Source organism: Leucopleurus acutus (assembly GCF_964270905.1).
Source record: "Leucopleurus acutus genome assembly, chromosome: 2".
NCBI classification, from domain to species: domain Eukaryota; kingdom Metazoa; phylum Chordata; class Mammalia; order Artiodactyla; family Delphinidae; genus Leucopleurus; species Leucopleurus acutus.
In genome coordinates, this window is record NC_139143.1 from 134,858,842 (window position 1) to 134,930,930 (window position 72,089).

A 72,089-nucleotide genomic window follows, 5' to 3' on the forward strand; every position below is an offset into this window, starting at 1 on the left:
CAATTGGCATTTTCAACATTTGATATGAAGTACTGTATGTATGCAGTTCAGGCTTCACTCCAACCCAAGGACTGCCCCTTAGCCCCTTAAATCAGGGGTTCAGGAGCCACTGGTGCCTGCAGGCTTCCTGTGAAGGTTCACCAGTGCACACCGCAATCCCTTGCACGGTGACTCAGGCAACAGTTTTATCAAATATTTTGCCATAGCAAAACAGGACTCCCCAGCCTGCCCGTCTCCAGTACCTGTTTCCTCACACAGTCAGTGTCACATGCTTTAGTCTTCTGTTATGGGAGCATGCACTTCAAAGTACCAACTTCTAATTTGGTTAGGGTAGTCTAAGCCATGCTGTGATTGCAGACAGGCCCAAGCATGTCATGGCTCAACAGGAAAGCAGTTTACTTCTCACTTGTCTCAAGGTCTAGCAGGTTGGATCATTCTTTTCAAAGCAGTGATTCAGGAAACACAGCTCCGTCTACCCGGTGGTTCTACCATCTACAATGCATGGCTCTCAGAGTTGGGAACTTGGGAGTTCACTCCATTCCAGTATGATGCGGAAGATAAAAGAGAAAGAGAGAGAGTGAGATGGGCCTGGAAGTGTCATCCCTGACTTTCATCCGTAACCTTTCTGTCCACCTGGAACTCAGTTGCATGCTGCCAGCTAATAGAATGGAGGCCGGGAATGGAGTCCAGCTGTGGGCCTAGGAAGAAGAGATGGCTTTGGTGAGCATCCTGCCAGTCTCTGCTACTGTTAACTACGGTATTGGTCCAAATCCTGTCTATTCTGCCTCCAAAAGTTTTCCATTTTTTTTTTTTAAATTTTCTCCTCCTATTCTTTTTTTTAACATCTTTATTGGAGTATAATTGCTTTACAATGGTGTGTTAGTTTTCTGCTATATAACCAAGTAAATCAGTTATATATATACATATGTCCTCATATCTCTTTCTTCTTACATCTCCCTCCCTCCCACAGTCCCTATCCCACCCCTCTAGGTGGTCACAAATCACCGAGCTGATCTCCCTGTGCTATGTGGCTGCTTCCCACTAGCTATCTACTTTATGTTTGGTAGTGTATATATGTCCATGCCACTCTCTCACTTTGTCCCAGCTTACCCTTCCCCCTCGCCGTGTCCTCAAGTCCATTCTCTAGTAGGTCTGTATCTTTATTCCCATCTTGCCCCTAGGTTCTTCATGACCTTTTTTTTTTTTTTAGATTCCATTTATATGTTTTAGCATACGGTATTTGTTTTTCTCTTTCTGACTTACTTCACTCTGTACGACAGCCTCTATGTCCATCTACCTCACTACAAATAACTCAATTTTATTTCTTTTTATGGCTGAGTAATATTCCACTGTATATATGTACGACATCTTCTTTATCCATTCATCTGCTGATGGGCACTTAGGTTGCTTCCATGTCCTGTCTATTGTAAATAGAGCTGCAATGAACATTTTGATACATGACACTTTTTGAATTATGGTTTTCTCGGGTATATGCCCAGTAGTGGGATTGGTGGGTCGTATGGTAATTCCTTTTTTAGATTTTTAAGGAACCTCCATACTGTTCTTCATGATGGCTGTATCAGTTTACATTCCACCAACAGCGCAAGAGGGTTCCCTTTTCTCCACACCCTCTCCAGCATTCATTGTTTGTAATTTTTTTTTTTTTTTTTGCGCGGGCCTCTCACCATCATGGCCTCTCCTGCTGCAGAGCACAGGCTCCAGACACGCAGGCTCAGCAGCCGTGGCCCATGGGCCCAGCCGCTCCGCGGCATGTGGAATCTTCCCAGACCGGGACACGAACCCGCGTCCCCTGCATTGGCAGGCGGATTCCCAACCACTGCACCACCAGGGAAGCCCTGTTTGTAAATTTTTTCTTGATGGCCATTCTGACCAGTGTGAGATGATATCTCATTGTAGTTTTGATTTGCATTTCTCTAACGATTAATGATGTTGAGCATTCTTTCATGTGTTTGTTGGCAATCTGTATATCTTCTTTTGGATAAATGACTATTTAGGTCTTCTGCCCATTTTTCGTTGGGTTGTTTGTTTGTTTGATATTGAGCTGCACGAGCTGCTTGTAAATTTTGGAGATTAATCCTTTGTCAGTTGCTTCATTTGCAAATATTTTCTCCCATTCTGAGGGTTGTCTTTTCATCTTGTTTATGGTTTCCTTTACTGTGCAAAAGCTTTTAAGTTTCATTAGGTCCCATTTGTTTATTTTTGTTTTTATTTCCATTTTTCTAGGAGGTGGGGCAAAAAGGATCTTGCTGTGATTTATGTCATAGAGTGTTCTGCCTGTGCTTTTCCTCTAAGAGTTTGATAGTTTCTGGCCTTACATTTAGGTCTTTAATCCATTTTGAGTTTATTTTTGTGTATGGTGTTAGGGAGTGTTCTAATTTCATTCTTTTACATGTAGCTGTCCAGTTTTCCCAGCACCACTTATTGAAGAGGCTGTCTTTTCTCCACTGTATATTCTTGCTTCCTTTATCAAAGAAAAGGTGACCATATGTGGGTGGGTTTACCTCTGGACTTTCTATCCTGTTCCATTGATCGATATTTCTGTTTTTGTGCCAGTACCATACTGTCTTGATTACTGTAGCTTTGTAGTATAGTCTGAAGTCAGGGAGCCTGATTCCTTCAGCTCTGTTTTTCTTTCTCAAGATTGCTTTGGCTATTTGGGGTCTTTTGTGTTTCCATACAAAATGTGAAATTTTTTGTTCTAGTTCTGTGAAAAATGCCAGTGATAGTTTGATAGGGATTGCATTAAATCTGTAGATTGCTTTGGGTAGTATAGTCATTTTCACAATGTTGATTCTTCCAATCCAAGAACATGGTATATCTCTCCATCTATTTGTATCATCTTTAATTTCTTTCAACAGTGTCTTATAATTTTCTGTATAATGGTCTTCTGTCTCCTTAAGTAGGTTTATTCCTAGATATTTTATTCTTTTTGTTGCAATGGTAAATGGGAGTGTTTCCTTAATTTAAGATTTTTCATCATTAGTGTATAGGAATGCAAGAGATTTCTGTGCATTAATTTTGTATCCTGCTACTTTACCAAATTCATTGATTAGCTCTAGTTGTTTTCTGGTAGCATCTTTAGGATCCTCTATGTACAGTATCATGTCATCTGCAAACAGTGACAGCTTTACTTCTTCTTTTCCGATTGGATTCCTTTTATTTCTTTTTCTTCTCTGATTGCTGTGGCTAAAACTTCCAAAACTATGTGGAATAATAGTGGTAAGAGTGGGCAACCTTGTCTTGTTCCTGATCTTAATGGAAGTGGTTTTATTTTTTCACCATTGAGGACGATGTTGGCTGTGAGTTTGTCATATACGGCCTTCATTATGTTGAGAAAAATTCCCTCTCTGCCTACTTTCTGAAGGGTTTTTATAATAAATGGGTGTTGAATTTTCTTGAAAGCTTTCTCTGCATCTATTGAGATGATCATATGGTTTTTCTCCTTCAATTTGTTAATATGGTGTATCACATGGATTCATTTGCTTATATTGAAGAATCCTTGCATTCCTGGAATAAACCCCAATTGATTATGGTGTATGATCCTTTTAATGTGCTGTTGGATTCTGTTTGCTAGTATTTTGTTGAGTATTTCTGCATCTATGCTCATCAGTGATATTGGCCTGTAGTTTTCTTTCTTTGTGATATCTTTTTCTGGTTTTGGTATCAGGGTGATGGTGGCCTCGTAGAATGAGTTTGGGAGTGTTCCTCCCTCTGCTATATTTTGGAAGAGTTTGAGAAGGATAGGTGTTAGCTCTTCTCTAAATGTTTGATAGAATTTGCCTGTGAAGCCATCTGGTCCTGGGCTTTTGTTTGTTGGAAGATTTTAAATCACAGTTTCAATTTCAGTGCTTGAGATTGGTCTGTTCATATTTTCTCTTTCTTCCTGATTCGGTCTTTGTAGGTTGTGCATTTCTAAGAATTTGTCCATTTCTTCCAGGTTGTCCATTTTATTGGCATAGAGTTGCTTGTAGAAATCTCTCATGATCTTTTTTATTTCTGCAGTGTCAGTTGTTAGTTCTCCTTTTTCATTTCTAATTCTGTTGATTTGAGTCTTCTCCCTTTTTTTCTTGTTGAGTCTGGCTAATGCTTTATCTATTTGTTTATCTTCTCAAAGAACAAGCTTTTAGTTTTATTGATCTTTGCCATCATTTCCTTCATTACTTTTTCATTTATTTCTGATCTGATCTTTATAATTTCTTTCCTTCTGCTAACTTTGAGGTTTTTTTGTTCTTTCTCTAATTGCTTTAGGTGCAAGGTTAGGTTGTTTATTCGAGATGTTTCCTGTTTCTTAAGGTAGGATTGTATTGCTATAAACTTCCCTCTTAGAACTGCTTTTGCTGCATCCCATAGGTTTTGGGTCATCGTGTCTCCATTGTCATTTGTTTCTAGGTATTTTTTGATTTCCTGTTTGATTTCTTCAGTGATCTCTTAGTTATTAAGTAGTGTATTGTGTAGCCTCCATGTGTTTCTATTTTTTACAGAATTTTTCCTGTAATTGATATCTAGTCTCATAGCAATGTGGTCAGAAAAGATACTTGATGTGATTTCAATTTTCTTAAATTTACCAAGGCTTGATTTGTGACCCAAGATATGATCATCCTGGAGAATGTTCCATGAGCACTTGAGAAAAATGTGTATTCTGTTGTTTGGATGGAATGTCCTATAAATATCAATTAAGTCCATCTTGTTTAATGTATCATTTAAAGCTTGTATTTGCTTATTTCTTTTCGTTGTGGATGATCTGTCCATTGGTGAAAGTGGGGTGTAAAAGTCCCCTACTACGATTGTGTTACTGTCAATTTCCCCTTTTATGGCTGTTATTATTTGCCTTATTTGTTGAGGTGCTCCTATGTTGCGTGCATAAATATTTACAATTGTTATAACTTCTTCTTGGATTGATCCCTTGGTAATTATATAGTGTCCTTCTTTGTCTCTTGTAATAGTCTTTATTTCACAGTCTTATTTTGTCTTATATGAGACTTGCCACTCCAGCTTTCTTTTGACTTCCATTTTCATGGAATATCTTTTTCCATCCCCTCACTTTCAGTCTGTATGTGTCCCTAGGTCTGAAGTGGGTCTCTTGTAGACAGCATATAGATGGGTCTTGTTTTTTTATCCATTCAGCCAGGCTGTGTCTTTTGGTGGGAGCATTTAATCCATTTACATTTAAGGTAATTATCAATATGTATGTTCCTATTCCCATTTTCTTAATTGTTTTGGGTTTGTTATTGTAGGTCTTTTCCTTCTCTTGTGCTTCCTGCCTAGAGAAGTTCCTTTAGCATTTGTTGTAAAGCTGCTTTGGTGGTGCTGAATTCTCTTAGCTTTTGCTTGTCTGTGAAGGTTTTAATTTCTCCATGAAATATGAATGAGATCCTTGCTGGGTAGAGTAATTTTGGTTGTAGGTTTTGCTCCTTTATTACTTTAAATATGTCCTGCCAGTCCCTTCTGGCTTTCAGAGTTTCTGCTGAAAGATCAGCTGTTAACCTGATGGGATTCCCTTGTGTGTTATTTGTTGTTTTTCCCTTGCTGCTTTTAATATTTTTTCTTTGTATTTAATTTTTGATAGTTTGATTAATGTGTGTCTTACCATGTTTCTCCTTGGACTTATCCTGTATGGGACTCTCTGTGCTTCCTGGACTTGATTAACTATTTCCTTTCCCATATTAGGGTAGTTTTCAACTATAATCTCTTCAAATATTTTCTCAGTCCCTTTCCTTTTCTCTTCTTCTTCTGGGACCCCTATAATTTGAATGTTGGTGTGTTCAATGTTGTCCCAGAAGTCTCTGAGACTGTCCTCAATTCTTTTCATTCTTTTTTCTGCTCTGCAGTAGTTATTTCCACTATTTTATCTTCCAGGTTACTTATCTATTCTTCTGCCTCAGTTATTCTGCTATTGATCCCTTGTAGAGAATTTTAAATTTCATTTATTGTGTTGTTCTTCACTGTTTGTTTGCTCTTTAGTTCTTCTAGGTACTTGTGAAACGTTTCTTGCATTTTGTCTATTCTGTTTCCAAGATTTTGGATCATCTTTACTATCATTCTGAATTCTTTTTCAGGTAGACTGCCTATTTCCTCTTCATTCTTTAGGTCTGGTGGGCTTTTGCCTTCCTCCTTCATCTGCTGTGTGTTTCTCTGTCTTCTCATTTTGCTTAACTTACTGTGTTTGGGGTCTCCTTTTCACAGCCTGCAGGTTCGTAGTTTCCTTTGTTTTTGGTGTCTGTCCCCAGAGGCTAAGGTTGGTTCAGTGAGTTGTGTAGGTTTCCTGGTGTAGGGGACTAGTGCCTGTGTTTTGGTGGATGAGGCTGGACCTTTTCTTTCGTGTGGGTAGGTCCATGTCTGGTGGTGTGTTTTGGGTTGTCTGTGGCCTTATGATTTTATGCAGCCTCTCTGCTAATGGATGGGGTTGTGTTCCTGTCTTACTAGTTGTTTGGCATAGGGTGTCCAGCACTGTAGTTTGCTGGTCATTGAGTGAAGCTGGGTGTTGGTGTTGAGATGGAGATCTCTGGGAGATTTTCGCCGTTTGATATTACGCGGAGCTGGGAGGTCTCCTGTGGACCACTGTCCTGAACTTGGCTTTCACACGTCAGAGGCATAGGCCTGACGCCTGGCTGGAGCACCAAGAGCCTTTCATCCACATGGCTTAGAATAAAAGGGAGAAAAAAAAGAAAGAAAGAAAGAAAGAAGAAGATAAAATAAAGTTATTAAAATAAAAAATAATTATTAAGAAAAACAATTTTTAAAGTAATACAAAAAACCCCCCAAAAAACAGACAGACAGAACCCTAGGACAAGTGATAAAAGAAAAGCTATACAGACAAAATCACACACAGAAGCATACACATACACACTCACAAAAAGAGGAAAAGGGAAAAATATATATATATCTTTGCCCCCAAAGTCCACCTCCTCAATTTGGTCATTTTGTATTCAGGTATTCCACAGATGCAGGGTACATCAAGTTGATTGTGGAGATTTAATCTGCTGCTCCCGAGGCTGCTGGGAGAAATTTCCCTTTCTCTTCTTTGTTAGCACAGCTCCTGGGATTCAGCTTTGGATTTGGCCCCACCTCTGTGTGTAAGTCGCCTGAGGGCGTCTGTTCTTCGCTCAGACAGGATGGGGTTAAAGGAGCCGCTGATTCGGGGGCTCTGGCTCACTCAGGCCGGGAGGAGGAACGGGTACGGATGCGATGTGAGCCTGCTGTGGCAGAGGCCGGCGGGACGTTGCACCAGCCTGAGGCGCGCCCTGCGTTCTCCCGGGGAAGTTGTCCCTGGATCACGGGACACTGGCAGTGGCGGGCTGCACAGGCTCCCCAGAAGAGGGGTATGGATAATGACCTGTGGTCGCACACAGACTTTTTGGTGGCGGCAGCAGCAGCCTTAGCGTCTCCTGCCCGTCTCTGGGGTCCGTGCTTTTAGTCTCTGGAGCTCCTTTAAGCAGCGCTCTTAATCCCTTCTCCTTGCACACCAGGAAACAAAGAGGGAAGAAAAAGTCTCTTGCTTCTTCGGCAGCTCCAGACTTTTCCCCCGACTCCCTCCCAGCTAGCCGTGGCGCACTAGCCCCCTTCAGGCTGTGTTCACCCAGCTGACCCCAGTCCTCTCCCTGTGCACCAACTGAAGCCCAAGCCTCAGCTCCCAGACCCCGCCTGCCCCGGCGGGTGAGCAGACAAGCCTCTCGGGCTGGTGAGTGCCGGTCGGCACTGATCCTCTGTGCAGGAATCTCTCCACTTTGCCCTCCGTACCCCTGTTGCTGCGCTCTCCTCTGTGGCTCCAAAGCTTCCCCCGTCTCCGCCTGCGAAGGAAGGGGCTTCCTTGTGTGTGGAAACCTTTCCTGCTTCACAGCTCCCTCCCACTGGTGCAGGTCCCGTCCCTATTCTTTTGTCTCTGTTTTTTCTTTTTTCTTTTGCCCTACCCAGGTACATGGGGAGTTTCTTGCCTTTTGGGAAGTCTGAGGTCTTCTGCCAGCATTCAGTAGGTGTTCTCTAGGAGTTGTTCCACATGTAGATGTATTTCTGATGTATTTGTGGGGAGGAAGGTGATCTCTGCTTCTTACTCTTCCGCCATCTTGAAGCTCCTCTCCTTTTTTTAAGAAAATTTAGTTAGTTCATTTATTTTTGTCTGCATTGGGTCTTTGTTGCAGTGCATGGGCTTTCTCTAATTGCAGCAAACGGGGGTTACTCTTCGTTGCAGTACGTGGGCTTCTCATTGCGGTGGCTTCTCTTGTGGAGCACGGGCTCTAGGCGCTCAGGCTTCAGTAGTTGTGACATGTGGGCTCAGTAGTTGTGGGTCACAGGCTTAGTTGCTCCATGGCATGTGGTACCTTCCCGGACCAGGGCTTGAACCTGTGTCCCCTGCATTGGCAGGCGGATTCTTAACCATTGCACCACCAGGGAAGCCCTTATAACTGCTGTTTTTCTCTAAGTTTTTATCCTTCCAGTTTCCTTTAAACAGTTGCCAGTTACTTTTCCAAAACTCAGACATGATCATATTACTCTCCTTACCCCAAAATCTCAATGTCCCCCACACCTATGCTCATAGAATAAGGTGCAAACTCTTTAGCCTAGTATAAAAGTTCTGCCCATCCTGTGTGCTCAGATATTAGCTCTCCATTTCCTATGTCTTGTCCTTTCCTTTTTCGTGTTAGTGCACGTGATGTTCCTTCAGCCGCCTCTATCTCTTAAAACCATACTCACATGTCCTACCCTTCATGAAACTGTCCTCAAGTTGCCTGGTTGAAATTGTTCTTTTTTCCAATATTCTCATAGTCCTTTGTTAATCTCTGCATTTGATTCCTACATTATTTCTATGATATGTTACAGTATTCTCACCTTATGTGGCCAAGGACAAATGTACATTAGCAAAGAGCAGAACCAATTGGAAAGTTACACATATTCACATCTCCATATTGTACAGGAAAACAAAAGTAACATTCTTGTGAGTCTTGTCAATTTAAAGCTTTATCAAATCAGATTCTTCATGCAATCTTCATGAGTCAGAAGGAAATAGCTCTCCCACAGTTGGTACAGGGGAAGGGAAACCTCTTCTTGCTCTTTTCTGAGAATCCTTTTGCTAATTGTAAAGACTTCATTTTTAAGACCAGCCTCTGGAATTTCATTAATTAGTCTTAACATTTAAAAGCAGGCTTATAAGTATAGGATGGAAAGGGAGAAAAAGAAGAATAACTTTACAGTGAATAAACCTGACAGTCACCACCTCAACCAGGTGATCAAGGATAACGTCAACAGTGATGAGTCATGTTGATGGTGTATCCCTTGATGTGGTATGATGGGAATGATACTGTACCTCTGTGGTCCTCCTCCCAAAACATTACCCCAGTCTAATTATGAGAAAAACATCAGACAAACCCCACTTGAGAGACTTCAAAATATCTGACCAATAATCCTCAAAACTATCAAGGTCATCAAAAACAGGGGAAGTCTGAGAAACTCACAACCAAGAGGAAACTAAGGAGATAACTAAATGTAATGTGGTAAACTGGCTGGGATCCTGAGACACAGAAAGGACATTAGGAAAGAAAATGAGGCTATCTTAATAAAAAATGAACTTGAGTTAATAATCATGTATCAATATCAGTTCATTTATTGTGACAAATGTACCATACAAATGTAAGATGTTTATAATAGGGGAGGGCTTCCCTGGTGGCACAGTGGTTGGGAGTCCGCCTGCCGATGTGGGGGACACAGGTTCGTGCCCCGGTCCAGGAGGATCCCACATGCCGTGGAGCGGCTGGGCCCGTGAGCCATGGCCGCTGAGCCTGCGCGTCTGGAGCCTGTGCTCTGCAACGGGAGAGGCCACAACAGTGAGAGGCCCGCGTACTGCAAAAAAAAAAATAATAAAAAATAATAATAATAGGGGAAACTGGCTGTGGGGTATATGGGAACTCTCTTTACTATCTTTGTGATAATTCTGTGAATCTAAAACAGTTATAATATTTTAAAATTCTTTTAAAAATTCAGTCTTGCCGAATTCAACTGGCAGAAACATGATTTTGTTTGAAAACAGTGAAAGAAGGAGTATATACCATTGTGTTCTACAAAAAAAAAATGCAGAGTCCTGATGAAATAACACAATGGGGTGAAAACTTATTTCTCTTTATGGACTTGTACAAAGAATGCTTTTGTTTAGGCAATGAGTATTTTGCAGTGGAAACATTGTGCACATGGAAAAAATCAAAGGGGAATATGCTGCAAAACTAAACTTTTTAACTTAAAAGGGGCATAAAATGTGCTTCTTGTTTTTAATGGGGAAAATTATTTTCATTCTTTAATAATTAGTCCTCTCTTTGTAGGCAGCTCTTTCCTGCTACTTTAATAGAACTTAGTGGCACAGAGAGAATTGGGAGCAGGGGCAAGGGAGGTGTTGCAACTTTCTAGCTGTGTAAACTTGGGCAGATTACTCACCTAGGAAATGAGGTAATTAAACCACAGATTATTTCTAGGAGGGATTCCAATTCAACTACTATTTCATCCATAGATGCTTTCTTGGCTCTGTGCCCTTTTGGCATCATTCTTCCGTCCGTCTTTTCCCCAATAGCCTCTTGTCCCTTCAAGGTTCTCTCCAGACAGCATGTTCTCTAAAGCTTTTCCTCAGATTTCAGATTTAAATAAAGACTAGAAGAGCATTAGAGATGGAATAAATAAAAGTAAAATAAGTTTTTTAATTAATTGATCTAATAGATAACTTCAAAGTGATAATAGTAACAATGCATTAGGTGATTATAGCATATGGATGAGTGAAAGGAGTGACATAAATTTATAAGGGATGAGAGGGATTAATTGGGAATATTATAGGTCACCTGCCTTTCATTTGAAGTGTTATTTGAAAGTGGACTTAAATTTGTTATAAATGTATATTATAAATTGATATGCTAAGAGGAGAGAAAATGGAATTATATAAAATGCTCAGTTAAAACCAGAGAAGGAAGAAAAAGAGGGAAAAAATAAAGTACAATGAATATAAAACAGCTACAAACATGGTAGATATTAAACCAAATATACTGATAATCACATTAAATATGAATTGTCTAAATATACCAATTAAAATACAGAGACTGTTAGAGTAGATAAAGAAGATCCAACCTTCTCTCTCTCTCTCTATATATATATATATATGTTTACAAGAAATCCATTTTAAATATAAAGACACAGATAGGTTAAAAGTAAAGGGATGGAGAAAGATATTCTATAGTAACACTAATCAAGAGAAAGCTGAAACAGCTATATTAATTTCAGACAAATTAGACTGCAGAACAAGGGAAATCATCAGGGATAAAGAAGGTCATTACATAATGATAAAGGAGTCAATTCTCCAAGAAAACATAGCAATCCTTAATGTGTGTGTACCTAACAACAGAACATCAAAACATGCAAGGCAAAAACTAATAGAACAGCAAGGAGAAATAGACAAATCCATTATTACGGATTTGGAGACTTGAATACCCCTTCAGTAATTAATAGATCCAGCAGGCAAAAACTGAGTAATAACACAGTTGAACTGACACAGCACCATTAATCAACTAGACTTAATTGACATTTATAAAATACTTTATCCAACAATAGCAGAATACACAGATACCATGCCATGTTGATCACTATAGCTTTACAGTAAGTCTTGAAGTTGGGTAATTGCAGTCCTTCAACTTTGTTATTCTTCTTCAGTATTGTGTTGGCTATTTAGTTTTGTTTTCTGTTTGTTTGTTTTGCCTTTCCATATAATCTTTAGTTTGTTTGATATCCACAAAATGGCTGCTCAGATTTTAATTTGGATCATATTGCATCTATAAATCAAGTTGGGCAGAATTGACAACTTAACAATATTGAGTCTTCTAATCCATGAACACAGAATATCTCTTCATTTATTTAGATCTTTTTGACTTTTTTCATTAGAGATTTTTATTTCTATGCATATAGATCTTATATATATTTAGATAGATTTATACCTAAGTATTTCAAGGTTTTTGATGCTAATGTAAATGGTACTGTGTTAGTAATTTCAAGTTCCAGTGTTCATTGTTGGTATGAAGGAAAGCAATTGATTTTGTACATTTACCTTGTATCGTGTGACCTTGCTGTAGTCATTTACCCATTTCAAGTGGGTTTTTTATTTTGTCAGTTCTTTGGGATTTTGTACATAGACAGTCATGTAACCCTCAAACAAAGACAGTTTTATTTCTTCCTTTCCAACCTGTACACCTTTTATTTTTTTTAATATTTAGCCCTATTGTCCCCGTAAGTGGGAATAGCTAACATTTACTGAGTGATTACTATGTCCAGACACTGTCCCAAGCATTTTATATGTATTTACTCATGAAATACTCATTATTTACTCACAAGAACTCTATAGAGTAGGATACCACTATTATCCCAATGTTACAGATGAAGATAGAGAAGTTAAGAAAATTGCCTAATACATTGAAATATCCCAAGAATGTCAACACTTTGGTATTAAAATTTTCTCTCTTGAATCTGGGAGAAGCACAGAAATCCATTGCAAACCATGGTTTCCAGTTCTTGTTCCAGGAAATATAATCATGAAATCTGTCTAACCACCGATAATCATATTAAATATGAATTGTCTAAATATACCAATTTAAATACAGAGACAGAGTAAAGAAGATCCAACTATATATATATATATATATATATATATATATATATATATATATATATATTTACAAGAAATCCATTTTAAATATAGTGGATTTATATCCATCTTTCCCTGGAGTTCTATTCAATAGTTCCAACTGAGTACTAGAAATAGTCTCCTGTGTGTCCCACAGGCATCTCCACTTCAACGTATTCAAAATCATACTCAAAATTTTCTCCTCCAGTTTTGCTTTTCCTCTTGTGTTTCTTTTTTCTTGTTTTTATCTCTTCTTTCCTTTTACCTTTTGACCCCCCTTCACTCATTCTGTTAGGTCAGAGATGGGATGATGGATTAAGCAAGGTGCTAACGTAGTTTCAAGCTTTCTTCTGTATCAGAATCACCTGAGGGCCTTGTTAAAAATGCAGACCCCCAGGTGTCACCCATAGAGTCTCATTCTGTAGATGTGGGTTGTGTATTTTTTTTTAATTGAAAAAAAATCGTGTAGCATCATGTAAGTTGGGTTGAGTATTTTTAACAAGCATCCCAGTTGATGCCAATTCAGGTGATCCTAGAACCACAGGTTGAAAAGCACTCCAGGGCTCAGATGAAGGCATCAGCCTTGGATGGAGAAAAGAGAAAATGCTGCAGGATATGTGTGGGCTAGGGGCTGCTGGAGTTTTATCTGGTGTCCTCCTTTCTTTATGAGGTAGGAGCTAGTGTCTCTATGAACAAGGAGCTGTTTAAAGCATCAGGGTGCTAGGAGAAAGCAGTCAGGCTGGGAATAGGAGTCATAGGAATGGGAGAAGGTCGTTGCAGGGTTAAAGGAAGAGAGTCTGAAGCAACACTGATCTTGGAAATGAAAACTGTAAAGAAGATACTATTTTTTGGTGAAAGATAGGGAACACACTGCCATTAGTTGTCTACAGAGCTTAAAAGAGGGGAAGAACCCAGAAAGAAATGGAAAGAAAACAGATTCCCCAAATTATGATTGTGAGGGTCCTAAACATCACCACCTGTCTCTGCTAGAGAGGCAGCATGGTGTGAAATACACAAGTCCGAGAGGTAGCCAGAATTCCTAGCCTCTGCCATGCAGTTAATCTCTCTGTGCCTAGTCTCCTCATTTGTAAAATGGAGACAGTATTAGTTCCACTTCATGGACTCATAATATAAGTTCCAAATGAATAAACACATGTAATATATTAGGCTCATAGCAAAGACTCAAATGGATGTTAGCTTATTCACATTCCACAAGCAATACCCTGCTTGAATTTTACACACATAAGTCAATTAATCTTACTTCAAACAGGGGTACTTTTGACCCCTTTTTACAGATGAAGAAACTGAATATAAAAGGAAAACAAGTTATTTGTCTAAGTCCAAACAAGCGGAATATGAGCAAACAGGAACTGGAGACCAGGTCTCCAAACTCCAGCTGCATTTTGAGTGTCTACTTGTTGCCAGGTATTGAGGAAGGTGCTTTTAACATGTCAGCACTTGCCATGTATTTCCCTATTATCAGTTGAGGATATTAAGGATAGAATTAAAGGCCAAATTATAAACAGGTGGTGGAACCACAGCTGGAGAGAAGCCAGCTGGCTCAAGAGCTGTGAACTCCTACAGTGACTTCTACCCCTCTTAATGGAATCTACATCGCCCCACACCATCCTGGTCACCTCTGAGAGCTACATGCCGGTGCTTACTAACATCTGTGAGGGAATCAGAGATAAATGAATCTCAGTTTCATCTGAGAAAAGCTCATAGCTTTGTGGAGAGTATAAAACAAGTATATACAAAGCTATAATACAAGGTAAAAGGTGCGTGGGAATTCAGAGGGAGGGATTCCCTCCAGCTGGATGTGCCATTTGGAGGTGAACCTGGAAGGAGGGCAGGATTGGGGCATGTGGATGAGGGGATGGGGTTGGAAGATGAACTGAGTGGAGAAGCAGACACAGGAACTCCCAAGAATATCCAGTTATTAAGCCAGTGTGTGTAGACTTGCGGAAGGTAAGATTTGAAAGGGAATCTGGGATCTGTTTGTAGGGAGCTGGAAATTTGAAGATAAATAGTTTGAACTTTGATTCTGTAGGCAACAGGGAGCCACAAGAGATGTGTTGTTTTTGGCTTTTTTGCAAATGTCTCTTAAAATTAATGATTTTACTTGGGGATAACTGAAGACTGACATGCAGTTGTAAGCAATAATACAGAGAGAGTCTGAGTAACTTAGTCTCCCTCGATGGTAATATCTTGCAAGACTGTAGTCAATATCACAACCAGGATGTTAACATTGATACAATCCACTGCTCTTATTCAGATTTCCCCTGTTTTACTTGTACTCATCTGTGTATGCATTTAATGCTATGGAATTTTATCAAATGTATAGGTTTGCATATCTACAACCACAGTCAAGATACAGGACAGTTCCATCACCATGAGAATCTCTCCTGTTGCCCTTTTACAAGTATACCCACCTTCCTTCCATGCCCCTTCCCTCATCTCTAAGCCCTATTACTAGCACCGTTTCTATAATTTTATTTCAAGAATGTTTCATAAATGGAATCATAGAGTATACAACCTTTGGTGACTGGCTTTTTTTCACTCACCATAACTCTCTTGAGATTCATTCAAACTGTAGCCTGTATCAATAATTCTCTCTCTCTCGCTCTCTCTATCTTTTTTTTTTTTTTTTTTTGGAGCAGTGTTCCATGATATGGATGTACCATAGTTTAACCATTCACCTGCCAAAGGATGGCTGGGTTGTTTTCAGTATCTTACTACTATGATTTAAGCTGCTGTAAATATTTGTGTACAAAATTCACACATAAAGTTGTGTGCATTTTGTGTGAACATAAGTTTTCATTTCTCTGGGATAAATACCCAAGAGTTCTGGGTATGTATGTTTAGTAGTAGTAGGTATGTACGCTGGGTTGTATGTTTAGTTGCATCATTAATTTTATAACAAATGAATATATATATATAACTAATGTATATATATCATACATATTCTTTTCCAGATTCTTTTCTATTATAGGTTATTACAAGATATTCAATATAGTTTCCTGTGCTATACAGTAGGTCCTTGTTTATCTACTTTATATGTAGTAGTGTGTACCTGTTAATTCCAAATTCCCAATTTATCCCTCCCTCCCCTTCCCCCTTTGGAAACCATAAGTTTGTTTTCTATGTCTGTGAGTCTATTTCTGTTTTATAAATAAATACATCTGTATCAATTTTTTTTTAAGATTCCACATATAAGCGATATCATATGACATTTGTTTTTCTCTGTCTGACTTACTTCACTTAGTATGATAATCTCCAGGTCCATCCATGTTGCTGCAAATGACATTATTTCATTCTTTTTAATGGCTGAATAATATTCCACGGTCTCATTGTGCTTTTAATTTGCATTCCTCTAGTGGCTTATGATGTTAAAAAACTTTTCATATGGTTATTTGTTCTTTGTATATCTTCTTCAGTGAAATGTCTATTCATGTCTTTTGCCCATTTTCTAATTGGACTTTATTATTGAGTTTTGATAGCTCTATATTTCTGACATCCTAGTCATTTGCCAGAAATGTGGCCTGCAAGTATAGCTCCCAGTGTACTCCTTCTCTTTCCATTAGTTTTACAAGGTCTTCCACAGAATAAAAGGTTTTAATTTTCCTTTTATTTATCAAATTTTCCTTTAATGGACTGTGCTAATGGCATCAAGTCTAAAAACTCTTTCCTTAGACTTAAATCCTGAAGATATTCTTTTCAAAAAAACAATTTTGTATTTTTACATCTTATGCTTAAGTCCATTTCCATTTTAAGATAATTTTTATATAAGGTGTGAGATTTAAGTTGACTTTTTTGTTTGCTTATTTGTTTTTGTCTATGGATATCCAATTGCTCTAGCACCATTTGTTGAAAAGACAACAACAATCCTTCCTGCATTGAATTGCTTTTGCACCTTTATCGAAAATCAGTTGGTTGTATTTGTGTAGGCCTACTCCTGGGTTCTCTGTTCTGTTCCATTGATCTATATGTCTATTCCTTCACCAATATGACACTTCCATGATTATTGTAGCTATATTGTAAGCCTTAATATCAAGAAGAGTGATTCTTTTCACTTTATTCCTCTTTTTTCAAGAGTGTTAGCTATTCTAGATACTATGCCTTTTCATATAAATTTTAGGATGAACTTGTTTATGTCTACAATTTCCTTGCTGGGATTTTGACAAGAATTTCATCAAACCTGTAGATCAGTTTGGAGAGAACTGACATCTTTACTAAGTTGTCTCCTAATCCATGAATACATCTATTTAGGTCTTCTTTGATTTCTATTATTAGCATTTTATAATTTTCAGCATTCAGACTATTTATGTGTTTTGTAAATTATACACAAAGTATTAACTTTTCTATAGAGTGTAAATAATACTGTGTTTTTTAAATTCTGGTTTCCATGTATTCTGTTTTACTATGTAAAATCAACCTACCTATGTCATTGAATGTGAAGTGAATTTCTTCTTACTTCAAACACCATACAGTTGGCTTGTGTTTCTTTTGTTTGTTTTATCCACCCTGCCAATCTGCCTTTTTTGTTGTTGTTTTTTTTTTTTTTTTTTTGCAGTACGCGGGCCTCTCACTGTTGTGGCCTCTCCCATTGCGGAGCACAGGCTCCGGACACGCAGGCTCAGCGACCATGGCTCACGGGGCCCAGCCACTCCGCGGCATGTGGGATCTTCCCGGACCGGGGCACGAACCCGTGTCCCCTGCATGGGCAGGCGGACTCTCAACCACTGCACCACCAGGGAAGCCCCAATCTGCCTTTTTAATTGGTGTATTTACACCATTTACATTTAAGGTGATTCTTGATATATATGAACTTAAGTATGCAATTTTATTATTTGTTTCCTGGTTTTCCTCTGTTTCTCTTTTATCATCTTCCTGTGGGTTACTGGAATGTTTTATAGGACTTTATTTTGATTTATTTTTAGTGTGTTTGAGTATATCTCTTTGTATAGAAAATTATTGCTTTGGGTATTACAATATGCATATATGACATCATAATCTATTACCATTTGAGTGAAGTATGAAAACCTTACTTCTATTCAGGTCCCTTTGCCTTCCCCAATTTTTAATATCATTGCCATGAGTATCAGGTGTTATAATTTTTGTTTTGATCATCATGATTGTAAAAACTTATCAGAAGAAGGATTGTCTATCATATTTACCCCTACTTTTTCTTTTACCTATCTTGATATTCTACTTTCCTTTATGAAGTTCTAAATTATCTTTTCCTTTCTGTTTATAAAACTTCCTTTAGCCACTCTTTAAGGGTAGGTTTGTTAGCAACAGATTTTCTTAGTTTTTCTCATCTGAACATGTCTTTTTTCATGAAGGACCATTTTTGGATATAGAGTTTGCAGTTGACAGTTCTTTTCTTTCAGCACTTGAAAAATGTCATGCCATTTCCTTTGGCATCTGTGGTTTCAGATGAGATATCTGCCATCATCTGAAATAATGTTCCTCTGACAGGTAATATATTATTTATTTCTAGCTGCTTTCAAGAATTTTTCTTTGTGTTCAGTTTTCAGAATTCAATTATGTGTCTTGGCATGGATTTCCTTGGAATTATCCTGGTGGGGTTTGCTCAGCTTCTTGGAACTGTAACTTTGTGTCTTTCACCAAATTTGGGAGATTTTCAGCTGTAATTTCTTCCCATACTCATTTAGACTTTTTTTCCTCTCCTTATGGGACTCTGATGATACAAATATTGGGATTTTGGTTACTGTACCACAGGTCCTTGAGACTCTGTTTATTTTTTTCCCCAGTCTATTTTCTCTCTATTGTTTATATTGAGTAAATTTTATTTTTTATCCTCCCTCAAGTTCACTGATTCATCCAATGTCATCTCCATTATACTATCAAGACCATTCAGAAAGTTTAAAAAATTTCTATTATTGTATTTTTCAGTTCCATAATTTCCATTTAGATCCTTTTTATACATTTTATTTCTTTGCTGAACTTTTTTTTAAATTTTATTTTATATTGGAGTATAGTTGATTAACAATGTTGTGATAGTTTCAGGTTTACAGCAAAGTGACTCAATTATACATATACATGTATCTATTCTTTTTCAAATTCTTTTCCCATTTAAGTTATTACAGAGTATTGAGCAGAGTTCCCTATGCTATACAGTAGGTCCTTATTGGTTGTCTATTTTATTTTTTATTTTTAAAAATATTTATTTATTTTAGGCTGTGTCGGGTCTCCGTTGCTGCACGCGGAGTTTCTCTAGTTGCAGAGAGCAGGGACTACTCTTTGTTGCGGTATGTGGGCTTCTCATTGCAGTGGCTTCTCTTGTTGTGGAGTGCAGGCACTAGGTGCACAGGCTTCAGTAGTTGTGGCATGCAGGCTCAGTAGTTGTGGCTCATGGGCTCTAGAGTGCAGGCTCAGTAGTTGTGGCGCACGGGCTTAGTTGTTCCATGGAAGTGGGATCTTCCTGGACAAGGGATCGAACCCATGTCCCCTGCATTGGCAGGCGGATTCTTAACCACTGTGCCACCAGGGAAGTGCCTGGTTGTCTATTTTAAATATAGCAGTGTGTACATGTCAATCCCAAACTCTCAGTCTATCCCTCCCCACCCCACCCTTCCCCTCAGTAACCATAAGTTCATTCTCTAAGTCTGTGAGTCTGTTTCTGTTTTGTAAATAAGTTCATTTAGTATCATTTTTTTTAAGATTCCACATATAAGCAATATCATATGATATTTGTCTTTCTCTGTCTGACTTACTTCACTTAGTATGATAATCTCCAGGTCCATCCACAGTGCTGCAAATGGCATTCTTTCTTTCTTTTTAATGGCTGAATAATAGTCCATTGTATATATGTAGCATATCTTCCTTATCCATTCATCTGTTGATGGACATTTAGGTTACTTCCATGTCTTGGCTACTGTAAACAGCGCTGCAATGAACACTGGAGTGCATGTATCCTTTCAAACTATGTTTTTCTCCAGATATAAGCCCCGTAGTGGGATTGCTGGATCATACGCTAGCTCTATTTTTAGTTTCTTAAGGAACCTCCATACTGTTCTTCATAGTGGCTGTACCAATTTACATTCCCACCAACAGTGTAGGAGGGTTCCCTTTTCTCCACACCCTCTCCAGCATTTACTGTTTGTAGACTTTTTGATGATGGCCAATCTGACTGGTGTGAGGTGATATCTCATTGTAGTTTTGATTTGCATTTCTCTAATTAATTAGCGATGTTGAGCATCTTTTCATGTGCCTCTTGGCCATCTGTATGTCTTCTTTGGAGAAACGTCTATTTAGGTCTTTGCTGAATGTTTTTATTTTTTATTTGTTTCAAGAAAATTTGTAAGTGCCTGTTGAAGTATTCTTATGATGGCTGCTTTAAAGTCTTTGTCAGATAATTCCAACATCTGTTTCATCTCAGTGTTAGTTTCAATTAATTGTCTTTTCTCCCTGATATATCTCCAAACTCTGGATCCTAACTAGCCAATATTTGCTCCAGAACTCTGGTCTGGCCCTTTCCTTTTTTTTTAATTAATTAATTTTTTTTTTTTTTTTTTTTGCCGTACGCGGGCCTCTCACTGTTGTGGCCCCTCCCGTCATGGAGCACAGGCTCTGGACGCACAGGCCCAGCGGCCATGGCTCACGGGCCCAGCCGCTCCGCGGCACGTGGGATCCTCCCGGACCGGGGCACAAACCCGCGTCCCCTGCATCTGCAGGCGGACTGTCAACCACTGCACCACCAGGGAAGCCCTTAAATTAATTTTTATTGGAGTATAGTTGCTTTACAATGTAGTGTTAGTTTCTGCTGTATGGCAAAGTGCATCACTTATACATGTAGCAAGGGGGAAGGGGGGGTGGGATATACTGGAAGATTGAGATTGACATATATATACTACTACATATAAAATAGATAACTAATGAGAACCTACTGTAAAGCACAGGGAACTCTACTCAGTGGCCCATTCCTTGGACACTTCTGGCCCACCACAGTGCTGGTTCCCTGGGCTAGGGCTCTTAAGGTAAGATATTTTATACTGGCTTTTGAGGTGCAAGATTTGGTTTGGATGTAGAAGCTATGGTTTCAAATTTTCATCATTCCTTGTGAATTCTATTTATAATCTCTTAATTTCATCTCTCTGGCATTTGAAGGATTTAGCTTTGTAATATATATTTCCACACCCTCTAGTTTTTTTTTTTTTTTTGTGGTACGCGGGCCTCTCACTGTTGTGGCCTCTCCTGTTGCGGAGCACAGGCTCTGGACGCGCAGGCTCAGCGGCCATGGCTCACGGGCCCAGCCGCTCCGCGGCATGTGGGACCCTCCCGGACCAGGGTGCGAACCCGCATCCCCTGCATGAGCAGGCGGACTCTCAACCACTGCGCCACCAGGGAAGCCCCCTCCTAGCTTTTTCCTTCTTCTTCTTCCTCCTCCTCCACCTTCTGCTTCTCATCTTCTTTTTGGGCATTTCTTTGTTTTAAATGTCTTGCCTCCAGAGGCATCTTCATTTATCTTCCATATCAGTGTTTTCAGGAGCTCTTTCCTTTTTTTTTATGTTTAAAACATGTATTTTTTAGTTTTTAGTTGTTTTCTTTTTACTGTAAAAAACAAATGTGCATTATAAAAATTGGAAAAATCTAAAAAGCGGTGGAGAAAAAGACACCCGTACCCCTCAAGGAACAGTTATTTTCAAACAGAAGACGAGGCTGAGGGAGAGAAGAGTAAGCTTGGTCAGGAGTCGGGGCATGACGTAGACTCTGAGGTTCAGTTTCCTCATCACCAAAATGAAGGGCTTGGCTAGATGATCCTCAGGCTACTTTCAATGTTATGAATGACTTAGTGATGGGACATGACTGTCTTCAAATGGCTGAAAGGATATAAAGTTATCCAAGGGAGCAGATTGATCAATGCAGTTCCAGACTCCAGAAGATGAAACTAGAATCAGTGGGTGGAGAGACAGGTAAACTAAGGAAACTTCACTGATAATTAGAACTACACCCCAATATAGAGGACAACTTGTCAAGCACCAAGTAGCCTGCTCTGGGATAAACCGATGCCTGTCAGTTTCAGTTTCCAGAGCCTCTTTTCTAGTCTTTCTCATTTCTAAAGACTTTGTAGTTGCCCTAATTTCAACAGACAGAGTGATTCTTGTGGTTTAGGAGGAATGTGAAAAGATTTCATTAATGCTTAGAATTCTCACCCTACTTCCCCCCGACCCAAGTTCTTCTATCAACTTATTTACCTCCAAACCTGCTATGTTTTCCAGACTGAAATCTGCTCTTCTTTGGATTAAATAAAAAGATCATTGCCACTTCCAAAAAGCCACTCTTAAAATACTCAAAGACTACAGGATTATGTGTATACAGACTTCTGTATTACTATGTGAAGGTCAAAGCTGTCATTTATGTTACCTATTGCATTCTATATGCCTTCTAATTAGTCTTCAGGCAGTAGCTCCTTAAATCCTCCCCACAATTCTTTCTCACAGGTATCAGTTCCCCTTCTACAGAAAAGTAATTTCTCCAGGACCCCGCAGCTCAAAGGCATATTAAGATGTACTCAAAAGAAGGAAAAGGGAAAAAACCCACAAACATTCTAAATCTAGTTTTCTGCCTCTAAAACGTGTGCTCTTGATCTCTACCTAACACGCATGAGCTTTTGGGTAAGAAAGAAAAGCTATAAACATGTTTTCACTAGTGAGTAAAATATAGTGTATCAGGGCTTCCCTGGTGGTGCAGTGGTTGAGAGTCTGCCTGCCGATGGGGACACGGGTTCGTGTCCCTGTCCGGGAAGATCCCACATGCCGCGGAGCGGCTGGGCCCGTGAGCCATGGCCTCTGAGCCTGCGTGTCCGGAGCCTGTGCTCCGCAACGGGAGAGGCCACAACAGTGAGAGGCCCGCATACCGCAAAAAAAATAAAATAAAATAAAAAATAAATAAATAAATAAATAAATAAATAAATAAATATATATATAGTGTATCAGCTTAATGACACAGAATGATAATACCAGAAAAAGAACAAGACTTGGAGTGAGGAGAACTAGGTTTGGGCCTAGGTTTGTCATTTATGAGCCCTGTAGCCTTGAACAAGTAATTTTACCTGCTGCATTCGTTTTCTTTTCGTTTGCTGTGTAACAAACTACCACAAATTTTGTGGCTTAAAACGACTCCCAACCACAGAACCCACAATTCTGTAAGTCGGAAGTCTGGATGGGCTCCACTGGATTCTCTGCTTAATTAAGGCTAAAATCAAAGTGTTGGCGGTCTGATCTTATGCGCAGTTTGCAGAGAAGAATCCGCTTTCAAGTTCATTTAGGTTGTTGGGAAAATCTGGTTGCTAGCGCTGCGGTCCGTGTTTTCTTATTGGCTGTCAGCCAGGGGTCGCTCTCTGCTCCTAGAAGGCTGCCCACATTCCAGTCTCGAGTCTCTTGTGAGGATTTTGTGATGATGACTAAATGAGACGTATTGTACACAGAGTGATGATGGATGTGATAGCTGCTTAATGTCGCTGGGTGTAGAGGATACCCCTCAACCCTTAAACACAGCACATGTCTATACAACAGGAAATCCTACCGGGGGCAGGTTCCGAAGTCTCTTGTAACAGAAGAGACTTCTGTTGGTCTTCCCCTACAAAGACAGAAACTGGGTTTTGCGCCGGACAAATGTTTACTAAGTGAAGTGGATGAGATGCGGTGAAGTGTCTGGCACCAGTAGTGGGAAGAATTCTAACTGGCCATTCCACAGTGAAAAGAAGGTGGCGAGGCTTGGGAAAGGCTAACCCCGCAGGGGGCAAAAGCACAGAAGTGGTGAGGAATGCAGTAGGTGAGAAATGCCTGCATCGCCAGCGCTGTAAGCAGAGCCCCCTCAATGGGCGGGCACCTGTGAACTCAGGACCGCCTCCCACCCCCGCCCCTGTCCGGGCTGTGGGTACCCGTGTGGGGGACGCCGGGGGGACTGCGTGGGGGGTGCGTCTGGGCTCGGTCAGCCCCTCATAGCCCAATCCCCCCTCCGTGAGCCATGCAAGTGGAGTCTCCCAGTCTGCGCCCCCTGGCTCTGGCTAACCAGCCTCAGTCCCCCCGTTGGAGCATTTCGCCCCGAGCTTCCGAGCGCACTGGTTGCCAGCTGCAGCTCGGAGCTTGGTTACGCAATTACTTGCCGCCGCTGCGACCGCGGCCAAAGCCCACCCCGGCAAGGAGTGAATTTGCCGCGAGGTTCCCGCCTCGGAAAGAGGTAAAAGCTATCTTCCGCCTTTTTTTTTCGGGCACATGAATGCGCGGCATAGCGGGCGAACCAGCCTGGGTTATCGTGGGGGTGGAAACCGGTGGGTGCGTTGTCAGGGAAGCGGGTACCTGGGGACAGTTGCTGCAGGTAAGGGGTCTGTTAGCTTCACGAATCCTGGACTCTGTGGGCTCCCTTGGCGCCCCTCGCTGCCCCCGTGACCACACCCTGGATCGCGATGTCTGCAGCAACCTAACCTTGCCCGCAGTAATCGATCCATGTCAGAGACGCGCACAATTTTTCATACCGAAGGAGAGAAGACAACGAGGGCTTATTTGGGGAGAAAATGTTTGGTAACATAGCTCAGACGTGCGTGTTTTAAGGGTTGGCAAGTTGTCCGTAATTGCGGCCTTCTGTAGAGTGGAGTAGTGTGGCGTGAAAAATAAAAATGGGTGCATAGCCACCGCGAAAGTAACAGTAAGGTATCATTGGAAGAGGTGCGGGGCGAGACTGCCCTCCTCCCCGCCCGCATTGCCTTCCGTAGGTGCGTGGGGTTGGTGGCTGGCTCGCCGCAGAGAAGGGAGGAGGGAAGTGGGAGGAGGGTGGGGTTAGGGAGCGAGATGAGGCAGACACCCCTCCCACCTCCCCCCGTACCCCCGCCCCCAGTCCCCAGGGAGCGGCGGGCCAGGCAGGCGCTGCGACAAAACACCATTCCGGGTTAGACTCCCATCGCTCACTCTTCCTCTCTTTCTCTCTTCCTGCCTAGGCATCCCTCACTGCTGGCCAAGTGCCAGAGAAGGTGTGCACGCATCTCCCCGCCAAAACCCAACCATGGGCAACTCCTGCTTTGGCCTCAAGGAACGGCTGATGAAGCGGCTGCGGCCTCTGCCTACCGTGATCGTCATCCGTACCTGCCTGCCCCAGAGGAGGAGCAGAGATTTCCGCGTGGTGGTGCTCGGCTCGGCCGGCGTGGGCAAGAGCGCGCTGGTACAGAGGTGGGTGCGCGGCAACTTCCGTGAGGCGTACCTGCCGACCATCGAAGATACCTACCGCCAGGCGCTGGGCTGCAGCCACAAGGCGGGCGCACTGCACATCACCGACACCACCGGCGGCCGCCGCTACCGGGGCCTGCAGCGCCTCGCCATTGCCAGGGGTCACGCCTTCATCCTGGTCTACTCCGTCACCAAGAAGCAAACCCTGGAGGAGCTGAAGCCCCTCTTTGAGCTGATCCGTCAACTCAAAGGCAACAACCCGCAAAAGTGCCCCATCATCCTGGTGGGCAACAAGTGCGATGAGAGCCCCCGGGAGGTGAGCGAGAAGGAAGGTGCTGCCTACGCGTCGGAGTGGAATTGCGCCTTCTTGGAGACCTCCGCCAAGATGAATATCAATGTGCAGGAGCTGTTCCAGATGCTGATAAACTTCGAGAAGAAGCCTGCCGCCGCCGCCGGCGCCCAGCCTCCCCAGAAGAAATCCCAGATCCCCAAGACCGCCGAGAAGCTGCTGGGCAAGTGCATCATCATGTGAACCCTGAGCCTTAAGGAGCCCGACCCTCTTCTCCTTCAGTGTGCTGAAAACATGGACCAACCCCATTGTGCTGTGTCACCTGTACACGACTGACTTTTGTGCTGTGGTTTGGGTTGTAACAATTAGATGTCAATAAATGTCCCTTGTGAGTTAGTAACTTTTCTTTTCCCCAGGCAAGAGAACTCGAATTGTTAAAATATGGACATTGGAGGAGGAGAGGAAAAAGGAACAGGATGCATTTTAAAGGATGGGACTTGGACGGACTTTAGAGATTAATGTTTAAAAAAGAGAATGGAAATAGCAAAATGAATTGAAAGATGTCACTGCCCTTCTTGTAATCCTATTATTGTGTATTATTCTTAAACATTTCGAGTCCTGTAAATGTCTGATCATATCTTCCCATTGTGTATTTAATTGTTAAGAGATGTTTTTGCAACAAAATCTCTGACAGATGACTGTGAGACAGATACTAAACATCATAAATAAATGAATGTTCTATAGTTGAGCGTTGAGGGTGGGAGCAGAGAAAATTGTGATAGTGGAACTTGCTTACTAAATATGTACCAATTGTTTCCTAAGTCATTTAAAAATGTTTGAGTATTCTACACTGCAGTTTAAAAAAATTGTAACAGTTCCGTGACTTAATAAAGCTTTTCCTGCATGCAATCAGCTGTAATAATTTCTTTTTCACTGAACAGCAACAAAAATCACCCATTGCATTACCCATTACCCATTGCCAGTCACATCTGGAGAAGATTTCTAATAAGAATTTTTCACACTGATGCCCCTGCCCTCTTGAAATTAGCCAGTTGGGGGTGGGGCTGGTTCTTGGGTCCCTGCAATGCAGAGCTGGTTTCTATCCATCACCTTTCCTGGACTGACATCCAGAAGAACTCCAGGCATCTTTGAAGAGGGCGCTTGCTCATTCTGCTGCTGTCTTGGAGGTAGGTGGTGAAAAGCAAACCTTGGCCTTTGGCTGCCTCAAAAGTCTTTCCTCAACAAGCATTGGATATAGGGAATGGGGAGTGGGATGGAAGGTAAGGGGAGAAACAGGTGGGATTTGAAATCTGAGAAACTTCTCCTTAAGAGAGTTTTTTAAAGACTCCTATTTGAACATAATTTTTTGAGTGAGGGAATCCATATCTATACATGTTCTTGTTTTCAAGTGTTTTTTGTTTTTGTTTTTTTTTTTTCAGTTAAGGGAAGAGGAGAGGCTTTTAGTCTGGTGGGTTTTTTCCCCCATAAAATATCCCTTATTGGATAAGTATTTATTGAACAACTTAAATGTGTTTTTAAAAAATGGCTTCTTATAACTTGATTTTTAGGGGAGAAGTACATCGTTGAGAAGGAATCATAAACATCTGTCTCATAGTAGTAGAGTCAGAGTTTTGAGCTTAGAAAATTCATTTGGTGGATCCTTTTAAATAGTTATTTAAAAATTTTCCTGTTCATTTTCAAAGCAATTATTCTCAACCACTAGAAAATACCTAAATAGTTCTTCCATATTGCTTTTTAATGTAGTCTATTTAAAAAAAAAATTTCTTAGCTAACATCCCAAATGGAGTAATTCCATTTCTAAAAGAAAACACTCTATCTTGGCTATTTTCCAGGTGAATTTTCCTTGAAAAAATATATGCATTCATTGTTGTTCTTTGTCGATGAGCAAAGGGATTACTAAGTGGCAAATACTACCCTTTAGAAAGGGGAAGGAGGAGATTTAATGTGGCAAGTAATGCTTAGTAAAAAATATTTTTAAATTATAGCAAATATATATACAGTCTATCTACGTGCCAGTGTTTCTACATTACATTAGAGCAAATATTTATATACTCTTTCTACATGTCAATGTTCTACATTATATTATTTAACCCTCACAACAATCCAATGAAGCAGATACTGTTATGCCCATTTGGCAGACAGATAAATGTTACAAAACCAGTAAGTGAGAGAGCCAACATTTAAAGCCAGGTGTTCTGCTCCAGAGTCAGTGCTCTTAACCACCATGATGTACCTCCCTTCTAAGATGACTAGTCCAAGGACAAGTGAATTGACTTTTCTGTTCTCTATTTGTGCTATACAGATGTGGAAAAGGAAGCTTTCTCAGAGCCTCCCTAGAATCCAGAAGGGAGGCAAAGAAGCAAATTGACAATTACAAAATGCACAGGATGGTTTAGAAACAGGGAAGAGAGCATTTTATATGGGGTGTTGGAAAATTTTCCCTGAAGGCATTACATGGTTGGAATCTTTTATGCCTAGAGACTTAGGGCTCTCCCAAACATAATTACAAGCAAGAAAGAAGCTTTACATTATTACTGCTTGGATCAGGGAAGATATAAACCATTCTAACCATTCTTCGAGCTAATAGTGTTATTCAAAGGAGCTGGAACCTATAGCTTCTATTTTTGCACTATACAGTATAGTAGCCTCTAGCCTTACGTAACTTCTGCACTTGAAATATGGCTAGACCGAAGTGAGATGTATTGTAAATATATCACATTATTACAAAAAGAACGAAGGTAGAATATCTCATAATTTTTAATATTTATTACATGTTGAGATAATACTTTAGATATAGTGGGTTAAATGTAACATACTAATTTGGTATTTCTTTTTACTTTTTTAAATGTGGCTACTGGAAATTTTAAAATTGTATTTGTGGCTCATCTTTGGCTCACATTATATTCCTCTTGGGCAGTGCTGATACATAGTAAGAGTGGCTAGCAGAACTAATTTCTAACTTGAATTTTATTACATACATTTCCTAGGATCAACAATCAAGTGTTGAGAAACATTAGCATGTATTTAAAATAATATATGTTGTCAGATATCTATGTAACTTCATGAAATTCAAGATTAACAGAAATGTGACAAAATCCACTGAGAGGTATGTTTGCATATAAATGAATGTGAATAGTACATCTATAAGCTACATCTATAAACCTGGACCCACAGGGCCAGAACTTGGAAAAATAAATATGTAAGAGAGTGAATTCAGGGAGTTGGTGAGGATTAAAATAAATGAAAACTGAAAATATGCCCACTTCACTGATATGATGTTTTTTCAGGCTACTGATGCGGACAAACCTGCCATCCGTTTGATGTTGGGAAGTGAAAAAGTGGAGGAAAGAAACCTGGTATGGAGATAAATACAATCTTATAAACTGAGATTCAAAAAATTTAACTATTTGACCCCAGTATTGTGGGTCTATGTGGGTGCATTCATAGATGCTCATCTGTTTTCAGGTTAATGGACGTGGCCTAGAAAAGATCTCACCAACTTAGCGTAGCATTAGAATCCCCCATGTCTGCCTCCAAATTTCCTTTCCAGTCTCCTCTGTGAGCACATCACACCATGTACCCTTTCTCCAAACAGCCTGGACAGTTTTCTGTTCCCTCAAACATCTTATGTAGTCATTCCTTCGTTGTTTCTTCACACAAAGAAGAAATATTTTCTTTCATTTTCTGCCTATCAAAATTTTATTCACCCTTTAAAACCCAGCCCAAATACCAAATACCAGTCCCATTGAAGGCTTCCTTATTTTTCAATGCTAATTATTCACAAATGTTATTAAGGATCAGCAATATTATGGCCCAGTGCTAAGCCCTGGGGCTCAGAGTCCCCACCTTCAAGAAGCTCATAATCTTAACAAGGGAGACGGGAAAAAGTGCACAGCAGAGTGTGACAGGTGTTATAAGACGAGTCCATTCTCCACCCTGCTATTACATTGATCTTTCAAAAATGCAAATTGATTACACGGCTGCTGTTCTTAAGAGCCATCATTTGCCAGATATTCTGAAAAATTTGCACAAAACTCTGTAAAGATGTGTTACAGAATTGTTCATTCTACCTCTCCCACTTGTTGTGTGTCTGTGGGGCAAGTCCTCTGGGAATCATTTTCCTCAGATGTAAAATGGATGATAATAATAGTTTCTATCCAGGACGGTTGTATTGAATCAGTTAATACATATAAAGTACTTAGAATAGTGCCTGGCACATTCCAAGCAATCCATAGATATTAACTATCGCTATTATCAACAGAAGACTGGAAATTACCTACCTGCCTATCAGTATGGGCCTAGCTACATTAAAATAATTAGGTGATATGGGCCAACATACCATATCTCCCAGTCTTATTTTAAATTTGCTCCCATTTGAGGGCTAGAGTGTGTGTGTATGTGGTTGTATATGCATAATAGAAAACTCTTCTAGAAGGATATTCAAGTAAATGTTAATAGGCATCGCCTCTGAGGAAGGCACTGGTTGTTTAATGGGGAAGGAAGACCCACTTTTCATTTTATAACCTTTAATACAGTTTGAATTATACTGCCATGTGCAATGTTGTTTTTCTAATTATTGAAAAAACCAGATAATTTCCTTATGAGTCTCAGAAGGAAAGGAAAGAGTGGGAACTAGAATCCAAATTTTCTAACACCAACCCCCAGTGCTTTTAAAATTATATTCAATATTAGTAACCCCAGTGAGGAACCACATAGTCTAATTGAAAGAAAAAAAACTGTAAGTGTATTGTGCACGTAGCATATGGCATTTAACAGACAAGGAACAGATAAAGCTCAGAACGGTTAATAATTAACCTAAGGTCACACACTGGGATCACTGGAGATGGGATTCTTCCCCAGATCCTCCTGACATCAACAAAATGAACCCAGAATCAAAAATGTAAGTTCAATACTGTCTTTCCTTCCTTATTTATTTTTTTTAATTTTTTTTATTTTTTGCTGCTCACAGCCTTGTGAGTTGTGCAAAGGGAATGAACTAAAACCTGTGAAAGCATTGTACACAAATGCCTGGCACATAGTAAGTGCACCACTGCTCAGTTGAATTGGATTGTTGATTCTTTCCCTCTTTACTTCTGGATATTTATTCCATGACTAATGCGAATGTTGTTCTACCCAACACCCACTGCCTCAGAGATTATGTTCACCTGATATTTGTAGGAGAAGCACATCATCTAAAAAATTCCATTTCTAAAAGCTCTATACTCAGGCGTGGGAGGTAACCAGCCCTCCACATTAATGCATGTCCTCCTGTTTACTCCTTTGGCTCTGAAAGCTCATGTGGACTCTTTGTGAAGGCAGTCATTAATCCAGAGTGGGAGAGAAAGAGAGGGTTTCAGAGAAAAATTACTCGTAATTGCAGAGCTCTATTAGTGTGTTTTTCTCTGCAACCTGGAGCTGAACATTGTGAAATGTATTTGTTCCCAGTGTAATTTAAATGTGAATTAAGCAGTGCTATTAGGCCAGGCTGTTTGAGGACAAGGCAGTTTATCACGTTTGGAATTATTGCTTGAAAATGCCCACCTGAGTGAAAAATGCCTCCTATCCTGCTGGTAGAAGGACTCCTTAAGACACTAACTATGATATCAGCTCTGCTATTCTTAACTAGCTGGCAGCCTCTGGAAACTTCTGTGGACTGCAGTTCTTTTCATCTTGGAAATGAGAGGATCTCATACTCAAGGTCCACAGTGGGCAAGTAGGGAGTCTAGTTGAGGGTATGCGGGAAGATTATGCCCATCTATAGGGAGCTACCTCTACTCAGTTTTACTGGGAGATGTGGACCCAGTGTTACAAGTTTTTTCTGATTTTGGGGGGAATCTCACAATTTTTAAACAATGACAATTAATTAGAAATTGTTGGCACAAAAACAGATGCATAGATCAATGGAACAAATCTATAGAGAGCCCAGAAATAAACTCATGCACTATGGCCAATTAATCTACGACAAAGGAGGCAAGAATATACAAGGGAGAAAAGGCAATCTCTTTAATAAGTGGTGCTGGGAAAACTGGACAGCTACATGTAAAAGAATGAAATTAGAACATTTTTTCATACCATATAAAAAATAAACTCAAAATTGATTAAAGACCTAAATGTAAGACCAGAAACCATAAAACTCCTAGAAGAAAAGATAGGCTGAACACTCTTTGATATAAATCGCAGCAATATTTTTTTGGCTCTGTCTCCTTAGGCAAAGGAAACAAAAGCAAAAACAAACAAATGAGAGCTAATTAAACTTAAAGTTTTTGCACAGCAAAGCAAACTATCAATAAAACAAAAAGACAACCTACTGAATGGAAGAAAGTACTTGCAAAGGATATGTCCAATAAGGGGTTAATATCCAAAATATGTAAACAGCTCATACACCTCAATATCAAAAAAAATCCAAGTAAAAATGGGCAGAAGAACTGAATAAGACACTTTTCCAAAGAAGGCATGCAGATAGCCAACAGGCACATGAAAAGATGCTCAGCATCGCTACTCATCAGAGAAATGCAAGTCAAAATAATAATGAGATATCACCTCACTTCTGTCAGAATGGCTATCATCAAAAAAGAAAAAATCTGCAAAGAACAAATGTTGGAGAGGATGTGGAGAAAAGGGGACCCTAATACACTATTGGTAGGAATGTAAATTGGTGCAGCCACTATGAAGAACAGTACGGAGGTTCCTCATAGTACTAAAAATAGAACTACCATATGATCCAGCAATTCCATTCCTGGGTATATATCTGAAGAAAATGAAAACACTAATTGGAAAATATATATGCACCCCAATATTAATAGCATTCTTATTAACAATAGCCAAGGTATCGAAGCAACCTAAGCGTCCATCAACAGATGAATGGATAAAGAAGAGGTGATATATATACGTATAAACATAATGGAATACTACTCAGACATAAAAAGAATGAAAATTTGGTGAGTTCCCTGGCAGTCCAGTGGTTAGGACTCAGCACTTTCACTGCCATGGCCCGGGTTCAGTCCCTGGTCAGGAAACTAAGATCCCGCAAGCTGCTTGGCATGGCCAAAAAAAGAAAAGACATTTTGCCATTTGCAGCAACATGGATGGGCTTGGAGGGCATTATGCTAAGTGAAATAAGTAAGACAGAGAATGACAAATGCTGTATGATATCACCTATATGTGGAATCTAAAAAATCAACAAATTAGTGAATATAACAAAAAAAGGAAGCAGACTCACAGATATAGAGAACAAATTAGTGGTTGCCAGCAGGGAGAGGGAAGGGGGAAGGGGCAATATAGGAGTAGGGGGTTAAGAGGTACAAACTATTAGGTATAAAATGAGATACAAGGATATATTGTACAACATGGGGAATATTGCCAATATTTTGTAATAACTATAAATGGAGTATAACCTTTAAAAACTGTGAATCATAATATTGTATACCTGTAATTTATATACTACTGTACATCAACTCTGCTTCAATGAAATTTAAATAAATAAATAAAAGTATTAACATAATCATATTCTGGATGAACAGTTTATTATCAAATACTAGTTGAGGTTCTAGAATTTTTGCTTCTGTTTATGACTGTACTAGTGATATGTGTTCCCTCTTTAATTATCTCAAACTCATGAGAAAACACCTTCTATAAAAGATTGTATTCTCACCCTCACTTGGTTATATAGAACTCACCACCTCCATTCCCACGAAGAATTTCTGAGAGCCCCTTGAATTACAACTATATACAAATTGTTCAGCCATGTGCAGTCCCACTTGGCATCTACCATGTTCTTCCAGAGCTACTCAGTCTCCCAATAGCAAAGTCCAAAGCTAAGTTCACATGATGCTGTTCCCAATGCTCGAAAATGTCGGGATTTTATGCAGAAGTTGGGATAATTGCCTTGTCTCAGATTCTGTGTACTTTGTCACCTGGTCCCCAAAGTAGCATGACTTATTCTAGAATCTTACTAAACCTCTTATGAAAACAGAATCTTCATCTCTAATCCTAAACCATAGCTCAACATCAAACTTTTTTCTCTTTCCTTGCAGCCCACACACCCACATCCCTTCTTTGCCTAACTCAGTTTAACCCTCACTGCCTCAGTTAAACCTTCTCTGATTGTCCAGACTGGGTTATTTCCCCATTGTAAGTTCCCATCACACCTTGTCTTTCCCCTTTGCATTGTTATTTGTTTAATGGTTTTGCAACCAGATAGAGTATAAGATTATGAGCATGAGGCCATGAGTGGCTTTTGCTCACTGGTGTACCTCTAAAGTCTAGCACAATGCCTGGAACTTAATAGGTGCTGAATAAATACATATTAATGGAGGAAGTCACATTTTATAAAGGAAATTGAGGCTTAGAGAGGTTAAGTATCTTCCCAAGGCACAGAGCTAGTAAGGGGCAGAAACAGGATTCAAGCCTAGATTTGCCCGATTCCAAAAGCCCTGATCTCCTAACCACCATAACCAAGAGCATAGCCTCATGTTCTATTCCCAAGTTCACTCTCCCAAGGGAGAGCACAAGTCAAACAAATCTGAAGGTAGGATTTTGTTCTTAAGTCAGAGTCATCAACCAACTTTTCTGTGCAGATCGAAAACAAGAGCTAAATATATGCTTTGAAGTGCAATTACCCCATTGTTGCCGGGAAACTTGTCATTCTGAGGTTGGCTTCATCAGGTATGAAGCAGAGAAGCTTCTGGGATGTCAGATCCTAGTAACAGACCAAAAGATTTCCTGGCAGAATAAGAAATAAAATTCTCAAGTAGACTTCTTACCTCCCCAGAACACATTGGGGAGGATGGTGTCACCACAATGTCTTGGAACTGATACATGATGACAGGCCAGGAGCTTGAGGAGGCCATGGCAGGTGCCACAGATGAAAAGGAAGCACGTTCAAGACCCAAGCAGGTACAAGTGAGCCACCCAATGGGGCCCCTAATCCAAAGGGAGATATTTGAAAAAATATTAAGTTATTAATAACAACCAGCTTTTATTGAGCTCTCCATCCGTCTAAGCATCCATCCATTTATCCAATCATCAAACTTCATCCATCCATCCATCCCATCCGTCTCCATCCATCCCTATCCATCCACCTATCCATCCATCCATCAGTCCCCACCCATCAAATATTTACTTGGGACCTATTAGGTACTGGGGACTTTTTTAGATGCTGAGGATATAGAGATGAATGCAGCAGACTGAGCCCTTGCCCAGATGGAACATACATTCTATTGGGATGGAGAGTAGAGGGAGGAGACAATGAACAGATACATAAATATTATATAATATAACCTCAGTGATAAATGTCATGAAGAAAAATAACACAGGATGAGGGGATCAAGAATGTCAGGGGAGTTTTTTAGATAACATGGCCAGGACACTTTGTTAAGCACGGGACAAAAAACATGATTGCACTTGCTTCTCCTCTGCAGTACATACCAGTTTTCCTACAGAGGAGGAAACCGGACGGTAGTAAATTAACTTGTGTCCAAGAGTTAAGAGTCAAGCTCAAGCCCATCTGATGCCAAAGCCTACAGTCTTGCCGCTGATGTGCAATCCTAGGGATTTGGGCTGGTCAAAGCTGAGTCAGATAAATGCTGGTTTGTTGCTATTACTTTTTCTCTAGCACAAATATCTATGAAGTTTGCATGATGTATAGGACGCTGCACCAAACTCTGGGAAATAGACTGTCCATGCTGTAAAGGAGCGCACAGTCTGGTAGGCATGTGGACAGCTGGGCAGGCACTTAGAATACAGCAGAGAGAACACTAGGTCTGCTGTAAGGGCCAGTGCAAGTGCTGGGATGGGAGCTCTAGTGAAGGCTGGAGCCCCTCAGCCTGACCCCCAACCCGAGGCCCTCCGTGCTTAGCCCTGCCTTCCTTGGATCTCACCTCCTTTCACTCACCTCTTGCTCAGGTGCGCCACCCAGCCTGACCCCTTGCTGTTCCTCAAGCCCACCCCTCTTACTCTTGCCTCAGACCTTTCACCACTCACTGCACCTGCATTGCTTTCCATTTCCTACCCTATTTTCTTCAAAGAGTTATTGCTATCCTCACATATAGTGTATAATTTCTGCTTCTGTGTTATTTTATTTCACTTTATTTTTGGCCGCGCCATGCGGCATGCAGGATCTCAGTTCCCCGACCAGGGATCGAACCTGCGCCCCCTGCAGTGGAAGCGCCGAGTCCTAACCACTGGACCGCCAGGGTAGTCCATCTGTTTCTGTGTTCATGAGCAGTCTCCTCCACTTAAACATCAGTAGCAGAGAGTTTGTTTTATTCAGTGTCATCTTCCTGGCACCTTGAAACAGTGTCTGGCACAACGCAGGCCCTTCAGCATTCGATGTGTGAGTTGAATACTTGAATGAAATGAAGAATGTACAAATGACTCTCTCTGGGCTTGGTGATAGCTGGGGGGCTTGGTAAAAACGCAAAAGCCTGGTCCCACCCTGGGGAATTAGTAATTGTGGAATAGAGCCTGAGCATCTGAAACTGTCAAACGCTGAACAGTTAATTCTAAGGTACCAGAGCCAATTGTTAATTCAGGAATTTTGTGAGCTGGTTGCTAAATACGGCCATTGTGAAAAATTAGATTATATAAAGCCACAATTAAATAAATTATGTTTAATCATACTTAAAACAAATATACTCAAACTCAAAATACCCCAAATTCAACCCTATCATTCCTAATTATTTTACTACAGGTTACTATTATCTGTGCTCTTGGGTTTTTTACATTGACTATATTTGTACGGTGGGAATACTCTATGACATGAGCTACTGCATGGCCCTTCCCAACACTGGGTTCAGTGATGTCACGTTGGTAGCTGGAAATTGGCTACCATAGGAGTGTTTACACCCTGGAAATTGCTAAATGCTACAGATCACGGCTTGGTCCCTCTGGAGAGCCAGCTGTTGAAGATTTACCACCCTCAAGTACAAGAACGACTGACAGAGTGGGAAGAGAGTGGATTCAAATCAACCATGCCACTCACTTGCTGTGTGACCCGAGTGGTTTCTAAACCTCTCTGAGCCTAACTTTCCTTAGCTCTAGACTGGAACTGATTATATTTTCCCCCTCCCTGAGCCTTCTTTTCCCTGTCCCAGCCTAACTCAGAGGAAGAGAAAATGCAGGTAAAGTAATGATTACTATGCTTGGCATATAAGAAGCTTTCAGTAAAAGTTAGCCCTGGAGCTGCTCTGGGGAGCTGAAAGAAGTCTTTCCCTGAGGTATGGCTCTCAAGCTGAGGACTAAAATGTGCAGAAGTATTGGCAGGCCAAGGAGGGGCAGGGGAAAGTTATGTGGCTAGGGAAGTTATCCCTGCCAAAGAGAGTCATTAAAAGAAACCTGAAGGAGAAGGAGAGAGAGAACATGACACTTTGGAATACTCTGTGTGGTTCCACTGGGCTAGCGCAGTAGGTCTCAAACTTTCTGGTGCTGGGACTCCTTTATAGTGTTAAAAACTATTTGGGACCCTCAAAAGATTTTTCTTATGTGGGCCCTATTTATGGATATTTACTGTAAAACACTGAGTTAAAGCTAAAAGTTTTTAAATGTGTTTATTAACTTAAAATAATAGTAATAAGCCGATTAGGTACTAACATCAATAACCTATCTTTTATGAATATTAAATGCATTTTCCAAAACAAAAAATTTAATGATGAGTTAGGAGATTGGGATTGACATATATACACTAATATGTATAAAATGGATAACTAATAAGAGCATGCTGTATAAAAAAATAAACTAAAATTCAAAAAAAAAGAAGTAGATGCTTATATGTGAAAAGGTCAGTAGAAATAAAGTATTTTGATAAGAAAAAACATTTAGCAAGAAGCTGACATAATTACATTTTTACAAATCTCTTGTTGGGCTTGATAGAAGACAGCTGGCTCCTTGTACCTGCTTTTGCATTCAGTCTGTTGGAGTATGGCCCATCACGTAGCCTTGGGAAAACGTCACTGAATACTCATGAGAGAATGAAAGTGGATAAAGAAAATATTGTCTTAGCATTATTATGAAAATAGCTTTGACCTCAGACCCTTTGAAAGGGCCTTGGGGACCCCATGGGTCCTTGAATCTTGTTTTGAGAACCTCTTGTGTCATGTACAAAGTCCAAAGTATGCAGTAGAGGAACTGATGGATTGGAGATAAAGCTTGGGAGAGAAGCCGGGGCCAGATGGCATCTGATGGAGTTCATGGAGAGCCACTGAGGGCTTAAAAGCCAGAGAGTGACAAGGTCGCTTTTATTTTGGAAAGATCATGGGCTCTAATGAGGAAACTGGATTAGAAAGGCTGAGAGGGGATGGGGTGAGGGCCCAGCCAGGAGGTTGTTGCCATAAAGCAGATGAGACATGAAAGTGGCCTGAACTGAAGTCGTGGCAGTAGATCTGGAGAACAAGGGCAGCCTGGTAGAGTTGCAACAATTTTGCGATGAGTTATGTGTGAGGGGAAAGGAAGGTAGGGAGGGTGTCCCCCAGGTTTCTGCCTTGGGCAGCTGAGTGGGTGCTGGGGAGGAAGAGTGGATTTGGTGCAGGAAATAATTAACTCCATTTTGCACATGCAAAGTAGAGTTTTCTAGTAGACAGATGACAGGTGGGTCAGAGGATAAGAGAGGTATCTGGGCAGAAAAGAGGTGGCCTGGGCAGAAAAGAGTAGCCAAGGCTTATAGGGACAAATTGATTTGACTGTGGTCATACAGCTTCGAAGTGCCTTTAAAATTTTTCAGCAGGATACTGCATGAAAATGTTATCGCAGTACCTAGTACACGATGGTTATGCAAATAAATTGGTTATATTTTGCCTTTATTTGTTTATTTTTCTCTAACTTGTAAATGAATTGTGTAGGTGGTCCCCCTGCAGTCCATTCACAGGTCCTTGACGTCGTTCATTTGCGACAGTACAATGTGTGGGCTTAAAGCGAAAGTCTTAATGCAATTTTCTTCAGCTGTGGTCAGGAAAATTAGTAAGATTGGAAAATATTAGGTAGCTGTTCTGCAACTTGCCGTGGAAAAATCTGAATAGTGTAGAAACCTGGGAGTAGAGTCTAAGGCATTTACCCCACCCCAATGCTTTAGGAGCGGAAGCAATATCGTGCAGAGTTAAACAGCTACTGCGTAGGCTCTGCCTGTGTTGGCATTGATACTGACCACATGAATGATGTGGACAGGATTTATAGTCACAGGGTGCCCAGAGGGTGAGGGGTATGGTCAGTAAAGGCTCACATAACTGTCATTCAGTCATACATTCACTCAACAAATATTCGTTGAGGGGCTTCCCTGGTGGCGCAGTGGTTGGGAGTCTGCCTGCCGACGCAGGGAACGCGGGTTCGTGCCCCGGTCCGGGAAGATCCCACATGCCGCGGAGCAGCTGGGCCCGTGAGCCATGGCCGCTGAGCCTGCGCGTCTGGAGCCTGTGCTCCGCAACGAGAGAGGCCACAACAGTGAGAGGCCCGCGTACCGCAAAAAAAAAAAAAAAAAAAAAACAAATATTCGTTGAGTATCCAATAGGAGTCAAAACAAGATGGCAGGTCCTGTGGGAGTTACAAAGTGGAATGAAATTAGGATCCTACCTTTAATGAATTTACAGCCTCTAACACAAATAAGGAACATTTCTTGAACTCTTACATTATGCTCGGCACTGTTCTAAGCCTTTGACATGTATTAGGTCTTTTGATCTTCACAAAAAATATATAGGGCACATGTTATTACTACAGTTCTCATTATTCAAATGGAAAAGCTGAAGCAAGCCGGAATTAAGGCACTTGCCTAAATCCCTAGAACATGTGCTCCCGTTGGGGGGGGATAAGTTAAAGTCTCTGAGAGTGAAACCAAGGGTAATCATCACTTAGATCCATTAAACTTGTAACCTGTCTTCACCGTGCAAGCTCACTTTAATTGTTGCTACAAAAACTTGCATGTCCTCCAAGTGTCACGTAGCCTAAACAATAAAGAAGTTTGCCCAAGTTGTTTTCAGGAACTTGGAGTCAGCTGTGTCCAATTTAAGCTCAAGCCAATTAAGATTGTTAGGACCACCAACCCTCCAACTTGGGCTTGCACCGGTGTTTGCTCGTGGCCTTTTGAAGTCATAGGGCCCAAAACTCCACCCTCAGAACGTGCTAATGCCTCCATTTCATGAACGTGCATCCTATGAAGAAGGCTGGAGCTTAGTTACGCCTGCGCAGAACGATGATTACATCACCTTTTAATTTCCAATCACCTTTCCCCACGCTCTGCACACCTCAGCTTTATCCCATAAATACCCCCACCCTCGCACTTTTAGGGGAGGCTGGCTTGAGAGTTCTGTTTTCTTGTTTGGCTGCCTTGTGAATAAACACTTCCTCTGCTGCAAACCTCAGCGTCTCAGCGTTTGACGTGCTGCACGTCGGGGAAATGAGAAACAAACCTGGTTCAATAAGAAGACGCACTGAGTCACTGGGTCTTCCACAATGGAGTGTGCCAAGGAGCAGACACTTGCAGGTGGGAGCATATGAGACTGGTCCGGGGCAGAGGCAATATATGGAGCGTAATGGGAGGTGAGGGGGGGAGGCATGGAGCCAACCTGGCACAGAGCTGGCACTTCATAAACATCTGTTGGATGAGGATTTGAGGGGGAAAAGTGCTAGTAACAATACACAGATAGTATGCTGTTAAAAGATTGCCGAAGACATGGAAGGCCAAGTTTAGGAGTTATTGTGTATATATACACACTATATATATATATATATATTTGCAGTGAAGAGCCAGAGAATCTTTAAAGCAAGGGATTATGTAATAAAAAGAATGGTTTAGAAAAAGTGACACGGCAGAAGGTATAGCAGAAGAGTTGAAGGAGAGGGAGAATGAAGGCAGGGGAATATAGAATTAGGACCCCAGTGATTCCCAGTGATTCTTTGATCCTCTTCTTTGAAAGAAGACATAGGGTTAGCTTGTTTCTGCAATTGATATTCCTTATAACTCCCTTTCACATTTAAAGTAGCACGTGCCTACTATAGGAAATTTAGAGCATACAGAAAAGTGTAAAGATGAAAAACACCCATGAGACTAGCATTCCAAGGTAATTACCATTAACATCTTTATTTACTTCCAGGCATTTTTCTAGGCATATGTCCTCTAGGTAGATTGAGAGATGATGGATGGATGGATAAATAGATAGAATTGATTGACAAAATTGGAATCGTATTGCTTGTCGTTTTGAATCCCGGGGTTCCCTTCTCCCACCCCACCCCCATGGTCAAATTGCAAATGTTTTTTCCCCTTCTATTAAACATTTCTTTAAACAACCATGTATTTGGTTGATTGAAATATGACACAATTTAAGTAATTTACTATTGTTAGATATTTTCTGTGGTTCCTGTTTTGCTTTTGTACTTGCAAATAGTACTGCAGGGAACAACCTTGTATGTTAACCTTACCCCCTTGTCTCTGAATATTTCCTCAGGTTTAATTCCTACGAGTGAAATTACTGGGTTAAGGGGTCTGAGCATTCTTAAGGTTCTTGATCTGTATTTCTAAATTGCTTTATGGAAAGACTGCAACAATTTGCATATCCACCAGCCCTGGGCAAATGTTCTGCCAGTGGATTGTGCATTCTGCATCAGCTTTTAAGTATCTGGCCCTGAATTGTGTCAATTATGCCAGACCACAGTTTCAAATTGGATTTCAAATATTTTGACTTGGATCATGTGTCAGATCAGGAGAGTTCTTTCCTGAAGCCAGGTTTGTGCAGTGGCCCGGGCATTTGATAAGGAACTGTTTATGTCATGGGAGTAGAAATGAAATTAACATCATTGAGCTCATTGCCTGACAGAAAGGAATGCAACTTGGAAAAAGCTCTTTAAAGAAATGAGAGGATTGGCTTTTCAGACACCTTACTTTTAAGTCAGCTTCAACGTAGGCAGTCCTGATGATTTAGGGCCTGATTACCATGAATTTTGAGCCCTGTTCTGTCTCCTTCTGATGAGATGGGATTTGACCAGTTCACTTTTCATTAACACCTCCGCCAGAGGACTGAATGAAGGAGTAAAAGGGAAAGAAAATCAAAGATGCCCAAGCTTTTTTTTTTTTTGATTGATGGGAGAATAAACTTAGAATGTAAGTGAACACTCTAGCAATCCCTGCTCTTTGACCCTCAAATCACAGAAAATTGAGAAGTTGTCTTAGAAATGATTGGGAAGAATGTTTTGTTTGTTTGTTTGTTTTTGTTTGTTTTCTTTTTGCGGTACGCGGGCCTCTCACTGTTGTGGCCTCTCCCGTTGCGGAGCACAGGCTCCAGACGCGCAGACTCAGCGGCCATGGCTCATGGGCCCAGCCGCTCCACGGCATGTGGGATCCTCCCGGACCAGGGCACGAACCCGTGTCCCCTGCATCGGCAGGCGGACTCTCAACCACTGCGCCACCAGGGAAGCCCGGGAAGAATTTTTTTTTCGATCATAATGATGCCGGATTTTTCTAGCTCTGTATATTACATGTCTAATCTTCTTTAAACCTCTAACATACAGAAGGCCTCATATTTCTCCACGGGACTCCCAGGGTTTTGTCATATTTCATCCCACTCATCTTGATAGCATGCCCCAGTTTGTTTATCTGTATGATGAGAAAGAGGGGATGAATTAGGTTATTGTCACCTTTAACCCCAATGATTCTTTGATCCTAACATCTTAATCCAGGATGAATGCCCTTTTGGGGAAGATTGGGGGAGCAGAGAACCCTCGTGTTTTGACATTTCCTGTAGGCAAACTATAGTTCCTTCCCATAACAGCTACACTATGATAAGTGCTCTATAAATATTATCACATCTGGTCCAAATGATGACAGGTACTATTAATAGTGCCAGGGTCTACAGATGGGGGAATTGAGGCACAGAGGCTGTAAGTAATTCAGCGAAGGTGTCACACAGTAAGTTGTAGAGGTGTGTTTCAAACCAAGCTGGCCTGGCCCCGAAGTGAGTGCTCTCAACCACTGTACTATGCTGTCTCCACAATAGAGCCTTCCTCAGTTAGCCTCCAGATGGTCCAAACCCTGCTGACTCTGCTTCCCATGATTGGCCCAGTAAACAGGTCTGTATGTCTCGCTGGCCTCAAACTGATGGAGGGAACACAAGCATACCTCACTGTGCTGGCATGCAGCATAAATACTGTGTTGTTTATAATAACTTTATTCATTTATTGGCATTTGCTAGCTTTGTGACCTAGGCAAGTTTACTCTCTCTGTGCCTCAGTTTACCTATCTGTCAAATGGATGTGATAATATCCATTTCAGGGGATTGTTGTGAAAATCAAATGAGTCAATACATATGAAGTACTCAGAATAGTATCTGGCACAGTGAAACTGCTCTTTAAGTGTTGTTAATATCAATACATTACATTATAAACTACCAGGCACTGTGCAAAGCATTGGAGAAACAAGGTTAAATAAGACAGGTGGGTTCCCCTCAGGTCTAGTGGGGGAATTTTTTGAACAAATACAAATGATAAAAGTTAGGAATGTTACCAATGAGAACTATACATTGCTCTAGGAGCAACCAATAAAAGGCTCAAACGAGGACTGGAGATCAGGGAAGTCTTCTGTATGAAGGTAACTTAGTGTAGCAGACACTGAAATCTTCATTTCACTCCAGGGGTGTTTCTCCTTACTTTCTGGATCATCACTTCTGTTTTCTTCACCCCCACCATCTAGTCCATGAACAAGATCTACAGGCTCTTATTCTAAAATAAACCCCAATTTTATTTGATTCCACCAATACTACCCTTGTCTGAACCACTCATATGTCCACCTTGCCTCCTGCAGGGTTCTCCAAAGGTTCTCCTTCCGTGCCTTCTCTCTGTCATCTCTACGACTCATTCCCCATAGCATCCAGGGTAATCTTTTAAAATGTAAACATAATTTAAAATGGCCCAGTGACTTCCATTTATAGTTAAAATCTGAGCCCCGTACCCATAATGCCCTAGATGATCTGTCCCACCTACCTCTGTGACCTATGGTATACTTTTCAATCTCCATCACTGGCCCTAGGAACAAGCCTTCTCCCCACCCCCCCACCTTGACTTTCCAAAGCTTGTCCTGCCTCAGGAACTTTGCACTTGCTGCTGCCTCTCTCGTGTATCCTTCTTACCAGTGTCACAGCTCAGGTCACTAAGAGGTGAACCAATCCATGTATATGGCCCTCTCCAACCCAACCACCAACCTCCAGAGAGCCTGGAGTTCCCCCATCCCTTCGTTGTCTTTTAGCACCCATCAAAATCATCCTGTTCATTCATTGCTTGCTTGTTTACTGTCTCCCCAGTGCTAGAATATGATTCATGGGACCCAGGGCTCTGCCTTTCTATTCACTACTGTCCCCATCATCTAAAACAGGGCCTGGCACACAGTAGGTACTCAATAAATACAGTAAGTCTCCTACATACGAATGAGTTCCATTCTAAGAGAGTGCTCATAAGTCCAATTTGTTCATAAGTCCAACAAAGTTAGCCTAGGTACCCAACTAACACAATCAGCTATATAGTACTGTACTATAATAAGCTTATAATACTTTTCACAGAAATAATACATTAAAATGTTTTATTTTTTGTGTTTGCTTTTTATCTTACAGTACAGTAAGTACAGTAGTACAGTACAAGAGCTGGCATCCAGGGGCTGGCATCGAGTGAACAGGCAAGAAGAGTTACTGACTGGAGGTGGGGGTGGGAGATGGTAGAGGTGAAGGATCGTCAGCAATAGGAGATGGAGGGCAAGCTGCAATTTCACTCATGCCTGACGCTGATGGAACGCGAGTCCATATCTTTGAAAGTTTGCATATTGAAGGTTCATATGTAGGAGTGTTTTTGTGATTTGCATGACTGAAGTTCATTTAATATGAATCCTAAAAGAAGGATGAGAGTTAACCAAGTGAAGATGAGCAGCAACAATTTTCCAGGCAGGGGGACGGTATGTTCAAAGTACTAGAACTTTGGGAAGAGTGTGGTATCTTTAAGGAAAGTGAAAAGAAGGCCAGTGCAGCTGAGTACCAAGAGCAGAGGAGGGCATGGTGCAAGCTGAAGGTGGCAAGTAAGTAGGGCCAGAGCATCCTGCGACCTGCTAAAGACTATGGACTTTTGTAAGGGCAGTAGGAGGCTGTTTTAAGGCTTAAGCCACAGACTCAGGTTAGTGTTTCTAAAAGAACTCTGTAGCCGACATGTGGGCTTAGGGTAGAGACGTGACACCAGGTCATAGCTCCCTTTCCCTTGCCTCAATCTTAACAAAACCCTGTGGGGTAGACAAGAAAAAGTATGGTTACTTCCAACCTATAGATGTAAAAAAGCAAAGATTCTGGACTTCCCTGGTGGCTCAGTGGTTGAGTGTCTGCCTGCCGATGCAGGGGACACGGGTTCGTGCCCCGGTCTAGGAAGATCCCACATGCCGCGGAGCGGCTGGGCCCGTGAGCCATGGCCGCTGAGCCTGCGCGTCCGGAGCCCGTGCTCTGCAACGGGAGAGGCCACAACAGTGAGAAGCCCGCATACCGCAAAAAAAAAAAAAAAAAAAAAAGGCAAAGATTCTGAGAGCATAAACAAGTGGCTGGTGGTCAGTGTGACTTTATTCCAGCCTCTCCTGTCTTCAAGCAGCCGTGAACAAAGGACACGGGAGGTGCTTATGGGGAGCACCCAGATGAACGCCCTTGGCGTCTCTCCTCTTCCCTGTCCTAAGGAGGTGGGGGCGGGCATCGGGCACACCGTACATTAGAACCTGTGCTTGTAATAAATCTTCTGCTTCCTTGTGAAAAGACCGTCATGAATCTTGTGTCTTAAAGAGCTTCTCTGCTCTGTGAATTTTAACAGCCTTCTTTAGTGTAGACACTCGGACCCTTGTTCATGTTTGAAACTCAAATCTTGGATGAGTAGATATATTACACCACTGAGCTGCAAGAGCGGGTAGGCCATCCATCTATCTGCCTCCATTTAGGTCAATCTTTTTCACCTGTAACTGATGAGTCCTCTGCTCTGGTTTGCTTCCACATCACACTTCACCCCGTCCCACCCCCCAAAGATGATAGCCCAGAAGTGACCGCTGCAATGGGAGGAGGGGGGCAGCAGCTACCAATCAAGTGCCAGGCTTCCGACGAGGTGTGGCGCATGCCTGATCTCACGTAATCTATCTGCAGCAGTCCCTGCCGTGTTTTGCTGATTGAGAGATCTAAATCACATGTTTCAGGTAAAAGGTACCAACACATTGGAATTAAAGTCAATGTTCTCTATTCTGACTGCCCCCCACGCTGGATCCACCCCCATCATCCCTCACATTGTCAGAACTACCTCCCCGGTGACTCAGCCTCGGATTTTTCTCCCAACTATCTCATGCTCCATTACCAGCAGTCATCTGATTGAAGCACAAATCTGGTTAGGTTTCTGCCCGGCTCAGAAACATTCCCTGGCTCCCCACTGCCCACAGCTTACTATCTAATAAGGAACAAAACCAATCATGCTAGAAGAACAATAATAGAAGAGGACTGTTAGGGCAACGGGAGGGGGATGATTCAGACGCTTTCGCTGCGGGAGCAGTGTGTGGGGGGGCAGGGAGACTCCACAGAAGGCGGCTAAGCTGGGTTTGGTGATGGATAGAGGGGTCTCTCTGAAACGAAGGCAGCAACACGAGCAGAGGCACTGAAAGGCGAAAGCCACGGCTCTGGCTGCCCCTGGGACACATAACAGGTTGTTATTGCACCATGGAACCTTTCTTTCTGAGCTCTAAAGAGCAGCATAGCAACAAGCAATGATTTGTTACAGCTAGGCTGTCAGGCAGTTTATCTGATGTTAGCGCCCACGTGAACTGCATGATGATTTATGAAACTCAATTTCTCCACCAATACAGGCAAACAGATTTAGCTGTGCAGTTAGGAAGAGCCTGGGGAAAGGCAGCCTCTAGGGAGAGACTGAGGCTACCCTTCCCCCATGGCCCCAGCTGCACCTCCATGGAACACTGGAGCACTGATTGGGATCAGGGCCCTGGAACATAAAGCCGCAGGGCTGGGGCAGAGCTTCCAGGGTGATAAGAAAAACGATTAAAAAACAAAACAAAAAACAATGCTGGAATCCATATGCCATGGTGTCTCTGACTTTTCCCTTTTTGCCTTCTAGATTTGGCTTTGGAACTCTTCTCCTGTGGGGCTAAGGAAGGGGTATTGGTGCCCTGGGAAGGTCAAGTAGATGCCACAAGGGCACCAATAGAGGGGCTCAGGAAAAGGGAGGCTTCCTCTGTCTCTGAGGCAGTTCCTAGCCTAGACTTAAAGCTAAAGGGGTGAAGAGTCCTGAACATTTTCCCAGCTCTGTTCACTGGGACCAAGGGTTCCACAGAGGGACTAGGTCTAAATCATTGCTAATAATAGAGAGGGTCCATTTCCTCAGGCTTGTTCTCTGTGTGTTGCTTTCATGAAACTTGGCAGCCTAAGGTCAATGGTAGTTGTCTAACCTTGTGATTGGTTTGTCGGGGACTCTGGCAGGAACCCACAGTAGGATCTAGAAACAGGGTGGGGACAGAGCTCTAATTGCCTTCAGCCAAAAGCAGAATTGCCACTGATAAATGCACACTAACCCATCCTAGGCCACCTGCCCCTTTGGCACTGCTTCTGCACACCCTTCCATGTTCTCTCTAGACCTGTGTATGTATTTAGCCAGTCCATAAGAGTCAATTGATCTATAGACTTAGTGCAATTTCTATAAAAACCCTAGCATGGTTTGGTAGACATAGACAAGCTTATTCCAGAATTTATTTGGAAAAGGAAATGTGCTAGAATGGCCAAAAAGAGGAATAAAGTAGGAGTAAAGAATAAAGACTTTTCAATGTTAAGGCTTAATGCATAGTTACAGTAATCAAGGCAGTATTGTATTGGCACAGAGAGGCACACAGATCAAGGGGGCAGAACAGAGGGCACAGAAATTGACCTGTAACATACGCCCAACTGATTTTTGACAAAGGTGCACAGGCAATTCAAGAATAGCCTTTTCAACAAATGGTGCTGGAGTGATAGGACGTTGTGAATGAATAGTGTCCGTCCCACTCTCCCACAAATTCATATGTTGAAGCTCTAACCCCAAGGTGACTATTTGGAAGATAGGACTTTTAGGAGGTATTTAAAGTTAAATAAAATCATAAGGATAGGGTCCTAATCCATATTAGAAGAGGAAGAGGGAGAGATCTAGGGTCTCTTCCTCTCTCCCCACTCCCTCCTCTATGTGAGAACACAGCAAGAAAGGAGCTCTCCGCAAGCCGGGGAGAGAGGGCCTTCACCACCAAGAGCCCAATCCTGATCTCATGCTTCCAGCCTCCAGAACCGTGAGAAAAGAAATTTCTGTTGTTGAAGCCTTCCAGTCTATGATATTTTGTTATGGCAACCTGAGCTGATGAACATACATCTACAGGCAAAAAAAGAACCTAAACCCCACACCTTATGCAAAAATTAATGCAAAATGATTCACGGACTTGAATGGGAAATACAAAACTACAAAACTTTCAGAAAGAAACATAGGAGAAAATCTTTGGAACCTAGGACCAGGTGAAGAGTTCTTAGGCTTGACAGTAAATGCATGATCTATAACAGGAACAATTAAAATATTTTCATCACCATGAAAATGAAAATTAAAATTTTTTCCTTTGTGAACAACTCTATTAAAAAGATGAAGAGACAGATATACAGGCTGGAAGAAAGTAATTGAAAGCTCAACATGTAAAAAATTCCAATTAGAAAATGGGCAAAAGACACGAACAGACATTTATCACAGAAGATCTACAGATGGCAAATAATCACATGAAAAGATGTTCGGCATCATTAACCATTGGGGAAATACAAATTGAAGCCATAATGAGATATCACACACTCCTACCAAAATTGCTAAATTTAAAAAGGTGATAACACCAAATGCTGGGGAATATGTGGAGAAACTGACATATGTTGATGGTGGGAATTTTAAATGGTACAACCGCTCTGGAAAAATGTTTGGCAGTTTTTTAAAAGGTTAAACACAAATTTACCATATGACCCAGCAATTCCACTTCCAGGTATAGATCCAAGAAAAATGAAACATACAGACTTGCACGTGAATGTTCATAGCAGCTGTATTCATAATAGCCAAAATGAGGAAACAATCCTGATGCCCATCAAATAGTGAAGGAATAAGCAAGATGCCTGTTGGTGAATGGATAATCAAACTGGGGTACATACATACAATGAAAATGAAGTACTGATACATGCTACAACATGGATGAACCTCAAAAACATCATGCTGCTTGTCCCTGCCCTTTGCCTCTTGGAACACCCTTGATGTGCTCAGCTGAGTGTCCCACAGGCCCAGAGTATTTATTGTTTTTTAAAAAAAGCAAAGTATTCAAAGCCATTCCAAGCCCCTTGGAGACTGCAGCCATGAATAAGGAAATAGGACCACAGTTCTATGTGGGGTTTTGTTTGTTTGGGTTTTTTGGGTTTTTTTGGCCACAGCACTACAGCATGTGGGATTCTAGTTCCCCGATTAGGGATCGAATCCTGCTTCCCCTGCATTTGAAGCACAGAGTCTTAACCACTGGACCACCAGGGACATCCCTCTGTGTGTGTGTTTTTTCTTTTCTTTTCTTTTCTTTTGTTTTTTTTTTTTTTACAGTAGGTCCTTGTTGATTATCTATTATAAATATAGTAGTGTGTACATGTCAATCCCAAACTCCCAATCTATCCCCCCGCCCTTCCCCCCTGGTAACCATAAGTTTGTTCTAAGACTGAGTCTGTTTCTGTTTTGTAAATGAGTTCATTTGTATCATTCCTTTTTTAAGATTCCACATATAAGCAATATCATATGATATTTTTCTTTCTCTGTCTTACTTAGTATGATAATCGCCATGTCCATCCACGTGGCTGCAAATGGCATTATTTCACTTTTTAATGGCTGAGTAACATTCTATTATATATATATGTACTACATCTTGTTTATCCATTCATCTGTCAATGGACATTTAGGTTGCTTCTATGCACCCTAGTGTTCATTGTGGCACAGTTTCCAGAGTTCTGTTTTGTTGGTCTTCAGAACCGAAGTCATGGTTCGAGGGACAGCTGGGGGATACTTGTATTGCACTGCTAGAGATGAAATTCATGTACAGACAGAAGAAACAGAATTATTTATCAAGAATGTTTAACTTTCATCCTTGATCGAGGTAGAGATAAAGCAATGCAAATTAGGCTATGTGACAATGTAATTGCCACGACACTTAGGGCAGCTTCTGGTAAACCAGTCTTTGAGTTCTAGGGGCAGTATGGTTGCAAAGCTTAAACTTAAGGGAACTGAAGAAGGGTACCCACAGCAGTGGCACCTGTGACTTAATTTGATTCAACAGGGGATCCTTGGCCAGCCCAGACAGACAAGATTGATGGCTCCGCACTGAACATTCTAAGTTGATGGAGCAATTCATCTAGTTAATTCTGATAAGGAAGGGGATTCTGGCACGTTAACTAGTTATGTGACCCTGAGCAGCCAGTGTGTCCCAGCTTCTTACAGGGACAAGTAGTGGTCAGCCACCTCACATTGACCATTATCAACTCTGTGATGCCTTTGGATGGCCAGGGACGCCCCAACTATACTAACCAGCTCTGAGTGCGCCTAACATATGTAAGAGGTGTGGGTAATGTATTGAACTCAGTTCCCAATCCATAACTGCAATTATTCCTCCTGAAGGAGGAGTCCCCAGTAAGTGCAGGTCATAAACTTTCATTGAGTCCCTGCCCTTCATGCATTCAGTCAGTCCCTCTTACTGATCGTATGGTGTTAAAGCACTGGGGATCAGCCCCTCTGCAATGGCCATGGCCCTGGTAGAGTGCTGAGGACATGGTCGAATTTGACTTCGTAAAAGAAGTAAGGTCATAACAAGGCTTCTATAAATGAACATGGGGAAGGATCAAGATCTGTTGTTTCTTTCTCTGCACTATGTAGAAAGATCTGATGCAGTGTGGCAAGCTGATCACAGTCAAGAATCAAGTTGTGCTGAGGTGTCACCTGTGGCTTGCCCTTTCAGCTCCCTCGGGGAGTCCCAGGAGTGACTAGCGCCAAAGTTTTAGTTGGACAGACTGACTGACTTCCAAGGGAACATAAGAAGCCAGACACAGAAGACCACGTATTGTGGAATTCCATTTATATATCATGTTCTGAAAAGGCAAATCTGTAAGAGACAGAAAGTAGACTATTGTTTGTTTAGGGCTGAGAATGGGAGCCAGGAGTGAGAGTGGGCAGGAGAGATCCTTTAGAGATTATGGAAGTGTTCTAAAATTTCATCATGGTTATGGTTGTACAACTCAGTAAATTCACTAAAATTTATTAAATTTACATGAGTGAATTTTATGTAGGTTACACCTCAAGAAAGCTAATAATTTTTTTAAATTGACTTTTAGTTTGAAAGTTTAATTACAGAAAAGCTACTAAGAAACGAATAGCATATTTAGTGTGCAGATATAGCTTTAAGGTAATTTTCAGTTAATAGAAGTTGGGGAGACCCTTTGTTCTATGCCCTAGAACTATGGAATAGTTCTATGCTCAGTTCTGTTCCAGCACTGAGATTCCTTGATGCTAAGACGCTGAGTTGAAATCAAAATTTATCATGGAGGACCACAAATACAGTGGGTCTGCTGTTATCTCATGACATATTGTATATTTAGGTTTTCAGACCTCCTTTCCTAGAGCTGTCATTATTAAAGAAATTATGGCTTTTTGGAGAAGTCACTCCATATTAGAATTTCCATGTTAAATTTAAAAATCATTTCAGTAGCAGAAATCAAAATGGTCCATCTTGTACCCATGTTTTGATCTCAGGAGAAAAATTTCACCCAGTGTAAAATCATTATTGTTAGTTTTACAATTTTACCCTGTTCTCTGGCATTCTTAAATTCATTCCCAGGCTTGAAAAGTGGGGGAAGTCATCATTTATTGCAGAGAAGTTCAGCTATACTTAGAGAACAAATAAGCCAAATTAGAGAGTTCTAGTGAGAGATCAACATGTGGGTTGCCATTATTTGTTTGCTAAAAATATGTTTACTATAGTAGAACATATTTTCAGACTGCCAAGATGTGGAATCCTCAACTCATTCTTTTAACTCTCCATCTGTTCAGTGCTCTGCCACTTTTATTTTTATAGCATGAAGATAACTTAGTCCCAATAGAATAAGAGACTAAAATTACAACAAGGTGTGTGTGTGTGTATGTATATATACACATATATAAACAAAGTATTATATATACATTCTAAAAATATATATCATGCTGTGCAATAGCTTTAGAGGTTTTTTTTTTTTTAAAAAAAGAATATATATATATATATTTTATTTTAATCCTAAAGAGGAAACTCTACCTTCAGTGATCATGGGTGATGTTATATAAAAATGTTTGAAAACCATTTCTAACTAAAAAGCAAGTTGACATACAGGACCATTTGGGTGAAGAAAAGGAGGCTTGGGTTCTGGTCCCTCACATGGGCCAGTCACTTGCATCCTTAGGGCCCCTTTTTCTCATCTTTGAAATACTGTAAGAGATTTAAGGAAGATAATCTCTAAAGTTCCTCTAGACCTAAAATCTGTGATTCAGAGACGTTTTTTAAAAACGGATTTGTTCAATGGACAATTGAACAACAGTTTTATATATGACACTTTGTAGCGTTGTGGAAATACAATGGTCTTTGGAGTCAGAATTCTTCCTCTGCCACTTTCAAATTTGTTACCTTGGTCAAATTACTTCATCATTCTGAGCCCTAATTTCACTGCCGTTAAGCATGAAGTTAATTATGTATACTTAATAGGGGTGCAGTATGGTTTAAGGAACACTAACTGATAGAAAAGATAAATCCCCAATTCTCAGTGGATTACACACTAGATGTTTGCTCCTCTTAGAAGATTGCAATGGTGAAAGGGGACCAAGGCTGCTTCTACTTTATGGTCCCCCTATTAACACACAGTTTTCCAGTTCTCTGTAGCAGGGAAAGGAAGAATGAGGAAGGTGTACATGCTTCCTAACCACATCACCTCTGCTCAGATTTCACTGGCAAAAACTAGTCATGTGGCCATACCTAGATATATGAAATATTATAGGAAATGTAGTCTCTGGTTGGACAACCAATTTTTATTTCCTTTTCTTCTCCGATTTCTGTGGCTAAAACATCCAAAACTATGTTGAATAATAGTGGTGAGAGTGGGCAACCTTGTCTTGTTCCTGATCTTAGTGGAAATGCTTTCAGTTTTTCAGCATTGAGGACGATGTTGGCTGTGGGTTTGTCATATATGGCCTTTATTATGTCGAGGAAAGTTCCCTCTATGCCTACTTTCTGCAGGGTTTTTATCCTAAATGGGTGTTGAATTTTGTCGAAAGCTTTCTCTGCATCTATTGAGATGATCATATGGTTTTTCTCCTTCAATTTGTTAATATGGTGTATCACGTTGATTGTTTTGCGTATATTGAAGAATCCTTGCATTCCTGGAATAAACCCCATTTGATCATGGTGTATGATCCTTTTAATGTGCTGCTGGATTCTGTTTGCTAGTATTTTGTTGAGGATTTTTGCATCTATGTTCATCACTGATATTGGCCTGTAGTTTTCTTTCTTTGTGACATCCTTGTCTGGTTTTGGTATCAGGGTGATGGTGGCCTTGTAGAATGAGTTTGCGAGTGTTCCTCCCTCTGCTATATTTTGGAAGAGCTTGAGAAGGATAGGTGTTAGCTCTTCTCTAAATGTTTGATAGAATTCGCTTCTGAAGCCATCTAGTCCTGGGCTTTTGTTTGTTGGAAGATTTTAAATCACAGTTTCAATTTCAGTGCTTGAGATTGGTCTATTCATATTTTCTCTTTCTTCCTGATTCGGTCTTTGTAGGTTGTGCATTTATAAGAATTTGTCCATTTCTTCCAGGTTGTCCATTTTATTGGCATAGAGTTGCTCGTAGTAATCTCTCATGATCTTTTGTATTTCTGCAGTGTCAGTTGTTACTTCTCCTTTTTCATTTCTAATTCTATTGATTTGAGTCTTCTCCCTTTTTTTCTTGATGAGTCTGGCTAAAGGTTTATCAACTCTGTTTATCTTCTCAAAGAACCAGCTTTTAGTTTTATTGATCTTTGCTATTGTTTCCTTCATTTCTTTTTCATTTATTTCTGATCTGATCTTTATTTCTTTCCTTCTGCTAACTTTGGGGATTTTTTGTTCTCCTCTCTCTAATTGCTTTAGGTGCAAGGTTAGGTTTTTTATTCGACATGTTTCCTCTTTCTTAAGGTAGGATTATATTGCTCTAAACTTCCCTCTTAGAACTGCTTTTGCTGCATCCCATAGGTTTTGGGTCATCGTGTCTCCATTGTCATTTGTTTCTAGGTATTTTTTGATTTCCTCTTTGATTTATTCAGTGATCACTTCGTTATTAAGTAGTGTATTGTTTAGCCTCCATGTGTTTGTATTTTTTACAGATCTTTTCCTGTAATTGATATCTAGTCTCATACCCTTGTGGTCAGAAAAGATACTTGATGTGATTTCAATTTTCTTAAATTTACCAAGGCTTGATTTGTGACCCAAGGTATGATCTATCCTGGAGAATGTTCCATGAGCACTTGAGAAAAATGTGTCTTCTGTTGTTTTTGGATGGAATGTCCTATAAATATCAATTAAGTCCATCTTGTTTAATGTATCATTTAAAGCTTGTGTGTCCTTATTTATTTTCATTTTGGATGATCTGTCCATTGGTGAAAGTGGGGTGTTAAAGTCCCCTACTATGAATGTGTTACTGTTGATTTCCCCTTTTATGGCTGTTAATATTTGCCTTATGTATTGTGGTGGTCCTATGTTGGGTGCATAAGTGTTTACAATTGTTATATCGTCTTCTTGGATCGATCCCTTGATCATTATGTAGTGTCCTTCTTTTTCTCTTCTAATAGTCCTTATTTTAAAGTCTATTTTGTCTGATATAAGAATTGCTACTCCAGCTTTCTTTTGGTTTCTATTTGCATGGAATATCTTTTTCCATCCCCTTACTTTCAGTCTGTATGTGTCTCTAGGTCTGAAGTGGGTTTCTTGTAGACAGCATATATATGGGTCTTATTTTTGTATCCATTCAGCCAATCTGTGTCTTTTGGTGGGAGCATTTAATCCATTTACATTTAAGGTAATTATCAATATGTATGTTCCTATTCCCATTTTCTTAATTGTTTTGGGTTTGTTATTGTAGGTCTTTCCCTTCTCTTGTGTTTCTTGCCTAGAGAAGTTCCTTTAGCATTTGTTGTAAAGCTGGTTTGGTGGTGCTGAACTCTCTCAGCTTTTGCTTGTCTGTAAAGGTTTTAATTTCTCCATGAAATATGAATGAGATCCTTGCTGGGTAGAGTAACCTTGGTTGTAAAAACTGAAGATTTGTTAGATATAGAGGAACTATTTTGGTAGGGAATATATATGTATTTATATAATACAAGGTAAATAGTGGTATCAGAGAATATAGTTAAAGTACAATGGGACTTTGTATTAGTTTCCTATTGCTGCTGTAACAAATAACCAGAAATCTAAGAGCTTAAAACAACACAAATTTATTATTTACAGTTCTGGAGGTCAGAAGTTTGAAATGGGTCTACAGGGCTAAGATCAAGGTGTCAGCAGGGCTGTGTTTCTTCTGGAGGCTCTAGGGGAGAATCAATTCTTTGACTCTTCCAGCCTCTAGAGGCTGCCGTAATTCCTTGGCTCATGGCCTTATCTCTCCAACTACTGCTTCCATAGTCGCATCTTCTCTGACCCTGATCCCCTCCCTCCCTCCTATAAAGACCCTTGTGATTACATTAGGTACATTCAGATAGTCCTAAAAATAATCTCCCCAGCCCAAGAATCTTTCCTTGACCACATCTGCAAAACCCCTTTTGCACTGTAAGGTAACATATTCACAGGTTCTAAAGGTTAGGATGTGGACACCTTTTGCCAGGGGTAGGGGGCTGGGAGAGCATCATTTTGCCTATCTTAAGAAGGAGAGACAGTGGTTATGATTTTAGATACAGAGAGTGACATGGACTTGAAAACTAGCTCTGTCTTTTGCTAGCTAAATTACCTTGAAATATGCCCCTTTCCTTTTCTTTAAAATGGGGATGGCGATAGTGACTACCTGACACACATGATGTAAGGATTATGAGATAATGTGTATAAATTACCTGGCACATACTTAAGACAGGAGATTCATTCTTATTTTACTATTACATGGTATATACTGGCCCATATACACCCCATTTATCATCTTAGGCTCCTCTAAGATCACAGTTGAAGCAGAAAACTGTACCATGGTTTCTTTGTACAGAGAGACTATCAATCATGTTCAGCATACTGACCTTCTCTTGGAAGAAAAGCAGATTAATGCATTTTAGGGAATTTTGCATCAGCAGAGATTAAGCACTGTAGTTCTTCTGCTAAGTCTGGTAACCCATATATTCCAGGATATCATTATGGCTTGAGTTTTCTGAGCCTGTGGTTTTACTGTGATCACCCAAGAAATCATTGGTGGGGATTAAGAAAGCTGAAGCATTTTCTCCCATGAGGTACATGATCACACAAATTGATCACAAGAATCTGGGTACACAGTGAGCAGGAACAGGAATGACTTCCTGGGAGGCCCTCTCCTTCCTAGCATAGGAGCCCCAGCCCTACCCACCCCACTTCTAGGTGGCTTAGAAGCTTCCCTCTTAATTTTTGTCACAAATATAAGATATCATTTCCAGGTAGAGAAATCTCTGGCTGCCATCTTACCACACACCAAAAGATTTGCAGGCTTGAGGGGGAGTGGGGGAGTGATTGATTGGGAGCTTTCGATTAGCAGATGCAAACTATTATATACAGAATGGTTAAACAACAAGGTCATAGTGTATAGCACAGGGAACTATATTCAATATCCTATAATAAACCATAACAGAAAAGAATGTGAAAATATATGTATGTGTAAGTGAATCACTTTGCTGTACAGCAGAAACTAACACAACATTGTAAATCAACTACACTTCAATAAAATACATTTTTTTAAAAAGATTTGTAGGTTCAATTTTATGGTAAACATTTTGGCTTCAACGACATGATCATATTAGTGTTAACTCTTGGGTAGGGTCTAATCATGTAGAATGACTTCAAAGTTCCTCAGTTTGCTCATCAGCAAAATAATTCTAATAATATATGTCATAGCAACTCTATCATAAAGTGGGGGAGCCCCCCCTCCCAAGGTCAGCTTCAGATGTCAGATCCCTTAAGAGTATGTTCAGAGAAAGAAAGGGTTATGACTCACACAGGTAGGAAAGCCCCAAGGTGAGCAGCAAGGGGGATGGGTCTGGGGGAAAAGATCCAGAAGTGAGAGTGTAGAGAGTGCATGAGCATTTTTTAAAATTAATTTTTATTGGAGTGTAGTTGCTTTACAATGTTGAGTTAGCTTCTACTGCACAGCAAAATGAATCAGCCATACTTATACATATATCCCTTCCCTTTGGGATTTCCTTCCCATTTAGGACACCACAGTGCATTAAGTAGAGCGCATGAGCATTTTATAGAGAGGAAAGTCCTGCCAGTGGGAGGCGAGCCCACTGACTGCCGTGAAGTTTGAAAGAGGCAGTAAGAGCACACATAAGCTTTAGGGACGGGAGTGGAACAATGCGAACCTTACTGGACAGGAGATGAGACTTAGAGTTTACTGGCACTAAATCAAATGTCGATTGGGGGACCAAGTTTCTTTCCTATGTTCTTTGTAATTCATCTGAGATATTTGGGTTAATACAGCAACCTCCTAGTTTTCCTATAAATAAACATGTACTTGGCAGAGACTAAGTTTACAAAGCCAACACAAAATAATAAAGCCAGCAATTGTTATGATAGCTCCTTGAAAGATAGTGGGGAGTCAGCAAAAGGAGATAGCCAGGAGAAGAAATCAGTGGAGTCCAGGGAATCTCTTTGAGTATTTTAGTAATAATATTGACTATTTTGGTTTGCTGTTTTATTTGTTGAACTCTTCTGTAGCTCTTTCCTATGTTATTGACCCACATGAAATAGGAGCGTCCCTTCAAGGCACGCTCTCCTTGAGATGCCAGTAGGTAGTCTAATGCCAATCTATTACCAACTAGCATAGCAGCCAGAGAGCTTTGTCCCTCATTAATGGCATCTAGGGCTGGGGCTGTTTGATATATGTGGTATTCCAGGAGTTGTGGCATTTGTGTGTCCTCTCTGAGTTGTGACTGTGTTACAAAATTGAAAATACCTAAATTTATGCCTGTTGCACCAAAGATTGGGATGAGGTCCAATATAATAGCTAAAAGGTGGCCCCTTTGAGGAAAGGCTCCATGAGAGAAGTGAATTCTCTAGTTGGAAATAGAGTGACCTGGGTACTGTATGTGTGTAGGACACAGGCCAAGTCACCTAGCTGGGAAGGGGTGGGGTGGAGAAGTAGAGTATAGGACCCCATGGAGGAGGAATAGTGCCACAGGAGAGCTAGTAGCCCAGGGGTCTTACAGGGTGGAGATTCTGGTGGGCGAATTTGTATCAAAGCAGACATGTGAGGACCAAATAATCCCAACAGGGGGTTGGGGAGACACAGCTGTATGTAATCCTGATTGGTCAAGGAGGCAGAGAAAGGTAAGGAGTCCATGGAGGGAAGGTTAATACAGAAGCACCTGATGAGGCTGAGGGAGTTCTGAGCTGCAGCGTGACTGGAGAGGATGACAAGCAGCTAAGATGAATATTGCAGGTCTATAAAAGGGCAGGAATTAGTTGTATAGTGGTTGTCTAGGCTCGGGTGCCTGAAAGCAGGCCTCACATTGATGGAGGTTTAGCTCCAGGTGACATGCTCTGATACTGTTACCTAGATATTGTTCATCAGGTCCAGGAAAGTAGGAAGTGGAGCTGATGACAAGGGAATAGTGAAGAGTGAAATGACGGTGGTTGGATGAGAGGAAATCAGAGCTGATATGTGGTTGTAGGGGTCATGGTGGGAAATGATGTGCGGGTGGTCATAGGAGTAGTTATTGTAGCCAGGTCTCAACTGTTAAGCATGGTAGGGAGTAGAGTTTTATGCTTTTGTGTAGGGATAGTGGAGATTGGGATCCCAATTCAGGTGTTAAGTATCTCAGGAGAGAGATACATTATAGGGCACCAGTGCAGTAGGTCAGCTAATTTTCAGGGTGCTAGCTTCCACCAAGAAGCAACTCCATAAAGAGGGAAAAGAGTGGGTCAAGCAAAATCTAAATAATCTAGTGGGAGTTCCTTGATGCAGTGGGTTAAGGCAAAGGTAGGTCCCTGTATAGTGCCATTCATCAGGCCTTGGGTATGTCTAGGCAGGACAGGGCCTCGCAGTAATCATTAGCTTCTTGCAGGGTGTCCTTACATTGCACAGGAGAGGGTATGGAGTTGTAGAGACTTACATAATTTGGGTGGATGTGATCTTTATCAAGCAGTCCATAAGAGGCCTGGTGAGGTGGCTGTCAGGTTGGGAACAGGATTAATCTAGGTAGGACTGCATTGCATAGATTGAAATTTGAGGAGCCAGTCAGAAAGCAAGAAAGAAAAGGAAGTTGGGAAGTTATAGGGGATACGGGTGTGTGGAAGAGCCATGGTTAGATTTGGGACAAGAGAGAGGATCAGGGAGCAGAATCTTTATTTGGCAGGTTTCAGCATGAAATTGTGTTAGCAGGATACCTTGGAGTACCAGTGTTGAGCCTGGGATTGATTATTGGTTGTGCTGAGGTCGCCATCTAGGATGCATTGTCTGCTGGGCTGAGGTGGTCGTTCCTGAGGTGATTGTGCTGTTGACTGGGATTGATAGTGGATAGTAGCTGTAAGAACCCTAGTGTGGCTGGTGTGGAGGCTCCTGAGGTGGGTCCTTGACTAGCCCCAAAGTCTTGAGGCAAAGTTTTACGCTTGAGAAATTATTACAAATGTGACTGAGGATCAGTATTCCTTTCCCTCTGGGAGTTATGGAGTAACTTGTTATTGGGAAGCTGTGGACTGATTGACTGCCCCAAACAAGTAGGGGTGACAGCAAGGGCAGAAAGGAGCCTAAGGCATTTGACACTGAGCTGGAGTAATAGAATCCCAGTCCCAGGATCCTGAATATCAAGTCTATTTGAGCCTATTGACTAAACCAGAAAACAAGACCATTAATTACTACACAGGAATCCTTAAGAATGTGAACAATGGGCTTATATTTATTGAGGGCATCCTCCAGTATCCAAGGTAATTATAATCAGATCTGTGACTTGGGCCAACAGTTGGACCCCATCCTATAAAAGGAATGTCCCAGTAAGGGGATGGGAAATGGCAGCCATCATGTTGGCTCTATTACATGTAATGGTGGTGCTGCCATTCATGAATCAATGGACTCCCTTTTTGCTGAACTCAGTTTATCCTAGAGGGCCCCCAAGTTGTCAACAGGGCTGGAAGAGAGGCGTCCCCTCCTAGATCTATGGACTGTGGCAAGGGAAGCCACATCCTCTTGTAGTTTGGGTATGTCTGAGGGCCTGTCCTACAAGTGCCATTTCTATTGTGCAAAGGAGGCTATGATGGGCTGTACTAAGCTTGTGGGATGTCATTTCCACGGCCTAAGGTAGAATGAGCAGTTGATTCCGAAGGATCACAGAGTCAAGGACCATGGTAACTCTGGACCAAGAAGGACCCAATAGGCCACTAAGAGTTGTATTTCAAGAGGAATATCTTTTGGCTGTTGACGGGACCTACTTGCTTCAGAAGTCCATAGGGAGTCATGTGACATCATGTGTGGTCCAGAGACTGTAGAAATAGAATAGAATTTGTGGTTTGGTTTATTTCCTCCTTCCTATCCTACATCTTCAAATCCAGCAACATAGTGCTGCTTTTGTCATCTTTTTCTGACCCTATCTTCTGACTCCCTCTTCCACTTTTAAGGACCTCTGTGATTATATTGGGCCCACTGGAATAATTAAAGTTAATCTCCATATTTTAAGGACAGCTGAATTGCTACCTTGATTACTTCTGCAAACAATAATTCCCTTTTATCATATAACCTAATACATTCACAGGTTCTTGGGATTAGGACATGGACATCCTTGGGGGACCATCATTCCACATATCACAGATGACATTTTGGGTAGCCTCAAGGTCCTATTGTCGGAGTGACCCCATTTGAATTGAACTAATTTTCTGGTGAGCATAAATAGGTTTTAATAAAATTTGTAAATGGGAAATATGTTGTTACCAGAGGCCAATTAGGTCAAATAGGTGTTGGGCTTCAGAGTAATAGAGTGGAGAGCACCAAAAATCGTTTGCAAATATGCAATTTCGCAATATGAATTGACCTTCCACAGACCAAGTTATACCCCGAAATTTGAGGTGGTAGACCCCTGGACCTGTTTTTAAAAGATTTATTTATTATTTACTTATTTATTTTATTTATTTTTGGCTGCGTCGGGTCTTAGTTGCGGGATCTTTCGTTGAGGCACATGGGTTCTTCATTGTGGTGTGCGGGCTTCTATATAGCTGTGGCATGCGGGTTTTCTCTTGTCTAGTTGTGGCACATAGGCTCCAGAGCGGGTGAGCTCTGTAGTTTGCAGCACGCAGGCTTTGTTGCCCTGCAGCATGTGGGATCTTGGTCCCTGACCAGGGATTGAACCCGTGTCCCCTCCATTGTAAGGCAGATTCTTTACCACTGGACCACCAGGGAAGTCCCCCCCACCCCCGGACATTCTGAGGTGCAATGATCCAGTTGTAGTTAAAGTCTAGACAACAGTTCTAATGCCTTTTGTAATAACTTGAATTTCTTCCCTCTGTAGAACTTGTCAATGTAATTCCATAGCAGAGTGCCTGAGGACAAAGTAAACCTTAAAGATTCTGTCTGCATAAATTATGAGCAATGGTGGTCTATTAACATATCCCATAGGTAAACTAGTGAATGTATATTGGGACTCCTCAAAAGTAACTATAAATTGTGGCTGTAGTGTTGGAGAAATGGGGACAAAATAAAACATTATCTAGATCAACAGCTATGAAGAACTTTCCTGTGGCAGAGTGAATGGAATCAGTAATTTTAATAATATTTAGCAAAATGTCCTTAATTAGGGGGTACCATCACGTAGATGGCAGTAGTTGACTGCAAGCACCATTCGTTTTTTTCAAGTATAGTTGATTTACAATATTGTATTAGTTTCAGGTATACAGCATAGTGATTCAGTTATATGTATATATATTTTTCCAGATTATTTTCCATTACAAGCTATTACAAGATATTGAAAATAGCTCCCTGTGCTATATAGTAAATCCTTGTTGCTTATCTATTTTATGCATAATAGCTCATATCTGTTAATCTCATACTCCTGATTTATTCCTCCCCTCTTCCCTTTTCCCTTTGGTAACCATAAGTTTGTTTTCTATGTCTGTGAGTCTCTTTCAGTTTTGTATATAGATTCATTTATTATTTTTAATATTCCACATATAAGTGATAGCACATAATATTTGTCTTTCTGTCTGACTTACTTCAGTAAGTATAATATTCTCCAAGTCCATCCATGTTGCTGCAAATAGCACTATTTCATTCTTTTTTATGGCTGAGTAATATTCCAGTGTATATGTATGTGTGTGTGTGTGTGTATATATACATGTATATACATACATATACATACATACATATCTTCTTAAGCCAATCATCTGTTAATGGGCACTTGGATTGTTTCCATGTCCTGGCTATTGTAAATAGTGCTGCTGTTAACATTGGGGTGCCTGTATATTTTCAAATTAGAGTCTTCATCTTTTCCAGACATACCCAGGAGGGGATTACTGGATCATATGGTAGCTCTATTTTTAGTTTTTTAAGGAACCTCCACCCTGTTTTCCACATTGGCTGCACCAATTTACATTCCCACCAACAGTGTAGGAAGTCTCCCTTTTCTCCACACTCACTCCAGCATTTATTATTTGTAGACTTTTTGATGGTGGTCATTCTGACTGGTGTGAGGTGATACCTCATTGTGGTTTTGATTTGCATTTCTCTAATGATTAACGATGTTGAGCATCTTTCATGTGCCTGTTGGCCATTTGTATGTCTTCTTTGGAGAAATGTCTATTAAGGTCTTCTGCCCATTTTTTGATTGGGTTGTTTTTTTCGATATTGAGTTGTATGAGCTGTTTAGGTATTTTGGATATTAACCCCCTGTCGGTTGCATTGTTTGCAAATATTTTCCCCCATTCTGTAGGTTTTCTTTTCATTTTGTTGATGGTTTCCTATAAGCTGTGCAAAGCTTATAAGTTTCATTAGGTCTCATTTGTCTATTTTTGGTTTTATTTCTTTTACCTTGGGAGACTGACCTAAGAAAATATTGCTACGATTTATGTCAGAGAATGTTTTGCCTATGTTCTCTTCTAGGAGATTTATAGTGTCATGTATTATATTTAAGTTGTTAAGCCATTTTGACTTTTTTTGGAAGGAGTTTTTTTTTATTGCTGTATAGTTGATTTACAATGTTGTGTTAGTTTCAGGTGTACAGCAAAGTGATTCAGTTATATATATATTTATATATTTTCTGATTCTTTTCCATTATAGTTTATTACAAGATATTGAATATAGTTCCCTGTGCTATATAGTAGGTCCTTGCTGCTTATCTATTTCATATATAGTAGTGTGTATCTATTAATCCCAAACTTCTAATTTATCCCTCCCCGCCCCTTCCCCCTTGGTAACCATAAGTTTGTTTTCTATGTCTGTGAGTCTATTTCTTGTTTGTAAATAAGTTAATTTGTATCATTTTTTTAGATTCCATATATAAGTGATATCATATGATATTTATCTTTCTCTGACTTCACTTAGTATGATAATCTCTAAGTCCATCCATGTTGCTGCAAATGGCATTATTTCATTCTTTTTTATGGCTGAGTAATATTGCATTATATATATATATATATATATATATATATACACATATATATATATCACATTTTTTAACATCTCTATTGGAGTATAATTGCTTTACAATGGTATGTTAGTTTCTGCTTTATAACAAAGTGAATCAGCTCTACATATACATGTATCCCCATATCTCCTCCCTCTTGCATCTCCCTCCCACCCTCCCTATCCCACCCCTCTAGGTGGTCACAAAGCACTGAGCTTATCTCCCTGTGCTATGCAGCTGCTTCCCACTAGCTATCTATTTTACATTTGGTAGTATATATAAGTCCATGCCACTCTCTCACTTCATCTCAGTTTACCCTTCCCCCTCCCCCCAAATCACATTTTCTTAAGCCAGTCATCTGTTGATGGACAGTTAGGTTGCATCCATGTCTTGACTATTGTAAATAGTGCTGCTGTGAACATTAGAGTGCATGTATGTTTTTGAATTACAGTTTTCATCTTCCAGATACATGCTTGGGAGTGGGATTGCTGGATCATGTGGTAGCTCTATTTTTAGTTTTTTAAGGAACCTCCATACTGTTCTCCATAGTGACTGCACCAATATACATTCCCACCAACAGTGTAGGAGGGTTCCCTTTTCTCCACACCATCTTTAACATTTACTATTTGTAGACATTTTGATGACAGCCATTCTGACTGATGTGAGGTGATACCTCCTTGTGGTTTTGATTTGCATTTCTCTAATAATTAGTGATGTTGAACATCTTTTCATGTGCCTCTTGACCATTTGTATGTCTTCTTTGAAAAGTGTATGTTTAGGTCTTCTGCCCATTTTTTGGTTGGGTTGTTTGTTTTCTTTTTGTTATTGAGTTGTATGAGCTGTTCATATATTTTGGAAATTAATCCCTTGTCAGTCACATCATTTGCAAATATTAGGGAGTTTTTAAAATTACAGATTCTATTTCACTTCTAGTGATTGGGTTGTCCAATTTATCTGTTTCTTCTTGACTCAGTTCTGGCAGGCTGTGTTTCTAGAAATTTGTCCGTTTCTTCTACATTGTCCAATTTGTTAGCATAAAACTGTTTATAGTATTCTTGTATGATTTTTTGTGTTTCTGTGGTGTCAGTTATTTCTCCTCTTTCATTTCTTACTTTGTTTATTTGGGTCCTTTTTCTTTTCCTCTTGGTGAGCCCAGCTAGAGGTTTGTCGATTTTGTTTACCTTTTCAAAAAACCAGTTCTTGGTTTTATTGATTTTTTCTAGTCTTTTTTAAATCTCTATTTTATTTCCTTTCCGATATTTATTATTTCCTTCCTTCTGCTGACTTTAGGTTTTGTTTGTTGTTCTTTTTCTAATTCTTTTAGGTGATAAGTTAGGTTGTTCATTTGAGATTGTTTTTGTTTCTTGTGGAAGGCCTGTATCACTGTGAACTTTGCTCTTAGAACTGATTTTGCTGCATCCCATAGATTTTGTAAGGTTGTGTTTTTTATTTTCATTTGTCTCAAGGTATTTTCTGATTTCCTCTTTGATTTCATTGTTGACCCATTGTTTTTTTAGTAGCGCATTGTTAAGTCTCCACGTGTTCATTCTTTTCCTGTTTTTCTTTCTGTGGTTGATTTCTAGCTTCATACCATTGTGGCCAGAAAAGATGCTTGAAATAATTTCTATCCTCTTAAACTTGTTGAGACTTGTTTTATGACCTAGTATGTGGTCTATCCTGCAGAGTGTTCCATGCACACTTGAAAAGAATGTGTATTCTCAGTTTTGTTTTTTGGATGTAGTGTTCTATAGATATTGATTAAGTCCAACCGGTTTATTGTGTCATTTAGGACCTCTGTTGCCTCATTGATTTTTCTGTTGGGATGATCTCAGTGGCGTGCTAAAGTCTCCTACTATTGTTGTATTCCTGTCAATTTCTCCCTTTATGTCTGTTAGTATTTGTTTTATATATTTAGGTGTTCCTGTATTGGGTGCATATATGTTAACAAGTGTGATATCCTTTTCTTGTACTTATCCCTTTATCATTATATAATGTCCATCTTTGTCTGTCTTTATGAGCTTGGTTTTAAAGTCTATTTCATCTGATATGAGTATTGCTATCCTCACTTTCTTATCAGTCCCATCTGCATGAAATACATTTTTTCATTCCCTTTTAGTCTGTGTGTGTCTTTTGCCCTGAAGCGAGTCTCTTTTAGGTGGCATATTGTAGATTCTTGTTTTTTATATCCTATCTGCCACTCTGTATCTTTTGATTGGAGCATTTATTCCATTGATATTTAAAGTAATTATTGATATGTTTGTATCAATACTTACTGCCATATTAAACCTTGTTTGCTAGTTGTTTTCATAGTTCTTCTTTGTTCATTTCTTCTACTTTTTCTTTTTTCTTTTGTGGTTTTCCTTTTGTGGCTACCAGGATTTCAAGTATGTTGACCCATAACTATACCTACTTGCTTTAAGTGGATAGTCATACAAGTTCAAACACACTCTAAAAGATCTACATTTTTATACTTCCCTCCCCTACATCTTGTGATTTTTGATGCTCTAGTTTACATCTTCATACATATCATTTTGCTATTAATTGTAGTTTTAATTGCTTTTACAAAATTTTTTGTCTTTTAATCTATGTACTGGCTTATTTAAGTGATCTTGAATCCTCTTATATATTTGCCTTTCCTATTATGATTTTCCCTTCCTATAGATTCTTGCTTCTTTTCTATTTAGAGAAGATCTTTCAGTATTTCTTTTAGGGTAGGTTTAATGTTGCTGAACTCTTTTAGTTTTTGCTTGTCTGAGAAATTCTTTATTTCTCCTGTTCTAAATGATCCAGTAGATTACTTTAGGTAGTAGGTTTTTTCCTTTAAGGACCTTGGATATATCATACCAACCATTCATTTTTATTTGGCTTACAGACAGGCCAAATAGAGCTATTAAAGGGAGAAATGGTGAGAATGAGGACTCCTTCTGTAACCAAATTATGAACAATGGGTCTTAATTCCCTAATATGTTATTTAATGTAATATTGTAAGATGTTTACAATTTTAATAGAGTGTGGTAGATCCACTGGGGTCCACTTAGTATGGTCAGTTGTAAGGGCAATGGATTTGGGCCTAAACCAATGTGAATCTCTTTTAGTTAGAGAATCTATACCTATGGTAGGATTGGGTGATTTCATTGGGGTCACCACTTTGCAGAGTTTTCAAGTTTAATGGTGCCTGTGGTAAAGGTGAGTGATATTTGAACTCCATGGACTCAATGTCCAGAGACACTGCTGATACTTAAGGATTTCCCCTTTTTAAAATTTGAAGGGTTAACGAGCAGTAAGGTGACCTGGGATCCAGTATCAAAGAGGGCTATAAAAATTGAAAATTATGTGGAGACCAATATAACTCCAGTGAAGTATATGGGATGTGTCCACAGGGGATGGTCATGGTATCCATGGACTGTGAGGTCCTAATGGGGTAAAGGGCTTCATTGATGGAGGAGAGAGAAGGCCTTGAGTGAAGCAATGGTTGGCATGGTATCTGGAAGAGCAGTAGCAATACTGGAAATGGCATTAGGAACAAATAATGATTTAATGACTTGTTGGAGTAAGGCTTGCCACTGATGGACTTTCCCAAAATCAGATGATTAGAGAATCCTAAATCCCTCAGTCTCCTGTACCAAACATTTGGAATGGGGTCTTAATGGGGGCTTGTTTGAGAGACCCCTATTTTATTTTTATTATCATTGTAATAATTATAAATTTTACTGAGGCTACTCTTTCCTTGTGTTGGGTACACTGTGTTATCCGGGAGAGATTTATGTTCAGTTAATAGTTATAATATGTCTAGAGCCTGGTGGCGTGGCCTATTTAATGCAATAATGAGGCAAAATAAATGCAAGAAGGTCCTTGTAATAACAGTTGGAGGATGTCTAAGTGGAGAGGAACCTGTTCAGGAATGGCTAGAGCATCTCTTCCTTCAGGGTATTTGGCATAGTAATAGATTTGTAATAAGACCAAGTAGGACAATGCCTATTTTCCAAAATAATTGGCAACTCTCCTCTGAAATAGTCTGATTACTGATGATACATGTATTAAGAACAGTGACAGTTGGATGGGCTATCCTCCATGTCATCAACACCTATTGGAAGAAGGGGGAGGTCAGGGTTATGTCTGCCTGCCAGGCATTGGGAAGGTTTGAGCTGGCTACTTGAGGACCTAGGTCAGGGATCTCAATAGATTCAACTTAAGGATCTTGAGAAACACTGGACATATGTTTAATTTTGAGGTGGTTGAGTTCTAAGTCTGTATTAAAAAGAGATAATCAATAGACTGCCAGTTGTAAGATAAATAAGTACTAGGAATGTAATGTACAACATGATGACTACAGGTAACACTGCTGTATGGTGTACAGGAAAGTTGTTAAAAGAGTAAATCTTAAAAGTTCTCATCATAAGGGAAAATATTTTTTCTTTCTTTTTTGTATCTGTATGAGATGATGGATATTAACTACATTGTTGTGCTAACCATTTCACAGTATATGTAAGTCAAATCATTTTGCTGTACACCTTAAACTTATACAGTACTTGCTGTATGTCAATTACTTCTCAAAACTAGAAAAAATGAGACACAAGAAACCATTAAAAAAGAAAGTGATATTCCAAAGCAAGGTAGTCATATTATTGTATAGCTTACTTATTCAATCCAAAACTCATTCATTGAACACCAATTACCAAATTATAATTACAAATACCAGTTTGTCCTGGCTGCTGTGAATGGTGAATGAATGATACAAAGGAGAAGTTCCAGAAAATAGGAAAGGTGGTTGCTAAAGGATACTAGGATAAATAAGACATGGAAGACAGACATGCCTGTAAGGTTAGGAGGAGAGGGGTGGGGGGAGAAGAGGAAAAAGGAGAGAGATTAATTCCATAAGATTGCCGTGAGCAAAAGAATAATGATTACAAAAGGGAGCAAGTGAGTCATGCTGCTTCTTACAGGAGCAGAGAAGGAGCTAAAGATGGGAGGGAGTGGGTGCTCTTAACCTTTCCCGTTGTACTTAACAGCTTCCTCTAATGCCTCTTGTTGAGTTTGTCATTTTTTTCACATTAACATTTGGTCCTTTTTAAAATTCTTGAGATAATCACAGTAATTATTCTGAGGCTACAATCCGCATAATTAATATATCACGACTGGCTCTATGAATTTTAAAGCAGAATCAAGGTTAAAAATTGAAGTTATACTTTCTTATTCTTTCAAGCTGGAGGTAAATATCTCCCATCTCTGAACTCCCACAACATTTATCTGTTATGCTTTGTATTCTGGCATTTGTGTGAAGTTGAATCACCTCTAATAGACTGAATTCCTTGAGCAGAAGGACCATATCTCTCTCATCTTTCATCCCCACTGCCTGACACAATGCCTAGCACATTGAAGGTGTCATTACGTGCTGTGTTGTTGAAAAACGATGGAAGGATGAATTACTATTAGATAAATCAGTCTAGTCCTTGGCTATTTGCCCTGGACATACTTTAGTGAATAGGAATGTCTACCCGGAAGAAACCATTAACCTGGAGCTATCAAGGAAGAATATTCGACTACATTTTGGAAGCACGCAATTTCTGACTTTCTACGAAAAACAAGCAATAATTTTAGTCACGAATACTGGCAACTCACCCTGCCAAGAATTCACAGGAGTTTGCAGATTGCTCAGACATTTTTTAAGACCATTCCACAGGATTTTTGGAAAGTTCATCAGTGTGACTGGGGTATGTATGAAGAGGGGAAGAGGCAAAAGTTATACAAGGCAGACTCCTGTCATAAGAGAATTTAAGCATTGTTGGAAAAATAAGCATTACACATTTTGAACAATAAGAGTAAACTTTAAGTTAGGAGCCAAATTGAGAGGCCAAGAAGAAAGAGAGTCAAAATGGAAGGCCTGAGATTGGACTTGGTAGGCATTAGTGAAAAAAGAATAAAAATCTCTGTCACAAGACCCTGAGGTCCCAGTTATGTGGTTGAATGATGTGTGTAACTTGGATCTAAGCCTCACTTTTCTCATTTGCACAAAGGGGTTATTACTAACACATACCCTGCTTATTTGCAAGGCTAATTCGTAAATCGAACAAGGTCCTCTATGTAAATGCATTTTGTAGGTGGGAGAATGCTGAACAAGTGATGGTTAATACGGATAAGCCTTGAAGGATGGGTTTTTCCTTTAAGATTGGCAAAAAGAAAGGGTAGTGTGTCCCATAGAGATGAATAGCACGAGCTATGAAGTATGTAGGTAAAAAGTTACATGGGAGAGTGAAAATCCTGGCCTAATTGGAGCAAACTATACAGTGAAGACTAAAAAAAATATTGTTGCTGTTTATCTGAAATTCACATTTAATTGTGCATCCTATACTATCATTTGGTAAATCTGGCAACCCTACCCAGGCTTCCCCATTTCTGCTGCCAAAGTCCAGCTCACGTGTAAAGGGTCAAATGCCATTTTTTTCCACTGGGTTTTTAATTTCTGCCAGTTAGGAGATCTTTCTCTTCAGAAAGATGGGGTGGCGGGGGGAGGTTAAGGAGACAGCTGTATCCTTTAGTGTTTAAGACCTTAGGCTCTGAAGTCAGATATCCAGGATTTATAGTTCATCTCTCCTGTTGATCATTTGTGTGATCAAGGATTTTTAAGTTTCTCTGCTCCCCAATTTCCTCTTCTATATAAGAAAAATACTTATTCCATGGGATTGTTTTGAGGATTCAATAAACTCTGTAGTGCTTGGCATGCTGCGTAGTCTTATCCATCCATTACATTTTTGAGTACACACTGTATGGAAGGAACCCAATATACAGAAATGAAAACACATGGACTCGGCCCTCAAAGAATTTATAATCTAGGAGTTCATAGACGTTGACACAGTTAAAATAAAACCAAGTTCATCCAGTTTCACGTCTTTCCTGGCATCTTCTATTAATGACTTGAAATCTTGTATTTCCTTCCAACAACTCTCCCATAATTCATACGCTACAATCTCCTGCACCACCTGCAAAGCCTACAGACACGTCAACCTCAACAAGTCCAAAGTGGAACCCTAGGCCTTTTTATCCTTTTGTACTCCCCACCTTCGTGACCTACACCACCGAGTCACACAAACCACAGAGTCTTTTCCTCTTCCCAGTTCCCCCATGCAATTAGGAAGCAATTTATATCTAGTCTAGTTTTTGCTGTTGTTGTTTTGTATAATCTGTGGTAGGCAGAATTCTAAGATGGTTCCAAGATTTCCTGCCATGTACGCATCATGCATAATCCCTGGGACTGTGAATATGATGAATTTTACTCTTGCCATTAGTAATGGCAATGGTTAGTAATATGGCACAGTTGACTAGGAAGATCAGGTTGTCTGGGTGTACCCAATCCAAACACATAAGTCATTTGAAAACAGAATTTAGTCAGGATGGTCACAGAAAGGGAAGTCAGAGACGCAATCGAGATGACTTGAAGAAAATAAACATCTGTGTTGTGAGCTGCAGATGGAGAAGGATATTCTTGGGGAGCTAACAGTAGCTACCATCTGACAGCTAGCGGGAAAACTAGAACCTCAGTCGTACAAATGCAAGGAAATAAATTCTGCCAACAACCTGAATGAGGATGGAGGAGGACCCTGAGGCCCAGATGAGAACTGCAGCCCTGGCCGACATGTGATTTCAGCTTCGTGTGACCCTGTCCAGTGAACACACCCACATCAGGCCCAGACTTCTGACCCGCAGAATTGTGAGCTAGTAAAAGTTTCCTTTTTTCCGGCTGCTAAGGCTGTGCTATTTTGTTCCACAGCAAATAGAAAACAAAGTCACCATCTCACAGGCACGCCACTTTCTCCACCTTCCTATGGCTACCTTGACTTAGTTCTCCCCTGGACCACCGCAGCTGCCTCCTGACTAGCCTCCTTGCATCCACTCTCAAAGCCTCTCACATCATCCAGGTTGCACACAGATGATAGAATGAACCTACTAAAATGTAAATCTGCCCACCCCACCCCACTGCTTTAAACCTTCCCACAGCCCTCACCACAGGGTAAATTCCAACCTATTTTTTAACATGGTTTAAAGCACCTTTAATATTTTTCGTGTGCCTACCACCTCTGTGACCTGCATCTTGCCCCCTCACACCAACATTTTAGGCCTGCGGCCCCTCCAGGCTGTGTTAAGCCTCTGCACCTCTGTTCTTGCTATTCCCTCTGTGGGCATATTCTTCCACCTTCTGCTTTCAATATGGAGCCAGGCTTAGCGATTCTATGCCTCTCTTGGGTATCCTTGCAGAATTAAATGTGTTCTCCCATATCCCCATAATATCTAATTAAGATTACTATCACAGTACCTAAATAATCCATTGCATGAATGTTTATTTCTGTATCACCCTCCTGGAGAGGACGTCGATGCCTGAACTATACACAGGTCCAATTCCAGTGTCTGGAACACTGAGTGCTGAATAAATATGTGATTGATAAATATTCATTTGGTGAATAAACAACAGTTATTGTGCTGCTACGGTGTTCCCTGTTCCTTCTTTCAGATTCTTTTCTTACAAGGCAGTAGTTAGATTTAGGTGCCTACTCAGGACCAAATTGAATAGAACATTATCTGGGGTAAAAAGAGCTGCTAATGAGAAGCCAACATTAAATTAGGTTTTTCCTGTTGCCTGAGAACAGCTGCTGGCTCTGTTACTGTGTCCAGTATTATTTCACGATGTTCACGCCCTCAAGGGTTAACTACTGAGTTTAAAGATTATATGGGCAACATGTTTCTCTGGCTCCTTGGCTTGGTCCTTGCCTTTTAATGTTTCTTTCTACTGACTAAGGATAGGCAAGACCAAAAAGGAGGTAAACTCTATCAAAGTTAATTGTATTACTCATCAGTAGTCCCCAGAATGTTGACACAGTAAGAAATTTTAGAATAATATGGTCTAAAGTCATCATTTTGAAGATGAGAAAATGTAACTCTAAAAAGATGATGTCTCTTGCAGGCCCTCACCTGAGACCTGAGCCAGGCCCAGGTTGATAAATTCTATTCATAATAATAGTAACTTAAATATATTTTTTAAAACACTCGAATTAAAATTATAATTGGAAGGATAAACAGGGAA

The 72,089-nt window shown here is 40.5% G+C and overlaps 1 protein-coding gene across 1 annotated transcript; it reads left to right on the forward strand.

Annotated features, from left to right (window-relative positions):
* Positions 1-522: 522 nt before the first annotated feature.
* DIRAS3 (DIRAS family GTPase 3) lies at positions 523-25,378 on the forward strand (the record flags this gene model as incomplete). The annotated part of the gene is made up of 2 exons (XM_082864790.1): positions 523-757; positions 24,621-25,378. Exons 1-2 carry the CDS (start codon positions 712-714, stop codon positions 25,376-25,378), a joined length of 804 nt encoding a protein of 267 aa, XP_082720916.1. The 5' UTR covers positions 523-711.
* Between the last annotated feature and the right edge of the window lie 46,711 nt (positions 25,379-72,089).